Source organism: Cynocephalus volans, chromosome 17 (assembly GCF_027409185.1).
Source record: "Cynocephalus volans isolate mCynVol1 chromosome 17, mCynVol1.pri, whole genome shotgun sequence".
NCBI classification, from domain to species: domain Eukaryota; kingdom Metazoa; phylum Chordata; class Mammalia; order Dermoptera; family Cynocephalidae; genus Cynocephalus; species Cynocephalus volans.
The window spans coordinates 33601514-33673602 of NC_084476.1; positions in this window are offsets into that span (position 1 = coordinate 33601514).

Sequence of the window (72089 nt, forward strand, 5' to 3'; positions counted from 1 at the left end):
CAGATGGCCATCTTCTCACTTGACCTCACATGGCATTTCTTCTGTGTGAACTCATCCCTGGTCTTTCTTTGTGTGTCCGAATTTCCTCCTTCCATAGGGACATCAGTCATATGGGAGTAGGCCTACCCTAATGGTCTCATTTTAACTTAAGTATGTTTTTAAATGACCCTTTAAAGGCTAAATCATTGTGACCTCTTGATGATCTAACTCTTTCCTAAAAGGATCAGAATATAGGCTTAGCTACACGAAGCAGAAACACTGACAAAAGAAAGAAGAAGCTAACCTAGTCCAAGTTATTAAAAAGGAGTAGTCCTCCCCCTTTTCCACAAAAGTCTCCTGTAGGCAGTGAAGGGATAGTGAAGAACGAAAACTATAGCCCTAAAGAAAGAACCAAGTTTTGATTATTAAATGGCTCTGAACATTATACTTAGGACATCAAAGTTGTTTTATGACTTGAAGTGACCAGGTGAGCACTTGTATCTGGAAGTCACAGGACCTTGCTGAGTTTTTCATCTAGGATCAGGGAAAAACAATACCCTCAAAGCAGATTTAAAAATGGAATGGCATGTATGTATCTAACAACAGAGCATCAAACTACGTGAGGTAAAAACTGATAAAAGTGCAGGGAGAAACTGATGAATCCACTATTATAGCTGAAGACTTTAACAACCTCTATCAGAAATGGACAGATTCAGCAGGCAGAAAATCAGTAAGGACATAGTCCAACTCAACAATACCATCAATCAACTGGAAATAATTGAAGTACTTCTTCCAGCAACAGCAGAACACACATTCTTCTGAAGCTCACGTGGAACATTCACCAAGATATACTGCATTCTGGGCCATAAAATATACCTTAACAATTTAAAATAATGGAAATTATATAATATTTTCTCTCAGACCATGATGGAATTAAGCTGGAAATTAATAACACAGAGATAACTGGAAAATCCCCAAATGCATGGAGATTAAATAATACATTTCTAAACGACACATGGGTCAAAGAAGAAATCTCAGGAGAAATTTTTACAAAATTTAAACTAAGTGAAAATGAAAATATGGATCTCCAGTTTTCCCAGCACCACATGTTGAAGAGGCAGTCTTTTCCCCAATGTAGATTTTTGTTGCCTTTGTCCAATATCAAATAGCCGTTAGCCTCAGGGATGATTTCTGTGGCATTGCAGCTCTGTTTACAATAGCCAAGACATGGAACCAACTTAAATGTCCATCGATGGATGATTGGATAAGGAAACTGTAGTATATATACACCATGGAATACTACTCTGCCATAAAAAAGAATGAAATACTCCCATTCGCAACAACATAGATGATCTTGGAGAAACTTATGTTGAGTGAAATAAGCAAAGCACAGAGGGATGAATACCACATGATCTCACTCATATGTGGGAACTAAGAGAGAAAGAAGGAAGCAAAGTGGTGTGTTTGTCTTGCAGCGGGAGAGAACATTCCTTGGGCTACAATGTGGAGTGGGGGGGGGATAATTGGGTGGGGGCCACGGGATACAAAAGCAATTTCTGGTAATGGGTATATTGCCCTTATGAATCTGGCCCTCACATCATACCATTAGAGGTGACAATCAGCTTTGTAGCTCATGAATATTCATTAAAAAAAAGGAAAATATAACTTGTCAAACTTCGTGGGACACAGAGAAAACATAGCTTGCGGAGAACGTTATAGCATCCAACACATATATTAGAAACAAAGAAAGATCTAAAATAAATAATCTAAGTTTCCACGTTAGGAAACCAGAAGAATAGAAAATTAAATCCAAAGTAAAGAGAAAAAAAGATATTAAAAAAATAGAGCAGAAATTAATGAAATTGAAAACAGGAAATTATTACAGAAAATCAATGAAACAAAAAGCTGGTTTTTTGAAAAGCAATAAGACTGTAGCCTGGCTAAGATAAAATGAGAGAGGATGCAAATTACTAATATCAGAAATGAAAGAGGTGACCTCTTTACAAAGCCCATGAATATTAAAAGTATAATAAAGCAATACTATGAACAGCTCTATGAACACAAGTTTGATAACCTAGAAGTAATGGACCAATTCCTTGAAAAATTCAATCTGTCAAAACTCATACAAGAATAAACAATCAAATAGGCCAATATCAAATACTTTGAATGAATAACTAATAGTCCTCTATGACAAAAAACACACTAGACCAAGAAGAGTTCAGTGGTGCATTCCAACAAATATTTAGTAAAGAAATTATACTAATTTCCTATAATGCATTTCAGAGGACAAAGTAAAGGGAATATTTTCTAACTCATTTTATGAGGCTAGCTTTATCCTAATATCAAAACCAAATAAAGATTATTATAAGAGAGCTAAAGATCAATATTTCTTATGAACATAGATGTAGATATCCTCAGCAAAATGATATTATATTGAATCCAACAGTGTATAAAAATATTTTTGATCTAATTTTAATTGAAACAATTGATTGCATGTATCTGTGGGGTACAGTATTGAATATCAATATCTGTGTGCAATATATGATCCACAAATCATGATAATTACTGTATTTATCATTACACGATGTAATAATTTTTTGTGGCCCTTTACCAATTTCTCGCTAATCACACTCCCCCTCTTCCTTTCCCGGCTCTGGTTACCTCAGTTATGTTCTTTCCTTTTATTTTATTTTTGTTTATTTATTTATTTTTGTTCTCTCTTTTTTTTAAGTTAAACAAATTATTGTGATTGTTGTACCTTTCTTTCTTTCTTTGAAAATTTATTTGTTTGCCTCGAGGCGCCAGCACAACTGAGCAAGTAGGCCTCACCACCAACAGACCCCATCCCCAGTCCAGGTGAGTGGGCACTGACCAGAGAGTCACCCTCCAGAGAGGCCCAAGGACCCTGGCAACCATGTGCCTGAGGCACCAGCATGACAGAGCAGGCATTGAGGCTGCCATGCCAAATTGGCAGTCCCGGCAGAATCCTAGCCAGACAACAGTGTTGAAACAGTGGACCATGAAATCCCTTGCCACAATGATGAAACACCAAAGGAAAGATAACAGAAATATGAAAAATCAAGAAAGGACATCACCAAAGGTTAATAACTCTCAAGCTCTTGATCCTATAGAACAAGCCCTTGAAATACCTGACAGGGAATTTTGAGTGATAATTCTAAGGAAAGTAAATGAGATATAAGAAAACTCAGCTAGAAAACATGATGAAATGAGGAAAAGTATACAGGGCCTGAAAGAAGAAATGTACAAGGAAATCAATGCCATGAAAAAGAATGTAGCAGAGCTTGCGGAGCTGAAGAATTCATTCAATGAAATAAAAAACACAACAGAGAGTTTATTCAGCAGGCTTGCAGTAGCAGAAGAGAGATCTTCTGACTTTAAACATGGGCTGTTTGAAATAACACAGGCAGACAGAAAAAAAAGAAAAAAAGAATTAAAAACATTGAAGAAAATCTAAGAGAGATATCAGACAACCTTAAGCACTCAAATATACAAGTCATAGGTATTCCAGAAGGGGAGAAAAAGGAGATTGCATTGAAAGCATATTCAACAAAATAGTGGCAGAAAACTTCCCAGGAATAGGAAAAGACACAGATCTTCAGATTCAGAAAGCTCAAAGATCCCCAAACGTATCCAACCCAAAAAGGTCTTTGTTAAGACATGTTATAATGAACAACTATGCAGATTATATGATACTATATATTGAACAGCCTAAAGTGTCTATAAAAAAAACTCCTAGAGTTGATAAACAAATTCAGCAAAGTTGCTGGTTACAAAATCAACATACAAAAATCAGTAGCATTTCTATATGCCACCAGTGAACATACAGAAAAAGAAATCAAGAAAGCTAGCCCATTTACAATAGCCACCAAAAAAATAAAATATTTAGTAATAAAGCTTACCAAGGATGTGAAAAATCTCTACAAAGAGAACAACAAACCACTGTTAAGAGAACTTAAAGGGGGAAACAAGAAGATGGAAAGTTATCCCATGCTTTTGGATTGGAAGAATTAACATTGTGAAAATGTCTATATTACCCAAAGTGATCTACAAATGCAATGCAATCCCCATCAAAATTCCAATGACATTTTTCTCTGAGATGGAAAAAGCTATCCAGACACTTATATGGAACAACAAAGGACCATGCATAGCCAAAGCAATCCTGAACAAAAAAAAATAAAGCTGGAGGCATAACACTACCTGACTTTAAACTATACTACAAAGCTATAATAACCAAAACAGCATTGTTCTGGCATAAAAATAGACACACATACCAATGGAACAGACTAGAGAACCCAGAAATCAATCCATACACTTATAGCCATCTGATCTTTGACAAAGGAAGCAAACGTACATACTGAGGAAGAGACTGCCTTTTCAACAAGTGCTGCTGGGAAAACTGGACACTCATATGTAGGAGAATGAAATTAGACCCGTATCTTCACCATATACCAAAATCAACTCAAAATGGATTAAAGAATTAAATATACATCCTGAAACAATAAAACTTCTTAAAGAAAACATTGGGGAAACACTCCAGGAAGTAGGAGTGGGTACAGAATTCATGAATAGGACCCAAAAAGCATAGGCAACTAAAGGTAAAATAAACAAATGGGATTATATCAAACTAAAAAGCTTCTGCACAGCAAAAGAAACAGTCAACAGAGTAAAAAAATCAACAAAAAGATTAAGAGAAAATATTCGCAAAATATACATCTGACAAGGGATTAATATCCAGATTATACAAAGAACAAATTTACAGCAAAAAAACAAATAATCCAATTAAAAATGGGCAAAGGAGCTGAATAGTCATTTCTCAAAAGAAGATATATGAATGGCCAACAGACACATGAAAAAGTGCTCAATATCAATCAACAACCAGGAAATGCAAATCAAAACCACACTGAGATACCATCTCACTCCAGTTAGGATGGCTAACATTCAAAGACTGAGAACAATAAGTGCTGGAGAGGTTGCAGGGAAAAAGCAACTCTTATCCACTGTAGGTGGGGCTGCAAAATGGTGCAGCCTTTATGTAAAGTGACATGAAGGTTCCTCAATTACAGATTGATCTACCATATGACCCAGCAATTCCACTGCTGGGAATATACCCAGAGGAATGGAAATAATCATGCCAAAGTGATATCTATATTCCAATGTTTATTGCTGCTTTATATACAATAGCTAAGAGCTGGAAAGAGCTGAAATGTCCATCATCAGATGAGTGGATATGGAATATTTGGTATATCTACACAATGGAATACTACTCTGCTGTAAGAAAGAATGTAATACTGCCATTTGCAACAACATGGATGGACCTAGAGAAAATTAAATTAAGGGAAGCAAGTCTGGCACAGTAAGAGAGATATCACATGTTCTCACTTATTTGTGGGAGCTAAAAATAAATAAATAAATAAACAAACAAACAAATAAACTGAGGCGGGGAGAGAAGAGGACACAACAATCACAATTCCTTGAAGTTGTTACGAAAAGTAACAACAGATATGAGGTTACTGGGAGGGAGTGGGGAGAGGGTGGGGGGAGGGAGATTTTGGTAATGGGCCACAATAATCAACCACATTGTATATTGAAAAAGTAAAATTAAATAAATAAATAAATAAACAAATAAATAAAATAAAATTTATTTGGTTTTGGGGTTTGTTTTTTGTTTGTTTGTTTGTTTGTTTAACTCTCACTTATGAGTGAGGATATGTGGTATTTCTGTTTCTGTACCTGGCTTTTTTTACTTAAAGTAATTTTCTCCAAGTTCATCCATGTTGCTGCAAATGGCAGAATTTCATTTCTTTTTATGTCAGAGTAGTATTCCATTATGTATACATACCACATTTTCCTTATCCATTCATCCATTGAGGGACGTTCAAGCTTGTTTCAACTCCTAGCTATTGTAAATAGAGCTGTGATAGACATGGAAGTGCAGTATTCCTTTAACATGATGATTTCCATTCCTTTGGGAATATAACCAGCAGTGGGATTGCTGGATCACATGGTAGTTTTATCTGTAGTTGTTTGAGGAACCTCCATACTGTTTTCCATAACAGCTGCAATAAATACACCCCCACCAACAGTGTAGGAGAGTTCCCCTTTCTCTGCATTCTTACAAGCATTTGTTATTCTTTGTCTTTGTAACAATGGCCAGTCTAACTGGGGTGAGATAATAACTCAATGTGGTTTTGACTTGCATTTCCCTGTGCTTAGTGATCTTGAGCATTTTTTCATGTATCTGCTGACATTTGTATATCTTCCTTTGAGAAACACCTATTCAGCTCTTTTGCCCATTTTTTAATTGGATTATTTGATTTTTTACAGTTAAATTGTTTGAGTTCCATGTATATTCTATATATTAAACCCTTGTCAGATGCATAGTTTGCAAATATTTTCTCCCATTCTGTGTGTTGTCTTTTCATTCTGTTAACTGTTTCTTTTGATGTGCATAAATTTTTGAGTTTGATGTAATCCCATTTGTTTATTTTTTCTTTTGTTGCTTGTGCTTTTGGGGTCTTACTCATAAAGAAATGAGAAAGCAAGCCCATTTACAACAGTCACCAAAAAAATGAAATACTTAGGAATCAATTTAACCAAGGAGATGAAAGAGCTCTAGAATGAGAACTACAAATCAGTGTTGAAAGAAATTAAAGAGGACACAAAAAGATAGAAAGATATTCCATGCTCTTGGATTGGAATAATTAACATTGTAAAAAAGTCCATACTACCCAAAGCGATATACAGATTCACTGCAATCCTCATCAAAATACTAATGACAGTCTTCACAGAAATAGAAAAAAAAATCCTAACATTGATATGAAACAACAAAAGACCTGAATATAAATAGCAATCCTGAGCACCCGACTTCAAATTATACTATAAAGCTACTGTAACCAAAATGGTATGGTACTGGCATAATAACAGACACATGAATCAATGGAACAGAACAGAGAGCCCAGAAAACCTACAGACTTACAGCCTATTGAGCTTTGACAAAGGCAACAGGAGCATTCATTAGGGAAAGGACTGCCTCTTCAACAAAATTGGACATCCATATGTAGAAGAATGAAACTAGACCTGTACCTCTCACCATATATCAAAATCATCTCAAAATGTATTAAAGACTTAAATCTACAACCTGAAACTTTAAAAAAAACAGTTATACACCACAACCAAATGGGATATATCCCTGGTGTGGGAGTGTGGTTCAACATTCAAAAACCAATTAACATAATCCATCATATCAACAGGTGAGAACAGAAAAATCACATGAGCACATCAATAGAACTAGAAAAAGCATATGACAAAATCCCAAAAGCCTGTATGATAAAAACTCTCAGTAAACTAGAAATAGAGAGGGAACTTCCTCATCTTGATGAAGAATATCTGTATCAAACCTACCTGGGTATATTAGATATGTGGAGAAGAGACTTCTGCCATCTCTTGTACAGGCAGTACAGTGGTCTAGATAGCAGGCTGGAACTCTGTTCAGGACTCTAGCAGTAAAAGTAGTTATGGGGCCACTGCAGTGTTTGCTTCCCATTTGAGATGGGATATAAGGATATAATCAGATGTGTATCCTAATTATTTATGTGAGGATGTCAAGGATCCATATGGGTTTGTTAATGAGAAAATCTAGGGAAAGAGATCTAACTATAAATCATAGTCTTGTTATTTAAAGAGTTGCACTTGAAGAGATATCCCACACAAAGGTTTCTGAAATTAAGAGGCTACAGACTCAGAAAAAAATGGTACAATAGTAACTGCCTCAGGATTTTATACATTTTGAAGTCTGGTAGCTTTTTAAACTTCTCTTTAAGATCTCTCATAGTTAATCATAGATTACCAAGTTTGAAGACAAGTTGAAGGTTATTTAGCCCAAATTGCTGAATTTAAAGTGAGGAAACAGTCAAGAGAAATTAAATGGCTGACCCAAGTCACAGATCTATTTATGCTCTTTCATAAGATGTGTCCCTTTATTGACTGGATGGGATGTTTGTTATAAAATGTGATTATAATTTATCAAATGTTGTATTATGTAGCTGTCATTTATTCAACGTAATTATAGTGTGTTTAAATAAAATACAAAGATGACAATAAAGTACCAAGTATGATTTCTGAGCTGAGAATACTTCTTTTATATTAACCTTTCCCTTAAATATGTATTCCCAAATCTCTTTCTCATTACCTTATAATTCTATCCATTAAATAACTGGCACCTCACTTATAACTTTTAACGCTTTCAGCTTGACCAGTTTTGTAAGTGTTTTGGTTATTCACATATCATTTGTACTAGTGATGCTAAAAAGCCTTTCATGTTGTATTATGTTTGTCCTGATTACCGGGTGCTTTGTCTCTGAATTTCATCTTTTGAAGGACTTATTTTCTGAGAGTTTTGCTTGATAACTTAACTGTAACGGAATATGAGGACAAGTGGTTTAATGTCTGATGACAGAGCAGACTGACAGAGTAATGAGTAAACCATTTATTTTCCAAAAATAAACAGTGTAATTTTGATAATTATGCAGGCTCAGGGTCTTTGGAAGACACACCCTGCAAACTTACTACAAATCAAATACACATACACCATTTTTTCACACACTTAAAAATAAATTCAGGACTTCTGGTCAAGATGGCAGAATAGACAGTCCCTAGCGTCACTCTCTCCCACAAATCAACTGATTTACAACTATAAAAACACAACATCAAGTGCATACGGAACGGGGAGACATCCAGTGGGGGAGGTGGAAGCTCCACAGAAACCACACACCCTGTGGGGCTGCCACTGCACGATCCTGCAGGTAGGCTTTACTGCAGGCACCTGGCTCCATTCCCAGCCTGGCCTAGTGCCCACGGAGCAGGGTGATGTCCGGCAGGGGAGGGGGGAACTCCTTGGAGACCACACCACCACCAAGTCATCCAGCAGCCCGGCCCAGTGCACACGGAGTGGAGAGACATCCAGCGGGGGAGGCAAAAGCTCCAAAAAGACCACACACCCTGTGGGTGGGCCACCGTTGCAAGATCCAGCAGCAGGTAGGCTTCACTGCTGCTACCCAGCTCCTTCCCAAGCCCAGCCCAGCACACACAGAGCATGGAGACATCCAGCAGGGGAAGGGGAAGCTCCACAGAGAACACAAACTCTACGGTGCCTCTGTGCATCCCAGCAGCCTGGCCTAGTGTCAATATCATCCTGAATGGGGAAAAGCTGAAAGCTTTTCCTTTAAGAACAGGAACTAGACAAGGATGCCCACTCTCACCACTCCTACTCAACATAGTGTTGGAAGTACTAGCCAGAGCAATCAGAGAAGAGAAGGAAATAAAGGGCATCCAGATTGAAAAAGATGAAGTCAAGCTGTCATTGTTTGCAGATGAAACGATCCTATATATTGAACAGCCTAAAGCCTCTACAAAACAAACTCTTGGAGTTGATAAATGATTTCAGCAAAGTAGCAGGATACAAAATCAACACACAAAAATCAGTAGCATTACTATTCTCCAATAGTGAACTTCCAGAAAGGGAAATCAAGAAAGCTTGCCCATTTACAATAGCCACCATAAAAATAAAATACTTAGGAATTGAGTTAACCAAGGATGTGAAAAATCTCTATAATGAGAACTACAAACCACTGCTGAGAGAAATTAGAGAGGATACAAGAAGATGGAAAGATATCCCATGCTCTTGGATTGGAAGAATCAACATAGTGAAAATGTCCATACTACCCAAAGTGATATACAAATTCAATGCAATCCCCATCAAAATTCCAATGACATTTTTCTCGGAAATGGAAAGAACTATCCAGACATTTATATGGAATAACAAAAGACCATGCATAGCCAAAGCAAAATGCTGAGCAAAAAATAAAGCTGGAGGCATATCACTACCTGACTTTAAACTATACTACAAAGCTATAATAACCAAAACAGTATGGTACTGGCATAAAAACAGACACACTGATCAGTGGAATAGAATTGAGAATCCAGTAATCAACCCATACACCTAAAGCCTTCTGATCTTTAACAAAGGCACCAAGCCTATACACTGGGGAAGAGACTGCCTCTTCAGCAAATGGTGCTGGGAGAACTGATATCAATAGGCAGGAGAATGAAACTAGACCCATACCTTTCACCATACACTAAAGTCAACTCAAAGTGGATTAAAGAATTAAATATACAACCTGAAACAATAAAACTTCTTAAAGAAAACATAGGAGAAACACTTCAGGAGGTAGGAATGAACACAGACTTCATGAATACAACCCCAAAAACATGGGCAACCAAAGGAACAATAAACAAATACGATATATCAAACTAAAGAGCTTCTGCACAGCAAAAGAAACAATTAACAGAGTTAAAAGACAACTAACAGAGTGGGAGAAAATATTTGCCAAATACACATCTGACAAAGGATTAATATCCAGAATATACAAGGAATTCAAACAACTTTACAAGAAAAAAACAAGCAACCCAATTAAAAAATAGGCAAAAGAGCTAAGTAGGCATTTCTCTAAGGAGGATATACAAATGGCCAACAGATATATGAAAAAATGCTCCACATCACTCAGCATTCAGGAAATGCAAATAAAAACCACACTGAGATACCATCTCACCCCAGTTAGGATGGCTAAAATCCAAAAGACTCTGAACAATAAATGCTGGCAAGGTTGCGGAGAAAAAGGAACTCTCATACATTGTTGGTGGGACTGCAAAGTGGTGCAGCCTCTATGGAAAATGGTATGGAGGTTCCTCACACAATTGCAGATAGATCTACCATATGACCCAGCTATCCCACTGCTGGGAATATATCCAGAGGAATGGAAACCATCAAGTCGAAGGTATACCTGTTCCCCAATGTTCCCCATCACAGCACTCTTTACAAGAGCTAAGAGTTGGAACCAGCCCAAATGTCCATCATCAGATGAGTAGATACAGAAACTGTGGTATATCTACACAATGGAATACTACTCTGCTATAAAAAAGAATGAAATACTGTCATTTGCAACAACATGGATGGACCTAGAGAGAATCATATTAAGTGGAACAAGTCAGGCACAAGAAGAGAAATACCACATGTTCTCACTTATTGGTGGGAGCTAAAAATAAATAAATAATTTCACAAACACACAGAAAAAAACTGGGGGGGGGGAGACATAACAATTACAATTCCTTGAAGTTGATACGACAAGCAAACAGAAAGGACATTGTTGGGTGGGAGGGGGGAGAGGGAGGAGGGAGGGAAGTAAAAAATAAATAAATAAATAAACTAAATTCAGATGAAGTCTAAAGTTAAACATATACAAAATAACATGAGCTTTAAGATGGATTAATTGGAAATATAATGTGCATAAAAATGGTCTAACAATCTACTGTAATTTGCAGAAGTTAGAAGGCATCTACTGTGATCACTTCTTGTGAATAAAATTTTGGAAAGATTGCCAGGATAACTAAAAGAACTGGAATCATTTCCTTTCATCTTAAAACAAATAAAAACAAAACAAACAACAACAAAAAACTCTTAGTGGGGAATTTAGTAGCTCTTTCCATGTCTGAAGGTACATCAAAAAAAGATGAAGTTAGGGTACAAGATGTAGAAGCAGAAACATTTGGTTGAAGTTACAAGTTACAGTCAATACAATATCGAATTTTCTTACACATTGTTGTTTAACAATAGAATGAGATTTTTTGTAAGGTAATAAACTCTTTGTGATTGAAAGCATACAGCATGGATTGAATTTTTTTGCTTTTTTGAATAACAAATCCAGAACAGATCCAAAGTTATATGGAATCTAGCGTAAAAACCTAAGATTTTCTTTATATCTACAGAATATATTTTGTACTGGAACAAATGTAAGTACTATATATTAATTAAAGTTTTAAAGCAGTTTCAGGAGTTACCTAATTTAATACAGCAGTGGATCTTAAGAGTAGGTAAAATTGTTTTTGCTCCAAAATATAAGAACTATCTAGAGAAACTCTGAAGATTTAAATATATGTATACATATATACACATACATGAGGATATTTCAAAAAGTTCATGAAAAGATTCATATTATCTTTTAATTCAGTATTTCTACAAATGTTTTGAAGTATCCTCTCATGTATTCTAAAATGATAAACCCAGTTAATATGATAAACACTAATGATTAAAGAGAGAACTGATGTCAGTTGGAAGAATTATAAAAATACAGGTCAACTTTATATGGTCACTTCAAGGGTCAGAGTAGACAGCAGGACATGGTTGGAAGTATAAACTAAGGATATTGATAGTATTTTGTGGACCAGGATCCTTAAGCAAAAAAGAGATGAAGGAAGGGAGGGAGGGAGAAAGAAAAAGAGAGAAGAAGGTAAGAAAGAAGGAAAGAAGGAGCAAAGAGCGCAGGCAGGCATTTTTATCAGAGTAGCCCTGAAAAAAAAAAAGAAAAAAGAAGTGCAGTATCAATTATAGGTTCACAAACCATGATCCATTCTGGCAGACTCAGAGAAGAAAACATAAGCCAGGATGTGGTACTGTCCCCTATTTTTCACAATTCTTTTATACTGTAGCATATCGTGAATGCTTTTTATGCCCAAAACACAATGATTGATATCAAAGAAGCCTAAAGAAAAATATGCTGACATTGGCCCTGTCCTCATGAAGATCATGAACTAAAGAGAAAGTACATAGACAGATGAATATAAGTACGAACAAAAGAAGGCGAACAAATACAAACTCATCTCATTTCAAAATACATGCTAAAATGTAATTATTTTTTAATTCATCATATTTATCAACAGAATATATATGCTAATTTATCTTATTTATCACTAGAAAACAAGTTGTTTTCTAGTTTAAATCTATTGGTAGTAAAAGAGCAGTTAACTTATATTAAGTGATTATTATGTGACAGAAACATTACTTTATACAGTGTTTCACATTAGACTATCACAACAGTTCCATAAATGATAATGTTAACCCCTTTGTTCAGATGAGAAAACTTATAATTAAGGAGATGTAGTAGCTGGATTCAAATCAAATAATATGTATTTACTACCATGTGAGGTGAAAACACTAGATACTGTATCTTACCCATACCCCAGGTGGGGTGACCATGAATTCTGGTTTCCCTAGGACAGTCCACTTTACACCTGTTGTCCCTGTGTAATTATTTACAGAGCCCCTTTCATTTTCAAAATGTTACAGTTTAGATGATAAGTTATATGGCCATCTTAATTATACTCCATATGCTTAGAATAGACCTACCTATTTTTTACCTCAGAGTCCAAAATAATATGTAAGGGTGTGCCATTTTCCATAGAGGCTGCACCATTTTGCAGTCCCACCAACAATGTATGAGAGTTCCTTTTTCTCCACAACCTCGCCAGCATTTATCGTTCAGGGTCTTTTGGATTTTAGCCATCCTAACTGGGGTTAGATGGTATCTCAGTGTGGTTTTGATTTGCATTTCCCGGATGCTTAGTGATGTTGAGCATTTTTTCATAATATTACCTTCTGATTTTCCCCGTGATATTTTGGAGGAAGATGATTTTCCCGTATTACTTTCTGGCATGCTACTGGTTCCATATCCTGTGGTCTTTTACTGTAGCTACTGAGGTCTGTATCATGTGTTAATACTCATCAGTATAATCACCATTTCCATTCAGAACTGCTATATTATTAAAATGAATTTTAAGTTTAGTTTGTTTTTCTGAGTAATTTACTTAGAGTTTACATGAATTTCATCATCGATATTTATTTTCCTTTCTCTTTTGCTTTACTAATATTTCATAGTCCCATGGTTGTGCAAATATTAGGTTGTAGGCAGTTTGGGTCATTTAAACACGTCTGTTCTACAAATATTCTTGTTTCACCTGTTTGGGAAAAGATTTGTCTTTCTTGTATGTGAGAAGAATACAAAGCGTACATGATTTATGAACTTCCTTGCTAAGATACTGCCATATTTTGAGATCTTTAAAAATATCTTGCTCTGTTTTCCAGAAATAAATGATCTACCTTGACTTACTGCAATATGTTATTAAACATTTCTTATGGGTTACTGTTAGCACAGGCTTTTATAACTTAATACACAGTTTTAGACATTCTATATGTGTGTGTAATTTAAAAGCAGTTATTACATCTATTTAGTTATTTTTAATAATGAGAACCTTCTGGATATTAAATGGTTCCTGGAATCATATGATTTCTTAGATCTTGGTTTTATGTGTGATGAAAAATAATTGGAAATAAGTAAACTTCTGTCAATTTTCTGAACAAGTAACAAAATGTACTTATTTTTTAGTCCAAACATTTAAGATATTAGAATTGTATTCTGTATTTAACTAAAATGTTATTTGCATTAACTTCTATCGACTTTTAAAAATATCTATGCAATTTTGATTTTCTAGCTAAGGTTTCATGGGGCATTAGGAATCCCAGATTTATAACTATCAATTCTTAACTATTGCTTCACATTCCTGTAACCTTGCATTTTTTTCCCCATATGGGTTTTCCATGGTTCATTAACTCCAAATATGTTACTATATTAGACAGGCCTATAGGAGAATATGACATTTACCCAGAGGATCTATGATGGGATCCTTTAATAGCCAGAGATTGTTAGAGCCAAATATTTGAAGCCATCTCTGATTTTCTGATAGCTTACACAACTAAATCATTGACATACAATTTGGTTTTTGCCAACTATTTCAGTAACACTTAAGTATCAGTAAATGAGACAAAATCAGAGAAAATTCATCTGGACTAAAGTGCTTGATATCAAATGTAACTCTACAGTTTGTCAAAGATGTGAGTTCTTTCTTAACAGAAAAATAGAAATAATAATTACCATTTTTCACTATGACTATCATTTATGTCATGACCATAGAAAATGTTGTAGGAATCCTGGTCAGAACTCACTTCATCCTCATGACCTTTGGAACTCTGGCTTTAAAAGTTTCAATCTTTCCTGCGCACAGGTTGCTTAGCAACTGAGGAAGGAAAAGGAACAGAATGCTATGCTTGTGTAAGGTAAGGGAAATGATACCCGCAACCCAAAGGTAAGCAACAGGAGGCTGGGAGGTTCATGGGAATCTTTCACTTCTGTAGCCTTTCTTTGGCATAGCTCCACTTTTTTCTCTAAGTCCCTTAGAAGCTTCATCTCCTCCCCTCCAGGGTTACAGAGAAAGCAAATGCACGGCACTCAAATCAATACTCCACCCTATTCCTGTAAGTAACTCAACAATTAATAATAATAATTACAGTTGTAATAATAATAGAAAACAACTTGTAAACCATATAGAATTTCCTGCTTCATTCTTCGGTCTCAGGATACCTTCTCAGTTTGGTGGGCATTATACGGTTAGCTCATACTTGGACAAATGTATTCTAATTGTGAATCTTACTTACAAATGTTTGAAACACTATTCACCATGACAAAAGATTTCCACACCCATCCTATCCTCTTGCCAGTGGTCACAAACAAGTTAATTTCAATAAAGGAATACTGACTTCTGGTTTCAGCTTCAACATGTAAAGGGTTTGGAAGTTGTCACTGTCATTTTTAAGGCAAGAAAAATCTGGACAAATTGAAAATCAGTGATGTTTCTCGGACCCATGGGAGAATTGAGATTGCAAGGAAAACTATCACCTTGAAAACTGAAAAGATAGGTACATGCACAGAAATACTGGGGAGATTTGATTACCTGGGCAGAAGCCTCTGGAAGTATAAGCTGGTAGGAACACATATGATAATTGTAAAGAATTGCTGGATGTCGAGTGTAGACTTGCAGAGGAAGAGGAAGAATAATCATTGTGACCTATACTTAGAGACTTCTCTATATTAAAGGACTATACACCAGGAGAAAAGGCTTTACAAGAGCTTTATCCCAGTTGGGAAAAAGAAATTTCTTCCTCTACAGCCAGCTCCGTATTTCCTGTATTATTTAAGGGGAAGAAATGGTTAACCGGGGTCAGGTCAGCAGTTCGAGAAAACAGATTGAAAGCACTGAAAACAGGGAAAGGAAGAGGAGTGGGAAGAAAAAGCAGTACCTGTAGAGAAATGCATGTGAAGGCCACAGACCTGAGTCATAGGCTCACTAAAAGACTGAGATTTCATCAGAAGGTTGCATAATGCTTTCTCTCCACCTAACCAAACCACTGTGTCCAGAGGGGTCCAGTATAATGAAAGTAAATTATAGCTAAAAGAGCTGCAAGACACAGGCCATCTCTGAGAAGTACTTATGGAAGCCCAAAGTCATGAGAAGATAACAGCAAACATACCAGATGATTTTAAAGTCTCTGAAGCCTCCAGCTCCAGTAAAAATTTAAAGCTCTCTACCTTCTACCCAGAATGACATAAATCCTCATGCTTAAGTCCCATTTACCTCAGTTCATATTACCGAATACAACATGTCCATCTTTCAACAAAAAATTACAAAGCATGCCAAAAGGCAATAAAAAAAAAAAACAGTGTAAAGAGACAAAGCAATCATCAGAATCAGACTCAGATATGATACAGATGTTAGAGTTATCAGATAAGAATGCAAATTAACTATGATTAATATGTTAAGGGCTGCAATGGAAAAAATACATGCAAGAACAGATGGCTAATATATGCAGAGTATCTTTTAAAAGAATAAAAAAGAAATAATGAAAAATAAAAAATGCTGTAACAAAAATGAAGAATGTCTTCCATAGGTTTATCAGTAGACTTAAAATAGTTTAGGAAATAACCAGTGGTCTTAAAACAGAGCCATAGAGAATCCAGAATCTGAAATGCAAATGGAAAAGAGAATTTAAAAAGAAAAAAAAAACACTTCCAAGAATGGTGGGACAGTATAAAAATCTGTATCATATGTGCAATTGGAATAACAGAACAAGGAAAAGAGAGAGAATAGAGAAGGAGAAATATTTGAATTAATAATGGCAAATAATTTTCCAAAATTAATGACAAGGGGGAGGGAGGATAAGAAGAGGGGAAAGAGGACTTGGTAAAGGGACATGAAAATCAGCTACATTGTATATTGATAAATTAAAATTTAAAAAGAAATTAATGATGAACACCAAACCACAGATTCAGGAAGCTAAGAGTTAAAGCTCTTTTAGCAGCCAAGCAAGATGCATAGCAAATAATCCACAGCGAGGCATATCATATTCAAACTGCACAAGACCAAAGATGAAAAGAAAATCTTAAAAGAAGCTAAATGAGAAATTTTCATCTACATAAAGGAAGTAAATTTGTCAGGGAAGGAATAAATGAAAGTAAAATAAGATATTTTATTTGTTATTCTTAACTTATCTAAAAGTGTTTCTCAAAAACAATAATAGTAAGAATGTATTAGACAATTACAGCAAATATAGATATTTGAAATTAATGACAAATATTTTTTAAAAGAGAGGGAAAAGACTGGGAATATTTAGGTATAAATCTAACAAAGTATGAATATGATCTATATGTAGGAGACTATAAAACAATGAAGACAGACATCAAAGAATAACTAAATAAGTGGGGATGTATTCCATGTTTCTAAATTGGAACACTTAATATTGTTAACATACTAATTCTTCCCAAGTGGATCTATATCTTCAATGCAGGTCAATCAAAACCTGAGCAAGCAATTTTGTAGGTATTAACAAACTAATTTAAAAATTTCTATAAGAAGACAAAAGAACTAGCGTAGCTAACACAAGCTGAAGAAGAACAAAGTTGGAGGATTCATACTATTTCATTTCAAGACTCAATATAAAGCTACAGTTAATATTTAAACATGGCATATGTGAAGTAATAGATGGAAAGCAATAGTATTGGTAAATAATTTGTATATAAAACAGTAGAATAGAGAACCCAGAAATGAACCCACACAAATACCATCAATTGATTTTTAGCAAAAGTACAAGGGCAATACAATTGAGAAAGAAGAGTCTTTTGTACAGTTGGTGCTTAAACAGTTGGACATCCACATACAGAAAACAAACAAACTTCTGCTTTGTCAAAAACACTGCTAAAAGAATCAGAAAACAAGCCACAGACTGGAGAAAGTATTTTCAAAATGTGTATTTGATAAAGGACGTATCCAACATATACAAAGAACTCAAAAAACTGAACAACAAAAATAAACGACCTAACTAAAAAAACAGCAAAACCTTTAAGCAGACATCTGACAAAGAAAACATACAAATAGAAAGTAAACGTGAAAATATGCTCAACCTAATTTGCCATTAGGGAAATGCAAATTTAAGGAAATGCAAATTTAAAGCAATGAAATATCACTGCAGACCTGTTATAATGCTCAAAAATCTAAAAACTGACAATACAAATTGCTGGTGAAAATGCAGAACAATAGTAACTCTCATTCATTGCTGGTGGGTATGCAAAATGGTACAGCCACTTTGGAATACAGTTTGACAGCTTCTCACAAAACTGAATAAAGCCTGCCCGGATGATGCAGGAAAAGCACTCGTAGCTATTGCCCAATTATTTGATAACTTATCTCCACACTAATGCATGCATGCAAAGATTGATAGAGTTTTTATGCACAATCAGTAAAAACTGGGAGCAAACACGATGTCCTTCAATAAATGAAACGATAAGCAAACTGAAAAACATCCAAAAAACGGAATACTGTTCAGTGTCAAAAAGGAATGAAGGATAAAGCCATACAAAAACATGGTTGAATCTTAAGTATATTTTGCTAAGTGGAAGAAGCCAAACAAAAAACACTATCTATGCTATCATTCCATTTCTATAAGATTTGGTAAAAGCAAAATTTCAGACATGGTAAACACATCAGTGGTTACTGGGAATATCGGAGCGCAGTGAGAGGGTTGACTTAATGAATGATACGGAATTTTTAAGGTAATTAAACTATTCTAAAGGTAGAAACTAGTTTGATTCTGTGATGCTGTGTACATCATACTGTGCATTTGTCAAAACCCATAAAACTTTACCACACAAAGAGTGGACCGTAACATATGCAAATTAAACAAAAATAATTGGAGAGGTCTAGGAATCCCGGGATGAAACGGGGACTGTGACAAAATAGCCTAACTGTATTATAAATGTATGAAACAACCTCACTGACTGAAGAGGAAAGGGGTGGGGTGGATATAGTGCCAAGTAATTTGGAAAAGAGGCTATGATTAAAGGCAAAATGAATTGAACATAAATGTTGAATTCTAGTTGATAAAGTTGTTTTCCAAAAGAGTAGAGGTTAATAATTCTAAAACCACAATACATGTACAAGAGTATCAAATAACTGAATAGACCATGGACAGTGGAAGCCCAGTTTCTGACTGTTGGTGTGAAAGATTACAGATAAGCAAGGGAAGAAGGTTAGAATGATCCACATGTGAGGGATTTAAAGTTGAAGATATCAACATAAACTCATGTTTAGTTTAATATGAATACAGATGGGTGCATTATAAGTACTTATAGATAAGTGTTTATACATAGATTAGAATACACACAAATATTCCTTGTTCAGTCAGCTGAGAGGGCCGAGGCAATGATACTCCTGTTGCAAAAGTACATCTAAAACTTTTATCTTATTTTCTAATAACATTTTCTAATCAAAGAAAGCAGGGATCCTTGGAGAAATGGCTGATTCTAGGACTGGGACAGGCAATGTACAGCATGGTTCTGGAGCACCATGTAGTGCCAGAATGTAAGGAAGTGATCTCAAATAAAACAAAAAAGAAGCCACAATGACAGAAGCACATGGGTGAGAGATAAGAGCCAACCAAAAGAGCTCTCAGTAGTCAAATCTGGAACAATCTGAGCAACAGAATAAATGTAGCATTGTATGATAACCCAAAGTGTAAAATAAATGTTCATCCGTCTATACTAATGTAAACTTATAATTGAGTAAATAAATAATTGGAAGGGGTAGACAAATTTCCCATGTGGAAAAATGCCAAATGGATTAGTTAGATTCTTTGCCCTCAAGGAAGTGGAGCCTAATTCTTCACTCCTTACATCTGCACTGCACATAGTGAAATACTCCCAAAGAATATGGAAAGGGGGATAAAGAGTTACTACCATAGTGGAAACATGACAAACAGTGCCACAGCCAGGTGACCAAGGTTAACATAACCAGTGATAATTTATATTGACAGGATGAACCCTAGATATGATGCATTGAGAATGGCATTTTACCTCTGTGGTCTTGCTAATAAAAAACAATTAATTCCAGTGTAATCATGAGACAAATATCAGACAAATCCCAGTTGAGGGACATTCTATGAAATACCTTCAAAACTGCCAAAATGCTGAAACTTTTAATCCAAAACAACTAAAACAATTCTCTATAAGCATATGATAGGGTAGCTTATTCCTACAGACACTTTATAGATTACTTCACTCCAAGTACTCTTCAAAACTGTCAAGGTCATCAAAAATAAGGAATGTCTGAAAAACTGTCACGGTCAACAGGAGCCTAAGGAAACATGACACTAAATGTGTTATCATGGAATAAAAAATGGTGTAATTAAAAACTAAGTAAATCTGAATACAGTATGGACTTTAATTCATAGCAGGGTATCAATATTGCTTCCTTTAGTGTGACAAATGCACATACTCACATAAGATTTCAATAACAAGTGAAATGGTGTGGTATATACAAAACTCTCTGAACTATCTTCACTGCTATTCTCTAATTCTATTTTATAATAAAAAGTTAATTGCAACTTTTTAAAAGGAATCCCAAGAATGGCTGACAGTGAAGAAGGGGGTTGAAGTAATAAGGGTTTTAAAAATTCACATATAAATTAGTAGAAAGAGTTAATTTACACAAAAAGAACTATTGTCTGAATTATAATGTGTGTGGAATGTGAGGATGAGTATGATGAGTATTATGAGTATGATGGATGTGAAAGAAACATTATTTAATCTTATATCCCTTTCTATGTATGTTTACGAGGAAACCAAGGCCATGAGACATGAAGGGGATTGGTGAAAGTGAAACTTCTATGTTATTGAGGGAATCTACATGGAAATTGAATTAGTGAAGATGAGATTGTCTTTCTTCACTTTTTCTAAAACTTGCTAGTATAGCAATTGCTAAAAAAAAAGATTTTATTTCTTTTGATTTGGACATGAGGTTTTCATTTTCATTTTGTAAAATGTTCTTATGGAAATAAATGCTTGCTTTAACTTCATTAAACCTATAATAATAATAATAATAACAACAATAATAATAATAATAAATGATTACTGATTTAGAAAAGAGGAATACCTTCTCTATTATTCCTTTGTTAACAATTATTTCTATATGTGACAACACACCACTCTACAATTGTATATTTGCATAAGGAAGCTTCTCTGAGTAAATAATTCTTTCTTATATGTTTGGGACTGTTACAGTCTTTGGAATAACATTTATTCACTGTTACTCAAATGATTTAGCATCCATACAGAAAGGAGGTGCTTGTATGAAAATTTTAAAACCAACAAATATCAGCAGCAGTCTTATAGCTTTATGGGGTTTCCAAACTATTGTAGAGTAACAGATTTTTATTACATGTCTAGAAATCATATCTAAAGAACAGGAATACTTTGAATCTAGGAGAAAGTAAAGGCAGAGAGAAAATGTATTATTCTTTCTGCTTTCCTCAGATGAGAATTAAAATCTTTACAACTGCTGCTTCTTTCCGGTGAATGGTTTAACACTGCAGGTATTCTTTCCTAGGGCATAGGGCCACACAAAATATTTTTTTCACTGTGGAATCACCATATGTTTCGAAATCTAGGGTAAACAGTTGACAATAAAAGCAGAATGAATTCTTTTAGAGACAGAGTAGTTGGTTGGCCTGTTGTGTTTTCCTGGCATTTTTGTATGCCACCAAAAAACATCAATTCTGGCAGTTTGCTCACATTCATTGTAGAGTTCCCCTACTGGAGAGAGTTGTGCATTAAGTCACCTGAAAAGTGCTTGGACTTCCTCTTATCAAAGTTACTTCTTATACTTAGTTACCTTCACCTAACACTCTGAGCATTCATGTAGCAAGTTATAGCCAAAAACAAATTTGTCTTCCTTCTGTTCACAGCATGAAACACCAGCGACTACAAAGAAAAGAACCACATGGAGTCGGAGGTTCTTTGAGTTTCCATGTCATTTCTATGGTGAGAAGTCATGAAGTAATGAAAATAATTTATCTTTGATATGACAATTGCATATAAATGTGGAGTATACATAAAGCAAATGTATTTCACAGGGCCTGGTTTTCCAAAGCCTTGCAGTTTCAAATGTTAACCTTGCAAAGGATGGGAAATTTTCCCCAGGCTATAGTCTCTGTTGTAAAGAATTGTAACACAGCAAGGTTGCTGGTTCAAAGATAGGTTACTGATTGATATGTAAAGATACTGGGAAAATGCTGTAAGAAGAGAATGTTTGCTAAAATCAAGCTTTTGTTGGTGGATTGACTTAACTTCTTGCAAATTGCATTATGGAATGTTACCTTGCTTGTCTTAGCAAAAACCCCACCTATGTTCTCTTTCTGAAATTTCCTGGTCTGGAGAATAAATGTGGGAAGAGAACCCCAATTCGGGGTTAGTTTCCCAAATGGAAGGAATGCCTCTCTCTTGAGGAATTGGGGAGATTAACAACTTTTTGACACTTCTCACTGGTCAGAAGAGATGAGCTTTGAGTAATCTTTGGCGGCTCTGTCACCCAGGGGAAAATGCATGAGAAATCCATGGGAGGCAAAGCAACATATATATCAATCTAATATTAACCAATAATTACATCCTATGTATTATAGATAGTGATTGCCACATTTACAAAGAGCAATAAAGAATTCATTTTAAAGAAATTTTAAGTTTTGTAATGTTACTAAATGCAGTGCCAAAAAGAACAGGGTAGACACATATCTTCCACCAGATCATGAAAATAGCTTTTTTATGCAAATAGATTTTGGATGATGGCATGAGCTATGATGGTATTTCACCTGTATTTGGTTGCTTAACTTGTCACTGTTCTTGCAATTTCTAGATGAAGAAAGCCATTGCATATTCCAAGCAAGTCTGCTCACTGACATGATATTAATGAATAGTGGCACCACATCAAGTTTGGAGAAGGACCAGCCACAAGGAGGTTATTTATGTACCTTATTATTCCAGGCTGCAAAACCAAGAAGCAATGGCTCTTTAACAGCCAGAGCCAAGAATTAACAGAGCAAGGAATGTCTTACTCCTGACAAATCAATATAGTGAAGCGTTTCACCTCATTCCACTGGAGTAATTAAAACATTTGTATCCAAGGAGATCCACAGGTCATGATGCATAACAAATTTTAGTCACCACCCACAACCATCTCTGTACAGCACCATAGGCAAGCATTTAAAAAAATTACAGCCAAAAGGAACAAATGGAACATAAAGCAGTGTTCTTCATTAATTCTTGCAGAGGAACTCTATAATGCTAGCAGATATTTTGGTGGTGTATTTTCTAATTGAAATGAAGTAATCTATAAAGCATCCATATGAGTAAGCTACCTAAGATTTATTATATGCTCAGAGTTGTTTTAGTTGTTTTCAATTAACAGTTTCGGTCTTTTGACCTAATATGGTAAATAAGTCTTTTGTTGTTGTTTAAGTGCATTATAATGAACAAAAGTAACAAAGCATATAATTTGAAAATAAAATAACATGAAATATTTTTTAATTAAAAGATGTTTTGCTCCACTCTCAAAGCCATCTTTTAAGATGGAAAACCTACATTTAATGGTTTATGTTTTCTGTTTTCCAGTGTTTTTTCTCTATTTAAATTATATATGTATACAGCTATCTGTTGAGCTACTGATTTTATACATTATTTATTGATATCCTACTGAGATAAATAAGAATTTACATTAATTATACTCCCCCTTTCTTCCTTCCCTTCCTTTTCTCTCATATACCCAGATGTAAAAGGAAATTGTTCACTAAAATCTTTCTTCAGAAGTGAGTCACCTTATATAAGTCCTAAAAATGTTTACTGTTATAGACCATTTTCATCAGTAACTTATTTTAAACAGAGTAAAATATTTTGAAAACATTACAGTTGTTTGGAATAAGGAAAGAAGCATGGTGGCATGAGTAAAAACAGAAGGCAATGAATTACAGCAAAGATTTAATCACTGTCACATTAAATGATAAATGTCTTTACAAATATGTCTTTTAAAGCCCATTTTGAAAACAATGGAAAAATTGTTATCTTCTGTTATGAAGAAAATATTTATTTAGAAATACAAAGTTTTTTAAAAAACAATATACGTATAATATTACACAAGTGGTGCTTAGAACTTGAACTAATTTTCTGGTGAAAGGACTATAAATGAATTTAAAAGTTGCTTATTTCTAGTAATTTAGATGGAATTCAGAGTGATGGGCTCTAAAAACCAGTGCCAGATTATTGAAAAGTGGTTCTAATGGTGAAAAAGACAACAATGTAGTAGAAGATGCAAATAACAAGCTTGAATAAAATTATTTCATAAAATTCGAGAATAAAAAAATCCTGTATTTGTATAATATTTACAGATGATTTCAAATATGCAACTAAATTAAGAAATCAAACATTACAAGAAGAATTTGACATATTCATCTAAATATTTACATTTATTTTTAGTAAATCTGGCCAAAAAATTTTTTTTTCTCATTCACAAAAATGGGGGATTACCTTATATTTCTTTCTATATATATATATATATAACTACTCCCTCCACTGGTTACCTGTGAAATTTAAGTATATATTTATAATATGTTTAATTTTTATTTAGTTTTTATGTATATTAATAATTAGCCCATATTCTTATTCCGAAATATTTGGTGCCTCTTCCTGAAGAATAAAATTTCTCTTGTTTTAAGCCACCAAATTTCTGGCACTTTGTTACAGCAGCTACAGGTAACTGAAGTTGCAAATTACAAAACTGTTTGTATTAATAATTTAAACAGTGATTCCAAAAAAAAAAAAAAAACAACCAAAATAAACTCAATTTAAAAAACTTTTTCAGATTACTAATGTAATTACACTTTTCAAAGTATGTACATTTTTTAGATATAATAAAAATTTTGTCTATCTAAATGCATTTATATACTCCAATGAAACTCCTTATGATAACTACATGCAAAGTTATGTGCCCCTTTCTAAAATCTCACAACATTTTAAACACTAAATATGTTTTATCACCTAGTGTGTGGCATTGCTATCAGAAGATGCACAGTAGTATGGTGAAGGAGGTTTAGTTTTTGGGGTCTGACAGAATTGGATTATAATCATGTCTTTTCTACTCAGTAGCTGAGTAAGCTTAGAATTGTTTCTCAAGTCTTAGTTTCCTCATCTGTTAAATAAGAACAATAATGAATTCACAATGTAATTTATGTGTTAAATCTGCACAAGGCACATAGCGTGCTGCCTAAATACTATTATTTAATATTATTGCTACCTCTTTTTAAATTTGTGTGGTCACTGTGTTGTCAGTCTTCGAGATCAGGAACTGCAGTTTACTTGTTTTCTTCTACGTCCAGTATAGTCAAGTAGCTCATATTTGCCAGATAGTTAAAAAGTGTTTAGGGACAGCATGAATGAATGGATGAATGAGTGAATGAATGACTTACTCAGCAAGGTGTGCTCTAAATTTTTGCTCATGCTTATGCTCTTGAAAATGACAACCAAGAAAGGATACTCAATTTTCACTAACCAACTATGCACAGACATTTTTTGCTTCCTGACTTCAGTATTGCAACCCTGATATATTCTTTTTTCACTTTGGAGCAAAATGGCTTTCAAAATAAAAGATGATAAAAAGGGGAAAGGGGAAGGTAGGAAAGAAAGAGAGGGGGAGGAAGAAAGGGAGAGAAGAGGGGAAAGGAAAAGAGAGAAAAAAGGAGAAGAAAAGGGAGGAGAAGGGGAAGAGATCATGAAAGAAGTTAATCTCCTCCCTTAGGTTTCTCCTAAATTAGAGCCTCTCCTTTCATATCTCAGTAGCACATGGCAGTTCTGTGGACTGGACCACAGCTTCATCTCCTACTGGTCTGTCAGGTTCATGCAAAGCAACTGGTCTCAAGTTGCTGAAGACCATTGTCTGAGGAAGATAAAGACCTTCTATAAGATCAGCTCGGCCTACAGTTCTGCTAATACTATTCCCTCTCCCTGAGTTCCAGATATCCAGTCTGTATTCTGCTTACTTTTCTTGGAAATCTCAGACTGATGACAAATGAAGTGCCTTATAGTTATTTGGGTACCAAACATCTTTTCTGCACATATCTTGTTTACCATTAGAGTCTTTGTCCTCCCTTAGTGATGGTTTCTTTGATAAGCTTATGAAATGTTTTGAGTATCCAGTCTGTTATTCGTAAAATAGCAATAAACATGTTTATTATGAGGTTATTGTGAGAATTCCATGAGGATTCTAAACATAGCCCCAGGGCCCAGCACAGAACATTGGATAAATGTTAGATATTTTTCAAGTTTAAATTTACTCATTTTCAAAATTGGATTAAAGATTATATATATATAATCTTTAAGGGGAATAAATACAGGATATTAGATGATTACAAATATATATATGTATCCTAAAACTATAAAACTACTAAAAGAAAACATAGGAGAAATACTTGAAGAAGTTGGACTGGGCAAAGACTTTATGAACGAGACTCCAAAAGCACAGGCAACAGAAGAAAAAATAAATGAACGGGATTATATCAAACCAAAAAGCTTCTGCACAGCAAAAGAAACAGTTAACAGAGTAAAAAGACAACTTATAGAATGAGAGAAAATATTCACAAACTATGCATCCGACAAGGGCTTAATATCCAGAATATACTAGGAACTCAAACAACTTTTCAGTAAAGCACAAGTGACCTGATTAAAAAATGGACAAAGGAGCTAAAAAGCCCTTTCTCAAAGGAAGGTATACAAATGGCCAACAGACACATGAAAAAAAAGTGATGCTCAACCTCACTCAGCACCTGGGAAATGCAAATCAAACCCACACTGAAGCAACATCTCACGCCAGTTAGACTGGCCATTATCAAAAAGACAGAGAATAACAAATGCTGGCGAGAATGTGGAGAAAGGGGAACCCTCCTACACTGTAGTTGGGACTGTAAATCAGTGCAGTCATTATGGAAAACAGTGTGGAAGATCTTCAAACTAGTTCAGATAGAACTGCCATATGATCTAACAATCCCACGGCTGGGTGTCTACCCAAAGGAAAGGAAATCATATTGTTGAAGGGAGACCTGCACTGCCATGTTTATTGCAACTCCGTTTGCAATAGGTAAGGGTTGGCACCAACCTAAATGTCCATCAATGGAGGAATGAATAAGAAAAATGTGGTATATATATATGTAATAGAATACTACTCTACCACGTAAAGGAATGAAATTCTGCCATTCGCAGCAACAAAAGAATGAACTTAGAGAAAATTATGCTAGGTGAAATAAGCCAGGCAAAGAAAGAGAAATGCCACATGTCCTCACTCATAAGTGGGAGCTAAAAAAAAAATATAAATGACAATGAAAGAAAGATAGAAAGATACAGCAATCACAATAACTCATCGAACTTTCAAAAGGAAAGGATGGAACCTAGGCCACCAGAGATGGGAAATGGAAAGTAGGATGGTGTTAGGGAGAAATTGGTAAAGGGTGACAAAAAATGTTTCCTTGTGTAATGATAAATATATATATATATATATATATATATATATATATATATATATATACACATATATGTATATATATATATATATACACACACAATTTGATATAATATATATACAATTTGATAAAATTTTACCTTTATATATGCCATTACCACAACCAAGATAATAAAGGTATCTATAACTCTCCAAAAAATAAAGATAAAATAGAATAATTAAATAATTGAAAGTGGAGCTCTATTAAAAGACAGGCTTCATTATGAATCTTTGCTCTACATTTATTAACTATGTGATATGCCACAAGTTACATAGCATCTCTGAGTTGTCATATATGTATAATGGGAATAATGATGGCGTCCCCCACATAAGTTTTTGTGTTGATTGAATAAAATCATCTCTGTAAAGTTTTGAGACATTCAGGTTGCTGAGCCATTTATCAAAATGGATAACACTGGAAAGATAATAAATTTTACCGGGCAATAAAGGTAGCAGTTGGGGATCAAATGTCCTGTTTTGAAAAATGAATATATAAGATGCTTAAAGGAGACTCAAGTGTTGACAGGAAGGTAAGAAGTCTGATAAACAAACACAGAAGACATTTAAACTGAAAGATGAAAAGGGATTGGCAACCATCATCACACAGATGGTATTACAAAGCATGAAACTGGATGAGATTATCTGGGAAGAGCATTTAGTTAAAAAGAAGTGTTTTCAGGATGGATGCCTGAGATGCTTTAGTGTTTGAAATTGAGCAGAGGAAAAGTTGTCATCTGAGAAGATTCTAAAGTAGTAACAAGAGAAATAAAAGAAACAATGAAAGAATACTACAGATACTGTATCAGTAGAATTCAACAGAAACTAATCTATAAATTTTAAACACAAGGGGAATATACAGGATAGTAGATGATTACAAATTCGATGGTTGGGCTGGTTCCATAAAGTTTACTCCAAGAGCAAGCTAACTAAGGTTTCCTATTAAGGGAAGAGTTTCGTATGTCATAATCAAAAATCTGGTAAAACATATAGGCGTTGTCTCAACTACTGGCTCCAAGATCTCACTTCTTTAGCTGCAATCTAGAGATTTTAAAAAAAACCTACCACCAGATTAATTGGCTTTATAATTATGCTGCATAAGGAGAAATAATGCATCATGCTGTATGCTCTTCTCCCTCCCTCAATTTCAAATGAGGTCACAGAAGTCACTAGTGAATTTCTTTGACATTATTTAAATTCCTACATCTGTTAAGTATATATGGAAAACTGGGAAATTTTTGTTGTTGTTGTTGTTGTTGTTGTTTGTTTGTGTGTTTTGCTTTCTTGCTACTATATATAGTAAAGGAAGGTAAAATAGAAGAAATTGGAACATTTTAAATGAGTCAATTTATCATATCTATCAAAGAAATATAAGGAGAGAACGTTATTTCAAGATGAAATAAGTAGCCAGTTGTGTGCAATGGTACTGGTAAGGTATGTAAGATGAAAACAGTGTGTTAAGAGGACCACAGGATCCACTAAAAGAAAAAGAAGACTTTATTTTCCAGAAAAAAAAATATGCAGAATTGTGAAGCACAACCCCAGCAAGACTGAAGACAGCAGTATACCTGGGAAGGGGAGTAGGCTAGTATTTATGCCTCCTAGGATCAGGTTTACATACATATTCAGTGAACCTAGAGAAATGCTATGAATATTTATGGAGAAGGCTATACACATGCGCAATGAGTGAAATATCACAAAGATGTGTTATTTTGCAGGTCCATAGACTGTCTGTGGCTGGTTTTGACATGACACCTCTTACTAGAGATGACGGAGAAGAATGAAGAATGTCCTTGAAGTACTTTTTCTGTCTAATTGGAGCCATAGTGGGCCCCCAAGAATGAGGAGGGGGTTGGTGACTGGTACCAGGTACACTTGTTGAAGGTCAGTGTAGAACTTCCAGCTACAGGTAATCTGGCCTTATGTTTTGAGAGTTGCCGTCACTTAGCTACAGAAAAGAAAACTTCATAACAGTTAGTAAAATACGTATTTGCCGGCTAAGAAATACAAGTCTGCCCCTTCCTTCGCTGCGGCCATTCGATTCTGTTTAACAATCTCAATGTGTCTTGAACAACAGTGAGTCCATTTTGTCTGTCCTTTGGGGTTCAACAAGAGAAACGATAATTAAATTTGTTACCATGAGATGTCTTTGCTGACCTCAACAGTAGCAGTGAAGAGGTGAAAATTTTAGAAAGATATAGGAGATTGAAGAATGAATAAGCAGTGACAAAATGGAGACAACAAATAAAAACAACCTATTCTTGTAGTGTTTTTGTAAAGATAAGCAGAGAAATAGGACAATAGTTGGATATGGGTGGAGGGGTTGAGAAAGGAGGTGCTCAGTTTCCCTGGGTTGGGGTTTCAGAACACATCTCTGGGTTTCAAGCCACTCCCCACAGTCTCAGGCCTCTCCTCTAAGCCCTCCCCTGGAGGGGAGTTACTGTTGCTTATTGCACCTATTTTCAGTACCAACTCCAGGAGACTGAGACCACAAGGGGAAGACTTATGCAAATCCAGTAGCTGAGCATGCTCAGTAAAAGGAATTTATACCAGCTCATATAACCCTCGTGACCAAGTATGCTCAGTGGGTGTTTATCCTTTGAATGACCTTCCAAAAGGGGTGATAAAGAGCACAGAATATTACTGAATATCTTCAGTACATGTGATAGAATCTGATCAATGAAAATGCCCTGAAGGGAGACTAACTGAGCATGTGCAAAACTATGCTACATAACAGGGAACCACCCCTTAGCTGAATATTCATTAGATAGCATGAATATATATTAGATAGCAAAACTATAAAAGCTGAATCTCAGCAGAAGGTGGGGCTGCTGCTCACTCACTCTGGGGCAGCCTGCACTCTGCCTGTCAGTGTATAGTATTTGCATCATACTTATTTTCAGCAAGCAGCTTCTTACTCTCTAGAGCCAGCCTGCACTCTGTACTGAACTTTAAGTGTGTATTTCTTAGTTTTGTGTTAAACTTGGCATGGCTCCTACTCAGTCTCTGGGGCTATACTGCATTTTCTCTGTGGAATCTGTACCTCTTATTCATCCAACCTGCTCTCACTTTCTACTGTGACTCTGCTCTTGAATTCTTTCCTGGTGAGAGGACGGGGTGGGTCAAGGCCAGCTATGGAGTCTCCCAGAACCTCTCCTCTGGCATCAGGTCAATAGAAAATTTTTATATTTAATTGGTTTTAAATATGGTACATTAACAAACTGATGGAAATAATTCAGTAGAGATAGAGAAATGATGTCTCAAGAGAAATAAGGGAAAGCTGTTAGATAAAATCTTTATGAAGAGTACAAGCAAAAATAGGACTTTTCCAGACAAAGTGGAAAGAGAAGAAAAAAGAAGTCCAGGAGGGTGCTTGCAAAGAAGTGCATATAATAATGTGCCTAATTGCATAAGAAGAGAAATGCAGATATAAGATGGGTGCTGGATAGTTGAGAAGTCTGGTGTGTCAGTAGATTGGAGGCCTAAATCATGTCAAACTTTTTGGAGTGGATCAACTAGAGTCCAGGGCAAATGGAAGTGGTCAGAGTGATATGGGGTCATGGCTGTGGTTATGAATAGGTTGAGGGTGTGATCTTAGGAATGTGCAGTTGAGCAGAGCTTAAGAAAAATTTGCTAGAAGTGAGGAAGTCAATAAAAAGAGAAATGGGGTGATGAATGGGTTTTATTGGCTTATCACTGATAACAACAGTAGCACATGGAGAGTAAAAACTTGGGCAAGGAAAAAATGTCTTCAGTGAGTGAGGCAAGGTGGCTTAGAGGTCTAGCTATACAATGACAATAGTTTAATAGAAAGGTATGGGCATCATAGAAGCTGTGGTTTTGAATGAGGAAAAATAAAATACATATTTGCTGAATTTAGAATTGTCCTGTGAACTAAAAGTGATCATCTGTGTAAGGCGCTATGTCTGAATGTGCACACACATACATCATGGAAGTATTGCATTACTAACTATGAGAACCCATTTCGTGACACATTTATAGGAAATTCTTAGAGCAAGTGAAATTTGAGCTGTTAATTATTACTTGGTGATAATCCTTGTAATAAAGACAAGATAATCAGAGAAATTTATTTTTAAAATCCTACATATTTGTTGACATGCTGTCTCTCCTACAATGAATTCCTAAATTATATTGACTGTCTTACCACTACCAAGTGGCACAATCTCAGGCACATTGAACCAATATTTGTCTAATTCAGAGTTCTAAGAACCTCAATTATGTGAAGAGATCCTTCTCCAATTAATAACTGAAGTACAGGAGAATTTAAGAGTCTAAATTAGCTGCCGCATGAGTGCAAAATGTATCATGCTATAGTGAATCATAATAAATGTGAATAGCATTTTCACTTATCAAGCATCACACCCTTTGCATTTCAATGCCTAGCATATTTCCAATTTGCTAAAATAAATATGTATTGAAAATGTGATATATTATTGGGGGGCATGTAATTGGAAATAATTATTACACATATTTTCAAGAAAATCAAAAGATAGGACCCTGCCTGACCCTGGAAATTTGTTCAGACGATCTGTGGTCATGGTTCATTAGTGATAGTCTCTAGCAAACTGGTGAATAAATAATCATTTTCATTCCCTTTCATTGCTTCTCTTGCTCACGGAGGCCATTAGCAGATAAGAATGACATTAATGCACATTTCGTATAATAAAGATTCCATGAACCTAGGAATCTTATTTTTGCTGTCAAGGGCCCATAACCACACCAGTGGGATGATGAATAAGAGATAAAAAGCAAGAAATAGCAAAACTCAATACAATTTTAAGTGGAGTGCAGCCAGAAATGCGAGCAAGTGAGAAAATACAATTATATGTCAGCAGAAGGAGACCGCTGATAATTAAATATAAATGTATAATATATACGTATAACAAATAAAATATATATGATATAGATGATTTTTTGTGGACATAATATATATGTAGAGTTGCGTGTGTGCACATATATATTCTAATATATATTTAAGTGTGAATATATGAAGAACAAGACAATTTTCTTAAACCCTTGCCTGATAGCTGTTATGGATATCCTTAACATGTAGAAATAGCTAGTGTAAATTGGCACAAGAGAAATAAATGTAGAACAGACCATTTCAAGCCATTACAGAAATATGCACAAATGATTCAATAATGGCACAGGCAACAACAGTGCTAGTGAAAATTACCTCCCGGATTATTGTTTAATGTCTCCATTTCATTCTTATATTGGTAGAAAAAATTTGTAAAGGCATTGGCTTACCCCCAAATAAATTATCATGCCAGTTGTTGATATGTTGCCCTAGTATATACAATCAGGTATATCTACTGTTTCATGAATACTATAAGACTGAAAAGCAGAGATTTCAACTCTTAAAATGTTCATGCTACAAAATGGAAAATCTTATTCGTTTCATGAGTCATATATTTTTAAAGTGGAATGCATAGGGCAAATGTCTTTGAAAAATGTTTTATTTCATATGGTATTCAGCCACATACATGATTATTTTGAAAAGATTAATAAGAAAATAGACAGCGGATCCCATGTCCCTGTGAATCACTACTCTGTAATGAGAAGAATGCTCAGAGATTTACTAGGAAAAGAGGACTCAAAAGAATAGCTTAGGGTCTAAAAATATGTATTGATTATTCACAGGAAACATATTCTTAACACTTCAGTACCTTTAAAAGCTTGAAATAAGTCCCTGCTCTAAACAATGAATCAAAACCAGATAAGCTCATTAAATATGTGTATATACAAGAGGGGCCCCCTTTGTCCTTTTAAATATTCAATTTTGTTTCAGGTTGAGATAAAAAAGAAATAAAAAATCGTTAGTCATGTGTGTTGGATCTTGTTTTAGTAAAGAGCTTCTCAGAGTAAGTAAAATGACACTTTGCCCTCTCAAAGGAAATACAAAGGAATAACTGCAAATTTTAATGACTCATGAAGATGCAGATGACAGCAAGAATAAATATTTGAAGTAAGTTCAAAGGGATTCTTTTTTGGCTTATGGAAGTAAAGAACTAAATCAATATTAACATAATCTACAACACTGCAATGCCAACTAAATTTTATAGAAAAGTGTATCAAAATACGTATGTATTAGTTTTTTTAATTTTTAAATATTTAACTACAGAAAAAATAATATAATAGATAACAGTATACTCAGTTTGTTAAAAAAATTAATATTACACAAAATTTGCATCATATCTTCATTTTCTGAAAGAAAATTATATATCTTGGTAAGTATATGTATGCTATATACTTATATATGCAAAATTATATATATTGCTACATTATATATATTGCTAAAGTACCTTACTTTCTTGAATTCCCTCCCTCCCCATCCTCTAGCTGATAAATATCCTCCCTATGCATATTTTACATTATGACACATATAGGTATACAAATATATGTATAAAGGTATGTATGTGTGTGGACTTAAGAAAGCACTGTATGGTTTGAAAATAGATGGTTTAAATGTAATCATACTGTTTACATTCTTGTACAACTTACTCTTCAAGTTTGCTGACCAAATCCTTGTAATATCCCAGTTAATGAGTGCGTACATTGTTCTAATTTTCACCATTTCAACACTGCAATGGAAATCCCTGAACATTGCCTTCATTACATGTATAAGTGAGTTTTCTAGGAAATACCCAGTTTAATAAGCAGTCTCAACTCAGATGTACATAAACATGAAATACTTTTATTTTTCTGTACTTACTCCTTCCACTTATGTTCTGCTGAATCTCCCTTTCCAATTCCTTAGTAATATCTTGTACAAGTTCCATAAATTCTCATTTTAGGTAATGAACTCTTTGTTTTAAAACATTCATCACAACCTTCATTTAAGTCTCATCTCCTCCCTTCCCTTATCCCAGGCTACAGCTGGGACATTGACTGCTAAGAGTACCAGCTCTGATGCACTTCTTGCATCTTTTCTTTCTAGAGATTTGAGATGAGGACCAGGGAGAAGTAAAGTTAAAGTGTTTTGTGGTGGTCATGGTGGTGGTTATTTGATTTTAATTTCATCACCCATGTGTTTATTTGTTCTCTCTGTTGCTTGTTGTTGCTCTCTGGCTAACACTGAGCAGTCATCGACAATGTGGCAACCTTACAAATTCTGGGTCTTTTATGGAGGGCTTGATGGTGTCCTTCAGGGAACCACTTTGCAATTTCTTGACTTGTGGAGTCTAAACCAAACTCAACTCTTCCACTTATCTTCCCACTAGCCACAGCCAACATTCACCACTCCAAAGAGTTCTCCTACTCCTTGCAGCAAAAAACTCTTACATGGAATACTGCAAGATAGTTCAGACACACCTGCCTATATTCTCCTTCTCACACACAACAAATCTTGTACCTCTCCATGCAGAACATAGGAATGCAGTGAGCTCTACTCCATCCTCTCTTTCTGCTCTGACGTATCTCTGTAATTTTATAAGTTTCTCTAAATTCACCTAGCCAAGGGGGCTAATGGACATATTTGCTACCTAAACAATTGCCCAACTGAAGAATAAAGTGCCCATCTCCCTTTCTTAAAATAGTCCCAGTTTGGTGGGTGAGTATTCAAGACCCTTTCTTTTTCTAGGTCACTTTTCAGGAACACTACTCACAGGGTGTCTCTAATGACCTCTCTCATCCTTTTGACTCTATTTTCTGGGGAGTTGGGGAAGAAGATCAGAGAACAGAGTGATGTGGGGAAATGACTAGGGGTGAGCAATGCTGGCTCACCTGTGTCTTAGTAAACACTGATATCATGATTATTAATCATTGTCTTTGCAGTGTGGAATATTTAACACCCCTTTGTACTGATCACTGGACCCTAACTACCATTTCTGGGCCAACAGGAAGAATCTGATTCAAATTCTGTTACACAAAGAAGCAAATGCTGGACTACAGGGTATTCATATTTTCAGAATTACAAAATAATGATGACAAATTGCTATCATACGTGGCAGCACCAATTTGGGATTTTACTATCAGTATGTAAGAGTTTCCTATTTTCCTATGTTTTCACTAACACTTTGTATTAGCAGGCCTTTAAAAATTCTTCAGTCTTAAAGGACTGAAATAGTATTTCATTGTTGTTGTGATCTGCACAAGCTTGATTATTACTGACATCAAACATATCATACGAGGGTACTTTAAAAAGTTCATGGAAAAATGGAATTGAAAGGTACTAAGGATCTTTCCATAAACTGTTACTATACGTTTATTGGCTTTAATGATTCCTCTTTCCAATGTCCTCTTTATCTGCTTTATTTTTTTCTCATTCTATTATCTGTAGGAATTCTTTATATCTTCCAAATATTAATCTTTTATTTCTCTTATATGTGTTGCAAATATCTTTAGAATTATAAAATTATATATTATTTTATATAATTTGATAATTTTAATGTAGTCAAATGTATTTTTTCTTTATAGTTTATATTTTTCTTTGCTATTTCAAGTCATAAACTTTCCTCTTATGAATCTGGTGTATCTCTCCATTTATTTAGGTCTTTTATGCCCTTCAGTAAATATTATTGCTTCCTCTACAAAGCTCCTGCAGAACTTTGATAGATTTGTTCCTAGCTACATATAAATTTTTGCTTTTGTACATGTTATATTTTAATTTCATTGTCTAATTTATATTTGCAACACAGGAACATTATCGATTTGAGAGTAGTAATCTTTCATCCAGGAAACTCACTAATTCTTATTAATCCTAGTAGTTTATAAAGTCTCTTGGATTTTAGAAGTGAGGTATCACTCAACTGCAAATAATTACAACTGGTCTTTGATTTCAGCCTTAAAGACTTTTCTATCTTTTCTACTTTATTACTGTGATATGAAAAATTTTATAGTAGTTATTTAATTAAAAATAATGAAATATCTTTATTTCATTATAGTAGTAAAATTTATTCTGCTGTTATAAAGTTTAATAGAAGTGGTAATGGCAGTTTTCCTTGCCTTCTGACTGCAAGGGGGCACTCTCATTTCACAAGTCAATGCCATGTTTTCTCTAAGTGTTTGAAAGATTCCTTTTATCAGGTTAGAAAGCCCCATTGTCTCCAAGTTTTCAAAGAATTATGATAATGACGATGAAGAAAAATTGGTACTAAATTTTGACAACATTTTTCTGCATCTGTTTTAAGATGGTATATAGCTATTCACCTTTAATCTGTTCATGTGTTGAATTACATTAATAGTTGGATTAGTCAGGACTCTCCAGAGTGACAGAACCAATAGCATATGTATACAAGTACATGAGACGGGGTTTATTATGGGAATTGGCTCATGTGATTATTAAGGCTGAGGAGACCCACAATAGGCCGTCTGCAAACTGGATGCCAGTAGCGTGGCTCAGTCCAAGTCCAGAAGCCTCAGAACCAGGGAAGCCGACAGCGTGGTCCAAGGCCAAAGGCCTGAGAGCCAGGGGAGCCGCTGGAGTGAGTCATGGAATTCAAAGGCTGAAGAGTCTCAAATTCAAATGTCCACAGACAGGAGAGAAGAGTGTATCTTAGTTCCAGCAGATAAAGAGTGAGAGATTCACCTTTTCCTCTGTTTTTGTTCCCTCCGTGCCCCAGTGGATCATGTGGTGCCTGCCCATACTGAGGGTGGATCTCTCCCACCCAATCCACTCAGGCTTACAGGCTAGTGTGTTCTAGAAACTCTCACAGACACACCCAAAACTAATGCTTTACCAGTGTTCTAGATTCTTCTTAATCTAGTCAAATTGGCACCTAAAATTAACTACCACAATAGCTATCGAATATTAAACCTTCCCTCCATTTCTGGGATAAATTCTACTAGATCATGATGTACTCTTTGTACGTATTAATAGGTTATATGCACTAACACTTTATTTACTCATATTAATTTCTTATGCTATTCTTTCTAATTTACTATCAAATTTATTTTAGACATATAAACTAAAATATTTCCTGTAAAACAATGCAGATGGGATTTGCAAATTATATACAAGAGGTCTTCAAAAAGTTTATGGAAAGGTTAGTGTTATCTTTTAATTCTATTTTTCCACAAACTTTTCGATGTACTTTTGTATTACTTTGTAGTTTCATATAATAATTCAATTTTTATGTGTTGAATTGTAATCGATAATTAAAGATTTTCTACTTTTCTTGAATCAATTTGATAAAATTTATCTTTTCAGCTACATTTTTTAAAAGTAAATGGAGGGACATCAAAATTTTAAAGAGTATATTTGAGCAATTGGCTATTCATGAATCGGACAGCTCCAAGATTGAAGTTATCTGGGATCTTCTCAGAAGGAATGCAAGGAGAAGGTTTTTATAGAGCAAACACAGTAGTAAAGCAAAGCAAATAGTTGATGGGTTACTGTTATGAAATTGCCTTATTTGTTCTATCCTGCTGGAAATACCCTAGTTGTATAATTATAAGTTAGTTGGCAGTTTCTCATTGGTTAGCCTTAAATTTCATTTTTCTTTAATCTAGGCATTTTTCAAGAGATATCCCAAATTGAGTCTCTCTTATGTTTGAAAACCAAGCAAGGTTAAAAAGTCTTTTATGAGGCCTACCTGGCTTTGTCTGCTTAGAGATTTTTCAGACCTAGTCTCCATTTTAATTTACTTTAACAACATTTTAAATTCATTGGTATAAAGTTATTCAAAACATCTCTTTATAATTTCTTTATTTCTTGTAAACTATTTTATTAATTAATATTTATTATTTTATCACATTGTTTTGCTCTTCAATGTCTCTAGAAGTTTGTCTATGTTCTTGGTCTTTTTTCTACTCTATATTGTTTCTCAGCTTTCATTTTGAATATTTTTTATTTATGATTATTTCTTTCTTTCTTTGATTTTTTTATTTACATCCCTTTCTACTTTCTTCAGTTCTCATTAACTTAATATTTCATCATGATAATATATTTTTTATGGCTATTCATCACGCTCTATCATCTACTTACACTGCATACCACAAATTTTTAGTATTATTATTATTGTCATTTAGCTCTAAATATTTTTTCTAATTTCTATATTTTGTTTCACAAATATGCATTAGTTAAAACATTTTATTAATTAATTTTTATATTTTCTCCTTAGAGTAAATGTGTTTGGTTTACTTTGCTGCAAACTATCCTTATTTAGGCCTTATTTGTAATGGAATTGTCAAATATCTGAAACAAAGAAAATCTGAATTTACTGCTTGCTAAGCAAGAGAGAGTTTTTGCAAAGCAAGTCTCACCAAGCAATTCAAGAGCTGATCTTATATAGGGTTGGCAATAGAAATGAGTTCAAGGATTAGTGGACTTTCAGAAGCAAGTGTCCTAAACCTAGATGACTTTCAGCTGTGGAAAACTTGCTACTGTAGTGAATTTTTGTTGATTGGCTCCCAAAAGCATGGGATGTGTCTCTGATCGGGATGGGTTTAAAACTGTTTCTAGTAGTTATTTATTTATGGCCTGAGACTATGCCCTAGAAACTTTTTCCTTTGGGAGAATAGGATTTATTTTTTCCTGAGGAGCATTATCCCCAGTCTGTTTATGTTAGATTAAAGAATTTTGATAACAATCATACTCATATTGATGTATTTTAAGGTTTAACTATAACAATACTTGAAGGTGTTCTAGAATTTGGGAATTCATAAAGACAAGAGAAGTAGTTGGATAGATTCACTGAAATCATATTAGGAATAAACTAGCGGTTCACTAAATGATTAGGATGTAGACATAGCAATACTGATATATTATTGATGTAAATTGTCTAAATTGTAGATATAGTAATAGATATCTAATAAGTATTGATATGTTTCATTAACTCTGACTCTCTTTTTCTAAAGAATTGAAAGAGACACTCTAAAACAGCTATGGTGAATGAACATGTATTGACTTAGTCCTAGGAAGACTATTTTCTCTCCTGGTTTTCTAGTTAATGCTGTCTGCTGTCCAAGTCAATCTGTATCAACATAATAACTTTTCTCCTCATGGATAATTTAAAATATCCATGGATAATTTAACAATTCAGTGGATTTTCAGTTTCTCTGAAATTGTTCAATAGTTGGAATTTAAATGCATTCTGTATTTATTGTTGTAATAGCTATTGGCTTCAAGCACCATACAGTCAACCAGTAAGTTTTATTCCTCCACACAAAGCCCAGAGTCCCAGTACAATCAGGTAACTTTCCTGGCTTCTAGGCTCTGCTCTGACTATGAAGGACAAGGAGGTAGAAGAACTTTTCAGAAAACTGGAAAAATTGGATAATCGTTGACTTTTAAAACTCCTTCCAATTCAACAAACTTGGAAAAGAGAAAAGATAAATTGGTTTGTATGGAAAAACTAATTCAGATTTATGGGCCATTCATTAAGGTATCAGAATGATGGGCTTGAGACTGAGAACAGGATTTCTCTCAAACAATATAGGAATGATAGAATTAATTCACTGATGACAAGTTATCTCACAAAAATCACTCTCGAAAATTTTCACCGATTTACATTCCCACCAGCAGTGTAATAGCATACCTATTTTGCTGCACCTTTGCGAACACTAAAAATGATATCAATCTCCCTAATTTGAATACACACACACACACACACACACACACACACACACACACACAAGTATATCTTGTGAATTTGAGTATCACTATGACTTGATGAAATGAGACATATTGTTAAAAAATAGAATAGAAATATAATGGCTTATTCAAAGATACAGGAGTTCTTAGGAATGAGGTAGTATTACTGAGTATCGAGAAGCCATATGCTTGTAAGGAAATTAACAACCCTCTGATCATATACACCATGAGGAGGATATCACTGAAGCTGAAAGGTAAGAGAAACAAAATTAATACCACCAAAAGTTTGTTCTTCAGAAAATCTGACCAAATGGGAAAAAGTGCGATGCCTTCCTAACATCAGTTATAAATAAGACTGATATAGAGTTAGAATTTGTGAAAATTCTAAATATCTAGAAGTTTTATTCTATTTAAGAAGAATATCTTATAATTTCTTCATTTGTCCTACTTAACAGTTTAATCTCCTAAGAAAGTAGCTAAATCAACAAACAAGAAAAATTCCACTTGGAATTCAATTTGGAAAAAAAAATTTTTGGTTAGTAAAGTATATGTAAATAAAACCTTGGTGGAAGTGAATATTTAACTTTTATGCTTTGGGTTAAATAAGTAGGAAAGAACAGAAATTTTCATGTCTATCTCAGAGATTTTAAGAAAACTAATGATAAACGTACTAAGCAAACATAGGCAAAGATTTCATAATAGGGTGTATAAATGTCATTGTTTCATCCGAAAATATTCTGAATTTTTATACATTAATTACCAGGCATATTAAAACTTTTTAAAGTTTTAAAACATTTAATATTCTTTGTTAAAAAATAGAATAGAAATGTAATGGCTTATTCAAGGTATATTAAAACTTTTTAAAACATTTTACAAATTCTCTTCTGTTGCTATTATTAACATGATTTAAATTAACATAGTAAAACATGTTTAAAAACTGATTCATTTTTTCAAACAGGAAAACAGTAAATACACCTTTCTACATTGCCAGACTCATCTCCAGAGGTAATTATAAAACAACAGTTTCTTATGTTTTCTTATAAAAAAAAAGTGTGTGTGCATGCCAGCTATATGTATACAAGTAAGTATTTGAAACTTTCTGTTGTAATTAGTAAAAGCTCATTAAATTCATTGTTCAGTAGCTGTTAGTAGGCAGTATTGCCAATGATTGTTAAGTACCAACTCAGGCCAATACAATTGGCTTCGATAGAAATCTGAACTCTGTCACTTACTAATAATGTGACTATGAGAAAATTCTGTAATTTCTCTTTTTTTTTCCTCCATTGTCTTTGCAAGCATTTATGTATTTGGCCTAACATTGCTGGATATAGGCATTTACTTATATTCACCATTGATCTGTTGCTTTATTGCTAATAAGCCACATTTTAAAATGCCGGACTCAATATTTTTTACGCTAATTTATAATATTCCTAGTGGTTATTGTGAGTACCATTCAATAGCTGTTTATAAAGTTCAGTCTTTTAACACATATATGTGCTGGTGAACTACTCAAAAAACATCTGTGACAAAGTCATCGGGATAATATGAGTCTGTATTCCTCTGTACTTCATCTAGTTGATAAACCATTAATTGATTAAGAGGAAAGGGTCAAAATTTCTACTTTTTATAGAGTGCATACTAATGCAAAATTCCCACATAGTTTATCAACTATATTTTTCTGATTACAAAATGCACTTACTATAAAAAATAAAAATGAAAATTCTCCCATCTATATGCCGCCTCCAATAATTCTCTTCAATTTTAAGGACACACATAGACTGAAAGTGAAAGGATGGAAAAAAAGGTATTCCATGCAAATGGAAACCAAAAGAGAGCAGGGTACCTATACTTATTTCAGACAAATTAGACTTTAAGTAAAAAACTGTAAAGTGAACAAAGATGGTCATTATATGACGTTAAAAGGGTCAATTCATCAAGAGAATATACAATGGTAAATACATTCATGCACCCAACATTGAAGTACCTAAATATATAAATCAAATATTAACAGATCTGAAGGGAGAAGTAGACAGCAACACAATAATAGTAGGGCACTTTAATATGCACTTTAAATGATGGATAGATCATTCGGACAGAAAATCAATAAGGAAACATTGAGCTTGAAACAAACTTTAGGCCAAATGAACTTAGACATATGCAGAACATTCCATTCAAGAGAAGCAGAATACACATTCTTCTCAAGCATAGAGAGAACGTTCTACAAATAGATTATTTATTAGTCCACAATACTAGCCTTAATAAATTTAAGAAAAGTGAAATTATGTCAAGCATCTTTTTTGACCACAGTGGTTTAAAACTAGAAATCAATAACAAGAGAAGAACTGGAAAATTAGCAAATGTGGAAATTAAACAGCACACTCTTGCCCAGTCAGTGAGTCAAATAAGAAATCAAAAGGAAATCAAAAAATCACTTGAGATAAATGGAAATGGAAACACAATATGCCAAAGCTTATGAGATGTAACAAAAGCTGTTCTAAGAGTTAAGAGTTAAAGAAAAGAGCTGAGGAAAAAGAAGTATAAAGGATGAGAATGCCATGATATGTTTCAGATCAGTATATTGTGACATAGTACATGAGAAACTGAAAAAGAAAACCAAGTGAGAAAAAATAAAAACTTGACAAAGGAAAAAGAAAGAAAGAAGTTGAGAGGCAATTATAGAATCTTAAACATAAGAGAGTTCAAACCCTTCCGGGATTTACTTTTACAAAATCCCTTGTAAGAGGCTGTCCCACCTCCTCGTGAATAATTCTAGTGACAAATATCTCACCACTGAAAGACAGCATTTTCCATATATAAATGGTCCTAGTTATTTCATGAATCCTTCATTTTATTTTAGGGGATGTCAAACACCTTGTAAACCCTACCCACAAGTTCTTATTCTCCCCTGTATGACACAGAATACATCTAAATACATCTAACTTTTGTTTTCACCCTGTAGCTGTCGTGTTATTTTAATAAAGTCAATACTTATCTTTCACTTTTTTGTTTTAAAAATTTCTGGTTCATTTAAGTAGTTCTCATACATGCTCTTGAGGTGCCTAGTACTCTGTTCCTTTTCATCTCTGTGTTCTCTGCTTCATCAGTCTTTCTGAAAATGCAGTCCCTTGCCCTAGGAAAATATCCACACAAGGTTTTAGCAACTTGAGGTTGGAAAGGACAATCACTTCTCCCAATCTTGATGCCACATTTATATATATTATAAATATATAATATTATATATTATAAATTATATGTATATATATAATATATATAATATGCATAACAGTCCTGGTTATTATTTGCAACAATAAAAAATGTGATATCGGTTTGAAGATCAATGAAAGACAAATCATTTATTTGAAGACAAATTTGTACAATAGGAGTGTATAATTTTATACTTCATGTCTGGAAATTTAATGCTGCAAATTATGCAATTTATTTTCCTAAATATAGGTGATAACCATACTTATATAAGACATTGATCCTCATAGTCCTATTCATGACTTTATTACCTACTCTCTTTGCTTTCTACTCATAAAATACTTATATGAATTCTTTTGAATAATATCCAATTTACAATATAATTAGAAAGCTATTCTAATTAATGTTTTGAAATTAAGTTGGACTATACAAGAAAGGATATTCAGGAACTATTTTAAAGGACAACTAGTAGATTCCTTTTTCAGATGAAGGCTCTTCCTTCAACAGACTTTTAAATTCAACTCACAAGAATCAGGAATCTTAACTGATAATTCTCATTATTTCAAGTGTAATCTCAAGGCATAGGTAAAGCAGAGAGAGATGCAGGATGGCCAGTGCTGTACTCACAGTCCCTTCCTGCCAAACTAGGATGCTCTCTGACTCAGATGTAACATATTAGTTTTCTAAGTAACTTAGGCAGCCACATCACTTATGTAAAAAGGAGGTATTTTGGTTTTGAAATATCTCCCTTTTTTTCTCCAATAGTTAGAGAGCTTATGTGAAATATTCCAGGAAGCCATGTGCTATAAATACAGAGATTCCAGTATTGTAACACTTTAAGTAAAGCTAGATAGACCAGGTACACCTTGCTAAAAGCAGTTCAAAGATACGTGTTCTCCCTCTAGCAAATCACATTAGTGCTCGTTTGTCAAGAGGTCTAGCAACAGCACATTTTCAAGATTTGACTAGCTAGGTTTTTTCCCATGTGTGCCCTAGTAAAGGGAGAGAATGAATTGCAGTCTTGCTGCTAACACTTTCCTGCCTACTAGGGCTGAGCTTTGAATTAATATTACTTCAATTAATATTTATAGAACACAGACTCCACCAGATATTACTCTAAATGATTGCAATGTGAGGGTAAATAAGGTGAAAAATTTTTTCTTTTGTGGGTTTATATTCCAAGACAAGGAGACGGGTAATAAGAAAGTAAACTAGACAAGGTCACTGCCAATTTTGATACATACTATGAATAAAATAAAGTATAATGTTATCAGAGAAACAGGGTGGAATGGGACTAATTTTGATTGGGGAGCCAACGAAGGCCTCACTAAGGAATTGACTTTGTCCTTGAGCTTTGGTTTCCCGGTATCAAACCAACGACCTCAAATATAAATTGGAGGAGGGAGGGAGGTATCGGTAATGGGCCACAATAATCAACCACATTGTATATCGATAAAATAAAATTAAGAAAAAAAATTTTTAAAGAAAAAAAGAAAAAAGAAAAAAAAAGAAAAAAAAGAAACTTTAAATAAATGGAATCATTGTATGTACAAAAAATAAATAAATAAATCTCATTCTATTTTTCCCCATAAAAATTTTTTTTTAAATAAATAAATAAATTGGAGCTCTGCCTTTGAAGTTGAGATAGCCCAGTAGCTTTTTTTTTTCCTCCCTAAGAAAGCTTGATTCAATCTATAAGAACTCTAGAAACTGACTGTGATCTTTCTTTCAATATTCTGATTGCAAAAATCACTAAACTGCTAGCCCAACTTAATTCAAGAAGAGTTGTCTAATATTTCTCCTTCTGCTGAATCCCAACAATAGACTGATGCTCTTGAGATGAAACTGGAGTTTACACAACCCTTTTACAAATCACATGTTAAACTTTTGACTATTCAACCTGGGGACAATAGCCACAGTAGGTTTATGAGACCGCTCGATGTTATGAAGGTCACAATGTCACTACTCTGAGCCCATAATAAGTATGGTTATTTGAAATTGAAGTTCTGTTATCCAGAATTATAGCAAACAAAAAGTAAATATTAATCTTTGAAATGTTTATAAATAATTAGAAACAGTGGATTGTTATATAATATCGGAGATAAATATATGACTAATGCTAAGGAAAGCAGTAGAGCCAGTTTGTACTTAAGGGTCATTTCTATCATTTGAAATTAGGCAATTTCAACTTTGGTGAAACATTTTCAGTCTTTAAGTTACGCTTATCCATTTATTTGTAAATGCTAATTCCTAACAGTACGCCTTGGAGAATACCACAGTTCAAGAGAAAATATTGCTAAACTAATAAATTCAGTTTTAAATACCATGAATTGAGAGAAAATTTAGACATAGAATCATAACTACTCTTTTTCAGTCACATTCCATACACTTCATTTTCAAAAAATGTGGGCTCTAACTTCCAAACACATTACAAATGCATTCATTTCTTACTACCTTTACCACTATTCCCACAAATCAATTCACCATCATCTAGCACCCAAATTCTATCACTATCTGGACTCCCTCTAGCCATGCCGAGCTACTTGTACCTCATACGGCTGATGTGTGACTCTTTTATAAAAAGCTGTTTTGTCATAGAAGTTGAGATGTATACAAAGTTTACAACATAGTTCCATGAACTCCAAGTATTCATCACCCAGCTTCAACAATCATCAACATTCTGCCACTCTTCATCCAATTCTTAGGGTTTTTTTTACCTGATAACAATAATAATAAACAAATAGTATTTATTGTTATTTAACTTTACAATTCATTTTATGGAGATGAAGATTGTGTCTTTGCTGCATCAAAAGCCAGAACTCAACTTTTTCCTATTCCCTTTTTATTTCCTTGTCATTGCAGGATAATTCAGCAGGGCTTCTACTTTCAAAATTATCCAGGGGAAAGTAAACCCACGAGGATGACAAATTTTCAATTTCCCTGAATAGTTCTCATACTACATCACTCTGGTTCCATACATCACTGAGGCCACCACTCTGAAGTTAAAGTGAGTGACATGCCATTTGCCCCTTTTTCCAGGAGCAATCCCAATCTCTTTGAGTGGTTCTCTTAAGGCTCTCTTAATTCTCTGGGGAATTTCTATCCTCTTCCTCCACAAGCATGAAAGTTGCACTGCCCTCTTCTTCATAAAAAGAATGGACAAGAAAGACAACAGTTCTCAAGTGTACATTATTCCTTAAGAAAGCTCTCACTGTTTCAGATAATTTTGAAGAGTTACATTTTTAGTCCCCAAATTTAAACTTTATAGAATGAAACATCCATAGCTGTAAAGAAAATTGACTAGTAAATCTTACACTCATACTTCATATAATTTACAAAAGCCATGTCTACAATATATTGTATTTACTTATGATGAAAGCATATTATGATGAAAAATATTTGGGGGTATGTCCTACTTAAGCTTTGCCAACTCCCTTAAGAAAGAAAGACGTCTCTATCTTTATTCAGGAAGGAAAGGAAACTGGGGAGATGAAAGAGCCAGAACTAATAGGATAAAATTAAGAAAAGGAAATACAGTCTGTTACTGGAGAAATAATGCACTGACAGCAAAATATATCATGTTGTTAAGTAAGTCCCCGTGGACATAATGGGAACAGTATCTTCTAGATAATTAATGGTAGTGGGATCTTGTTGATAGGCAATATAAATGGAAATTGTGAAAAAAAAGTTCTACTTCCAATTTTATTGCCTCTTTAAAACCCACAGGGAAAAAAAATACTTAAAGCATCCATCTGAGCTACACAGGGCACTTGCCTAAGTATATTTATTTATCCCTGGTTACTCTTTGTAAACATAAAGAAATACTTCTGCATCTTACTTCTCAAACTTAGAAGATGTTGAAAATATTTTTCTTCTTTGAAATTTTTGTAAAGATTTTGTTTTTACTGTGAATTAAACACAGAAGAATCAATATTTTTGAATACTGCAGCTTTTATAATGATTGTCGCACCTAATAAAATAAATACTTCACCCATCATTGATCAAAATTCTTTATCATCTGAAATCCTGTTAGATTATCTTCTCCGCACATGTTTAAGAAATTATTTTTTTTTTTACTTATGCATTAGTCAGGGTAGCCTAACTATTTTAACATATGGTACCTAAATCTCAGAGATTTAACAGAATGAAGGTCTGTTGCTTCCATAGTGCAGTACAGTGTGCATGAAAGTGACTGGGTAGGAGTGCTTTACTCCATGCAGTTATTTAGGACCCAGAATCTGTCCATCTTTTGATGCTACCATCTATAGAAGAAAATAGAGGATATTGAATATGTTGAAGATTATTTTTCCCCAAAGCCTGTAAGTGACATATTGCTTCTGTCCAAATTCCATTGATTTCAGTTATTCACCTAGCCCCACCTAGATGAAATCCGACTGAGATACGTAGTACCAAAAATTTACCCATAAAATTAAGGGGGGAAAAAAATCTTTAAGGAGAAATTCTCTCACCAGCAAGAAATTACACTAAAGGAAGGGGGGGGAACATTTTGTTAATAAAACATAAATCTTTAATTTGCAAATCTGGGACCCATTTCTCTAGTTTATTCAAGAGAGAATGGGCTAATTCTAATTCAGTGCACATAGTAAATAAGGACTTGGAAAACTAGCAATATATTTAACTACAATAGCAAAATATAGAGATTGTGCTTTTATTAGAATATTCTAATATTTGCTAAATGTGTAACAATGTTGTGCACTGCCTTGGATTCAGTGAAGGAAAAGATGACTCAAAACCATAGTTCAAGATTTCCAAAATCTAGCATGTAACACCAAAAATTATATCTAATTCTAGTACAATATAAGTGTCCAACTAGAAGTAGAAACAAGTGTTATGGAAACCTAGAGAAGGGTTAATTCTGCCAAGGGTGGCAGTGGTACCTGGGAGTGCCCAGGTGTGTCTCAACTTGAAGATGAGTAAGATTTCACCAGGATGTTATGATAGAAAGGACATCTTAGATGAGAAAGAAGTTGAAACTGTGCAGTGTCTCATATCCAGTTAGGTCTGAGAATTTTGAGTAAATTTGTGGATCTAGAAATGAGTTTCAGTATATTATTAAAGTGCTCTCCAGAGTTGATATTTTGAGTACAAAATCTTTGACCTAGGTGGTCTAGGACATCTGCCTAAAAGAACAAGACAAATATTGAACAATGAATTTAGAGAGAAAAACTGAGATAATACTGAGTTTATAATATTAAAAAACAGGGTTTTCTAGCAAGAAAATAATCTCTTGATCCCAGCTTTCATCTTGAAAAGTAATTGTCTAAACTATTTTTCATATCATAATGGATAGAATTTAAAGGTGACCTCCATGATCCCCACCTCCTACCAATCTGCCCTTTGTGATTCCTTCCCCTTGAGTGTAAACATGACTTGTGATTTCCTTCTAAAAAACAGAATATGGTGAAAGTGGTGGGATGTATGTGATTATGTGTATGGGATTGTGTGATTACATTACACAAGATTGTAGCACCCAGCTTGCTAGAGTCTTTCTCTCCTTTACTGGCTTTTTCACTCTTTTTTACTGACCTAAGTAACAGTTTTCCCTTTAATAATAATTACAACAACAACAATAACTACAATACTTGTAGCACTTACTATGTACTAGACATTTTCTAAGCAGACATTAATGAACTCATTTAATCCTCACAACATTTATTTGAGGTAAGTTCTATTATCTTCATTTTTCAGATAAAGTGGAGGTGAGAAGAGGTTGTCTCCCCAGAAGCATTCCTTTTTCTCTTAGTAACTATTCTGATTTTTTAAAAATTTCTTTTCTACACTGGTCATGTGCTCTACCCCTGTCTACAGAAAAGGGAATAGAGCTAAGGCAGTGTTTAGGACTAAGATAATCAGAGTAATTAAATTCTCTAATTAAAAATGATCGCTTTTAGTAATGTCCCAATTTGTGCTAATAAGTTTCAAGGAGAGGTTTGGAAAATTTAGAGGAAAAAATCTTTCTCACTTTTTAATTTCTCACTTTTTAATTTAGGCTTCCAGAAGTGACCCTCTTTTTACTTGGATGTGAATAAGCAAGCATAAAGTGTGAAGAATTGTTGTAGTCATTTTGCTCCCATGAGACAAAGCTTAACTTGGACAGGAAAAAACCACGAACTTAATGCAATTGCTGGGCTGCTCAATCTGAATGACTCTGAAGTGCTTTCTCCCTCTGGGCATTCCAATTTCATAAGCCAGTAAATACTTTTTTAATGGTTTAGCTATTTTAAATTCATTTTTTTGTTGTTGTTCAACTGAAAATAGGATCAGATGTGACACAAAGAAATTAAGAAACAAAAGTATCATGTTTGTTTACCTCAATATGAATCATTTTCATTGAATATCCCTACCCCTGCCCCTTGTGCGGTAATGAACAATTTCTGTAAACTTGATAAGATCAATCAGACTATTTATTTGATTTGGTCATTGCACTTGTTCCGAACAAAGCAATTTTATGTTCTTCATCTTATGAATGACAATCATGCCCACCTAGTGCTTCTTCAAAACGTGGACAATGTACTACTTGAAACAAAATCATCAGCAGTGCTTGCTAAAAACATAGATTGTAGGGTCCCTTCCCTATATTGTCTAATTCAGAATCCTGGATGGATTCAAGGATTAACAAATTCCCCCCAGTGTTCTTGTGAGGGTCACCAATGTCCTGACTGTCAGTCTAAAAACATACATATATTCACAGCCCTCATGCTTCTGAAACTAACTGCAGTCTTCAATACTATGGACCTCATCTTCCTTGAAACTCTCTCTCCCTGATTCCAGGGATGCTGAAATCTCCTCCTCTGTCTGACTCCTCCTTATTTGTATTCCTTTGTTACTCTTTCTGTTTCACTGGCTCTAAAAGTGAGGATATCTTGGTTGATAGTCCTACTGGGATCACATCCAAAAAGGGAAGAGTAGCTACAAAGTAAGATCAGGACACTTATCAGAGGAAAAAGAGTAGGTGTTGGATAGATCGAAACAATAGTAGTTCCTGCATTTTTATCTTTTATTTTTATTTTTAAATAACTATAGATTTATAGGAAGTTACCAAGGTAGTACAGACAGTTCCCTTGTGCCTTTTAAAAATGATTTTAAGTATACATTATATCAACAGCTAGAATTAAACCTAATGGTGAAACACTGATTTCATTCTCATTAATCAGATGAAGAAAAATTTGCTCGTTACCGTCATTGATATGTATGATGAGTTCTAAGTACTCGATTACTAATACTAAATATTAAACTAAACTGCATAAATATTGAAACAAAGACAAAATTATTATTTGATAAATTTTATTATTGCTAATCTTGAAACGCAGGAAAATTTATTGGGACACTCTTAGTAACAAAAATTTCATGATAATGTGACAATATTAAGAGTGCTTAGTAAATTTTCCAATGATAAAATACTTATAAAAATCAGTTACTCTTTTACATGCCAACAATAAACAAAGGGGAAAATATGGAAAGGAAAGATCTCATTTCAAACAGCATTAAACTATATGGAACTAAGAATAAACTTGCTAAGAAATGTGATGTATTTGTATAAAAAAGCAAACTGCAAATCTCTTGTAAGGGTTGTAAATGAAGTCTTAAATAATTACAGAGAAAAAACGTTTCTAGATGACAAAATTCAGTATTATAATCTTCTCTAGCCATTAATGAGATTTTTTTAATTTGAAGAACTTGTCTTAAATATAACTCGGAACTGTAAAAGAAAATATGTAGCCTGTAACATTTTGAAAAAAGAACAGTAATCGGAGTGAGGATAATTTGGAAGTTTGAAATGTTTATAAAAGCGAATATTATAATGTAGTGAAAAGATACAATTAAACAGTGTGATACAGTTTCGTGTTTCATGGATAGACCTACAACAGAATGGAAAGTCTAGGAAAGGCAGAAGTAAATTCTGGTATATTAGAAAATTTAGTTACATTTTAATCAGTGATTAAAAGAAGGAAAAAATAAATGGTAGTTGGGCAATTGGCTAACTAGTCGGAAACAAGGAGAATTGTGTCTGTCTGTACTTATAATACATCCCAGTTAGGTAAAATATTTACATATAAAAATAAATAATCATAAAAATATTTGAAAAACACAGAATATACACTTAGTGACAAAATAGGGCTTATGATTATAAAACCTAGAAATAAATAATGTAAGAAATGGTAAATAAAGTTATTTCTAATTATTTTAAAAATGCTATAAGCATCAAAAAACCTGTTATTTATTAATATAAATAAATAAATAAAAAGGCAAATGTTGAATTGGGAAAACTATGTTCATCCTATATGATAAAAAATATATTTAACCTATATGAGAAAAAAATAATGTATTTGTTATAGAAAAGCTCTTTCAAACCCATATTCCTAAAGAAACAAAAAGAAGTTGAAAAAATACACATGTTACAAATGCAAAAATTAAATTCAGTGTTAATTATTACTTTTAAATTTCACCAAAATATAGCATTTTATCTGTGCAAGATTGCAAAAGCATTCATATTACCCAGTATTTGTTAGTACAAATTAAAATAAGCTTTTCTTTATATTCGTGGTGGTACTATAAATTGCTAAAAATGGTTTCTGGATGTTAATTTGTTAATCCACATCAAAAGGATTTAATATGGGCATACCATTTGGCCATCTCATTTTATTTCTAGAAATTTACCCAATTTATTTATTTATTTATTTATTTATTTATTTATTTGAGTATTGCACTGTATTTTCATGGCATTTTAAGACATAAGTTTGGAATAGAACTGTGATGCAGTGTAATTTTCACATTTTAAATAATGTTAAATAGACTACCGTGCATAAGAGGGAGCTAAAAGAGAAAGAAGGAAAGAAAGAAAGACCACAGTGGTGCATTGGGCTTGTAGAGGGAGAGAACATACTTAGGGAAACAAAGTGGGGGGAGGGGGAAGGGAGGAGAGAGAGGGAGGTTGGGGATAATTGGGTCGGGGACACGGGGTACAATCGCAATTTGTGGTAATGGCCATGCTGCCAGTACGGATCTGACCTTCACATCTAGGATATGAAGGACATTCAGCCTTGTATCACATGAATATTCATAACCAATAAAAATAAGTGAATAAATAGATAGATAGATAGACTACCGTTATATTCCTGCAGAATTCATGATTTTTAAGAACAGGTTATTTATCCTAAGTGGAGAATACTTGTTTATGTAACCCTTTGGGATCACATAATCCACAGAAAGTGTTGAGTGTTGGGGATAAAAAATATGTATTGATGTTTAAGGCAAAATATGCCAAAGCAATGATTGATCTAAGTTGACTTCAGTGTCACAAAGATAATATCGAAAGTAAACAAATGCTTGTTTTTATTTAAGTGTGGCAAAATAAATAACAGTAGCCAAAAGACAGGATGTCAACATCAACAAATCATGACACCGTGGACAAATCACGTTTCCTCAAACCCAATTTTTTACATCTTTCATATAACATAGACATAGCTTGACAAACCCTTCCTGAACTACCAGAAAGAACTATCAGGATAGAGGGAGCATCAGCACATTCCCAGATGACAAATTTCATGATAGACTAGGTTAGAGAGAGCTCAGACACTAGAAACAATAAGGGAAGACTGAAGGAATGAGAGTGTGTTTAGAGAGCACTGCAGACAGATCCTCTCAGGTATGACAGGTCACATAAAGATTTATGTTTAGTGATGACCACTATGGTAATGTTATCTCTAATAATGGAAAAATATGAATCAACAGCACTTCTCAAATAAAGGATCTTCAGATGGTGGTGTCTATTTGGGTTTTCTTGAAGCCCAAGCACTAAATAATGTGACCTTGGGGTGATTGTGAATTGTCCCCCAAGTTTTACCCAGCAGAGGCAAGAATTAGTGGTAGAAGTGACCACGATGGGGTGAGCAATACGGCCTTTTACCTACGTCAACTTTAAAGAGTTGTCCCTTGGCCAGATTTGCTCTGATTTGTGACAATAAGGAAAAGTGATATTTCTAATGTTCTGATTATCTTGGAACTGATTATCTGATTATCTGTTATTCGTATTAGGCCCTTCATTATTGAGAGTTCCTCAATGGCAGGGAGCATGTGTTATTCAACCTTATATTTCTTCACCTTGGTCCCTAGCAAAGCATCAAGTGCATAATTAAAGTGACCAATCTTCATGATTTGCCTGGGACTGAGGAGCTTTTCAGCGTGTGGAACTTTTCATGTTACAATCTGAAGAGTCCTAAGCAAACTGGGACCAGTTTGTCCCTTTATATTCTTTCTAGAGGTTTTAAAAAATTGAGTAATATAAGTTCTGATGTTCCTCCATAACTAATGATTACGAGAGACTGTGTGACTGAAAAGAGAAAAAGTGATATCAAGTAAATTGCAAAATAGACACTGATGTTTTTGCAGAGCAGCCTTTGCAAAGATAAAACTCTATTCCTTTCCGAAAGGGGAGAGGGGGCTGAGAAAGCAAGACAAAATATCCAGCCAGGGTGCATATGCCAGTCTCCTGAGGAAGACTGAGGCTGAGAAACATGTATATTATGGGACTAATACTTTTGCACATGTCCTTAGCTTTGTAAAATTAATCTGTTAGAAAAAAGGTACACCAAATATGTATCATAGCAATCAAAAAGCTGCTTTGCCTGATCTCTGATTAGACACAGAGTAAGGAGACAATGATTTTATGTAAGATAAAAACTATAAAGTAAAAGTGTTTATGTTGGGATAATAATATTATTAGATATTATATTAATAACAAAATTTACAAGCTTTTTAAGGATAGGGACCATGTCCATTTCTTTTGTCACTGTATTCCTAATATCTTACACATAAGACAATAAGCAATAAAAAACCAAAATATATATATATATATACAAAGTGAATAAAGTGCAGAAACATTTTTTTCAGCACCTGCCTATGTTTGGGACTGAGTGATCATAAAAATTATAATAGATAAACAAGGAGATAAATTGGCCTGATTTGGGGAATAAACAGAAAGAAAAAAAAATTTATCTTTAAAATAAAATTCCTGGGTGTTTAATATTAAAGCCAGGATGTAGAAAGCTTTATAGCTGTTCCTGGGAATTAAGGAAAAGATTTTCATCCCTAATGGAGGATTTGTGTTGGTCTATATTCAGCAGTAGAAAATGAAAACTTCTTTTTAATGTGCAGTTACTAAATGAAGTGTGAAGCTTCCCTTTCAGATTAATGCAAAAACAGTTCTTACGGCTTAATACCAAAAGGAAAAAAATAATGAAATGACTCACATATAACTTCTCTTCTGAAAATCAATGAAATAATGGAGATACAAACAGTGCTAGGAAAATAAATGAGTGTATATTTTATAAACTAGATAAAAAAATAAAATAAATACTGTGAAATGAGATCACTTTCTCAATCTAAGAATTATTAAGCTTCAAAAGAGAAAAGAAAAAGTTTCCCATTACAGGACCTCATGAAATAATGTTGAGCTTGAAATATTTAAGTGACTTCCAGAAAACATAAGTAAAAAGAAAATGTTAGGAAAAACATGAAGAAAATAAGGTGCTCACTAGTTTGAAACCTTTCCTTCATATCTCCTTCAATCATTGTCATAGGTTTACCTTTGTTTCCCTAGTTGCCACACCAGTTTTATCCTTTATTATTCTAAAATCTCCAAGGCTGCTTGTATATTGAAATGCAGTCTTCCAAATGTGTCCTTTATTTCTGCTTCCAGAGATAAATACTAAGTTTTTGTTTGTTTTTCTTTCCTCCCCCCCCCCCCCCCCACCTATCTGGAGTTTAAACCCATTTATTATGGAAAGACCAAAGCTACAGCAAACTATAAATTTGATTGCCTGGTTATAGCACATAATTTCTAGCAAGTTATATAGGTAAAGAAGTCTGGTAAGATGACATACAAAATTTGAGCTGTATTTAGGACCTGTCAAACTCTTCCCAGTTCCTCCAGGAAGCTCTCTTTACTTTACTTATGATAGAGTCCTCGTTCACATACACAATATCTAACCTGAAGAGGTAAATCAAAGTTTTTTAGGATAATTCTTGGCAATCCTCTCTTCCTTTCTTTGCCTGTAGTGAAAGTAATTTTATTTGTTCCCTGACTCTCTCTCCCTCTGTGTGTGTGTGTGTGTGTGTGTGTGAGTGTGTGTGTGTGTGTGTGTGTGTGTGTGTGTGTGTGTGTAATGTTCTGAATGAACAGCTTGGGTATCAACAAAGGGACTTGTTAGAAAAATATTTATTTTACTGTTGTGTTTTTTAAGGTACCTTCCTCTAATTCATCACCAAACTCTCTACATAGAGTGAAAATGACTGATCAATGCATCTAAAACAAACACAGAGACTATCAGTTTCAATTGTTTTCTTTTTAATTTTTTTGGAGATACCTTTTCTAGAATCATTTGTCATCTCATTTCAATATTACCATCTGGTCTCTAGGTCTCTCTAGTCCATTTGTTCATATCTATCTTAATTGCAAAATGCTATTTTGTAACCCATTTTGTAAAATATGAATACAATATGTACATTGTTTCATATCTATGAATATTTTTTTCTCCAGCATCATTCCTAGTGATTGAATACTATTGCTTCTTTCAGTTGTGTGGTAGATTTTTTTCAGTTGCCTCTTCAGAGTATATTTATTAATTCTCCATCCTGCTCTGTTTCTGCAATCTGACCCTTATAGACAGTATCCACCAGGCTCTTGCTTTCTGGCTTCCAGCTAAATACAGCCAATGGGAGACACAAGCAGGAGACCAAAGTGCAGATGGAGAGTGAGATCTCATCCTTTCTCCCTCTCTACTACGTCTCAGTATTGGCTGAGTTTCTCAACCTAAAGCCAGAGGTCATATTGCTTGGCCTTCTCCATATGCTGCAGCCACTTTTTCTGGGTTTCAGTAACTGCTTCCTCCCTTTACCCATTCAGGGCTGGGAGTGGTACCGATTCACTACTTTTTGCTAGTGCGAGGGTGATTCTTCATTCCTTTTGGAGTCGCCTTAACCTGTCCATGCCAGTTAAATTATCCCTTTATTAAGATATGCTCTAAAAATCTTGCTTGTGTTTTGATCTTGCTGAAAATCTGACTGATTCAGTAAGTGGTACCAGGAACCACCTCAGAAAACAGAAGGCAAATTCTGAAAATATCCACCTTCTTTGGGGAAAAAGGGAATATTAGTAATCTGTGGCATTAAATGGCATCACAATTATCCATTTTCATTGCTAGTGATATGGGATAAATTACAGGTGGAGAGCAAGGTGTTGGGAGATCAAGCGGCTGTGACACTTAATCGCTATGGCAGTAACAGTAATTATGAAGTTTGTGGGGTCATCTGGTAGCTTCTGATTGCACTAGAGATTATATACAGCAAAAAAGGGAAAGAAATAGAGGGAAAGCATAGGAGAAAAAAAGGAAAAGAAGGAAGGAAGAGAGGGAAAAGAGGGAAAGAAGGAGAAAGGAAGAGAGAGAGAGAGAAACCCAAACCCTTCAATGCCCAACTGAGAACACAGGTGGAAGCTTTGAAGAATTCACTCAAATTTACTCCTGTAGTCACAGAGAATGTACTGCTGAGTATCCAGCTCAGGACCAAAATGAATTGTAGGTATAATTTAATGCTTTTTCCTGGCCATTCTACTATGCTGAAGTAAGAAGAATGGTGTGAAAAAAAAATGACTGTTCTTATTGTTATACCAAATAGCTCACTGAAGGAAATTTTATTTTCCCTCCTTATGACTTTGGTCTCAGTGGAATCTGCTTGTCAGGGAACACAATCATTGTTTTGACAGACTGGAAACCAAGACTGTCTGTCGGCCGTATTGAAGTCCTCGAGCTGAGGATCTCAGACAGAGAAGTAGATTACCAGGGGGTAATGGGGTTTCTGCCACACAATGGGGCAAGTGAGAACTGTATTTGAAACCCTAAAATTCTCTAGGGTGCCTCTTGGTATGCCATGTCCAATAATAATGGTCAATAAGAAACTTTAAAGACCTATCCTATTAAAGACAGGGCCTCCATAGACTCAAATCCTATAGCAACTGTGTTAGGAATCCCAAAACTCTACAGTCAAGATAAGCTCAGAGTTTAAAGGGAACATCAGTGGGAGGTGAAATAAAGAAGCTATGAGTATCATCTTGGACCTTGTTCTTTCTTTATTAACCTTGAGAGAACATAAAGATAATAAAGGACCCTACCTTCCCCACCATTGCAAACTACAGGAGACTTTACCAGCACTTGCTGTTCACCATGGCCTCTCAAGAGGGGGTGAACCAAAAAAGAGGTCCATCTGCAGTCAGTTTCTGTGGATATGAACTGGGCTACGTCACACCGTTCCTTTTTTACATATCTAATTCAATAAAATACATTTACTAACTGCAGCACCATAAACCATGAAATCATTTAGCAAATCCTTGAGAAACAAATGCCTATGGGGCACCTACTATGTGTCAGGCTATTTCTACAGGTAATTAGTTTCAAGGGTATTAGCGTATAATATACCTGTGCATGATATGCCTGAGGATATCTGAAGAACTCAATAAACAAGGCAAATGTTAAAATATTAGGAAGTTAAATTTATTTTAATAATATTGTGCAACAAGTATAGCAAACTTTAAGTATGCTCTTTGCATATAGATACTGGGCAAGCCTGGAAGACATGGGCCCTCACACCAGTTTCTCTTACTCCATACTTGGTATTATTATTATTATTATTATTATTATTATTATTATTATTATTATTATTATTATTATTATTATTTTCTTTTAAATGGCCCTTCCTGGAAGAACATAAGGTTATGCAGTATTTTATGTTCTGCCGTCTTGAATTTTCCACAGTTTCACAGTGCACTTTTAGTTTTAAGAAAGCTATACTTTACTTTTGGTCTACTCCAACTGATTTATCACTTTGTCTGAAAAATCACTTTTCAGGGGCTGGAAAATCACTTTTCATAACTACTGGGTTCTACAGTAGTTACAGACTTTCAAACCCTTTAATATTATAGTTTATAATCATTAGCTACATTATTAACTTTTTCAACTCAAAATTGATGATGAGGTCGACACTTAGAATGTTAGACACTTTACATACGTGATCTCATTAATCCCCAAAACTGAGATGTGTGATTGTTAGGATCCTCATTTTACAGATAAAGAAACTGGAGATCAGAAAAATTAATTTGCCCAGCTGTCACATTTGGGATTCTTGGGTAATCCTAGTTGACCCGCTTCCCCAGGGGCAACTTTTCCCCTTCGGTCTGATTCATCTCAAAGATGATTCTTAAGCACGGTCTGATGTTCAGGCAGTTTATTCTGGCAGCCCTTTTACAAGTTGGACAGGGGGAACATGCCAATGACATGGCCAAATACAGTTAGGGTCAGATGACCTCCTGGCTGAACAGGTCTTTGTCTGGAGACCATTCTCAGAATTTTGGAGACTATTTCTTCTTTCTTATACCTGTTTTCAGGCCAAGTCACATACTAGACATTTCCTTTCATAAAGGAAATTTAAGCTATTTTTGTAAAGGTAAACTTTGTTTTAGATTCATGAAAGTTGCGTCTGTGCTGATGTGGCCTTATCTCAAGGGCAGTCAGGGTTTTTTAGGTCCCATTGTCATACAGACCTGGTAATCTCCAGGCCAAAGTTGGAAATCTGCAGGTCATATTACATGATATTGTTAAATGACACATAGTGTAGGCCCTATGAGATGTTTCAGTGGGTCTTTTAACTATCATTAATCTACTAGCCATGCTATGTCTTTATAGTATATTACACCAAGATACCCCAGACTGTAAGCAATTGAGCCAGGATTTACGATCCAGGCAGTATTATTCATCCCACTACTCTGCATGGCACAACATAACATGACCAATATCATTACACTGACAGTCTACATTCAAAAACAAGTAATTTTATTTATTTAGCTTGTATAATTTTAGGAGAAAGTGATAATATCCATCAGCTTTTTTGAAATATTGAAAATAATCATTATTATCCTTAAGGGAAGTACAAAGATTCAGGGACCCCAGACTTAGAAATGCAATACTGTATTTCTTTTCCTAATATGCTGTGTATAATAGCAAAAAAAGAAAGTTTAAATTTCTTTTTTATTGATATGTAAAGGTCTGCTTCACTTTCATTCCAGCAGCCTAGTTAGCATTTTTTTTATTTTACAACATGTAGAGTTCTCATCTGCTCTCTGCCCTTCTCTATAATACTTCTTTTATTTCTCCTTAGGAAACATGCCTGATTTCATTTAAAAATTTAATTATTAATGGAATAAATGTTTCAGGTACTTACTGTCTAGAAATGCAAATTGGTTTATATTCAAAGACTTCAAGAAGCTAAGTTTCAAAGTCTCCTTTTAAAGTGATCTGAAACCTGAAGAATGAAATTATAGAGTAGACTTTTCCTTATAAATGTGGTCATCAAAGAAGCTCATATGCTGTTTGGTTCCTATGTTATTACATTTCATAATGGACTTTGAATGAAGAAAGAAAAAAGTGAACATCATTAAAGCAGAAGATTCATGCAGAAAAGGTCTTTAAAGACAGTTATCTATTGATGAAGTATGTCAGTATCATTATGTACTTCTAAAGTAAAGAAGAATTAAAAATTTAAAACCTAGAAAACTCTAAGATTGCATAACCTAGAAACTAACCTTAAGAGGAAACAACCACTTCCTTATACTAATTAAATAAAAGAGCCAGAGGTAGTAGGCATGTGTTTGGTAATGTCAAATGTCATACACTGGGTTAACTTAAAACTATGTTTCAATTATTCTATCTTCATTTATTCATCCATTTGTTCACTAAATTAACTTTTAAAAATAAATATAGAGGAAAAATAATGATGTTATCCAAGTATTCATTTTCTATCACTATGTTTCTCAGTCCCCCTTGAAGTTAAAGTGAATCGTGCGACTAGTTCTGACCATTTAAATGTGAGATAAAGAAATATTTGTTTCTTGTGGGCTAAGGCAATAAAAAGCCGCTCAGAAATTTTGGTTCTCGTTTCCCTTGCTATATCCCTTCTCAGGGAGAAGGTCTCATATTTGAGCTGAAGGATCTTTAATGTCTTAACAACCCGGACTCCTGAATTATTGTATGGATGACAGCTGTCCTTGAGAGTTACCCAAACCATCAGTGGACTCATCATGAATAACATATAAAGTTTTTATTTTAAGACAGTGGGATTTGGAGACTGTGTTACCATATCCAATTATTCCTGACAAATACACCTATTATGATCATTCATTTTACAAATATTATTGAGTACTCTCTATTTATCAGGCCATGTGCTAGGTTCTGAAGATGTAGTGGTACGAAAAAAAAAATCCATGAATATTTATGGAGCTCATAATGTAATGGGGTACAGATATTAAATAAGATCTCAAATTATTGTTTAATTAATATCTTATTATTTCACTGTTTTTTATTAACTCATTACTATATGATACTGCTCATATAACATAAGCCAAATAAGAATATGTGGGTACTCTAAAATGTTCATAGAAAAATGGAATTGAAAGACATTATAAATCATTTCATGAACTCTTTGAAGACCCCTCACGTATCTTGTTCAGGCTTCATTCATCAGAGAAGCCTATTTAACTCACATGCTCACTTGGCTATAAAAATCTTGTCAATAATTGTGAATTTAATAATTGTTTAGGGTGGGAGGGTAAGTTCAATGCCAATTACTTCATCATAGCCAGAAGTGCAAGTTAAAATTAAATCATGATTTTTAGAATCTTATTTATAGGAATGCTTTGAGACATATTTAAGGTGTGCCTTCCAAAGACTTTTAATATTTCCTGCTGTCAAGTGCCTGAAGTACAATTAACATGAAACACTTTAAATTTATTTTGGGGTCGCATAGGTAATATAAATTCAGGACAAAAAAATGTGTGTGCCCGTTTTTCATAGAGAATTTCCATAGGAAACATTTTCCCACTTCTATGAAGAACAAAGGCTGTGATGGGAAAGTTTCTATACTGTGTCACTCTGTATAGGAGGATGTTTGTTCTAGTTCACCTTTTCAACAAATGTTATCTTTCAGACTCCCAGCTTTGTTCCTATAGGCAACCTTTTCTGACTTTCCATGTCATGCAGGCTCTGGGCATTGCCAATTCTACCTCCCACGAGGCCTATTAAGTGCCAAATGCTCTAAACCTTTGGCAAATACTCTCAGGGCACATGTTGACATCTGCAATTAGTAGATTTTCCAAACTTGAACTTTTCTGTCGTTTTCTGACCTCCATGGATTTTTGTCACCTTTTTTCTAGCTCAGCTATGAATTTATTTTTTTTGTTACAAAAGTATTTATATTTATATTTTTTGTTTTTTTCAAATTTATTTTTTTAATTAACAGATAAAATTGTATGTATTTACATATGCAACATGATATTTTGAATTATATATACATTGTGGAATGATTAAATCTAGCTAGTTAATATATGCATTACCTCACATAGTTATTTTTGTGGTGAGAGCATTTATCCACCCTTTTAGCATTTTTCTCCTTCTTATTGTGGTAAAATATGTATAACATAAGATTTGCCATTTTAGCTATATTTAGACATATAATTCTATGGAATTAGTACATTCACAGTGCTCTATGACCACCATCTCTGTTTCCTAAACTTTTTCATCACTCTAAAGATAAACTCTGTACCCATTACACAATAACTTCCCATTTTTCCTCCCCTGCCCCATATATCATCATTACCTACAGTCCCCATGCTGTACAATATATCTCTTAAACTTACTCCTCTTATCTTACTGTAATTTTGTATCCCTTCACCAACATCTACCCACCCCCACCCTTAACCACTCCAGCCCCTGGTAACCACTCTATTTCTATGATATCAAATTTTTAAATTCCACGTAAGAGTGAGATCATGCTGCTTTTGTCTTTCTGTGTCTGGCTTATTTCATTTAACATAATGTCTTCCAGGTTCATCCATGTTGTTACAAATAACAGGATTTCCTTCTTTTTTATGGTTGAATAGTATTTCAACCCCGCCAACACTTATCTTTTGTCTTTTTGATTATAGCTGTTCTAACAGGTGTGAAGTGATATGTCACTGTGGTTTTGATTTGTATTTCCCTGATGATTAATGATATTGAGCATTTTTTTTATAAACCTGCTGGCCATTTCTATGTCTTCTTTTGAAGAATGTCTATTCAGGTCTTTTGCTCATTTTTTTAATCAGGTTGTTTTCCTGTTATTGAGTTGTTTGAGTTTCTTATATATTCTGAATATTAACTCCTTATCAGATGTGTACTTTGCAAATATTTTCTCCCATTCTGTAGGTTGTCTCTTCACTATGCTGATTGTTTCCTTTGCTGTACAGAAGTGTTTTAGTTTCATGTAATCCTGTTTGTCTATTCTCGCTTTTGTTGTCTATGCTTTTGAGATCATACTCTAAAAATCATTGCTCTTACCAGTGTCATAGAGGTTTTCCTCTATGTTTTCTTTCTAGTAATTCTATAGTTTCTGATCTTACATTAAAGTCTTTAATGTGTTTTGAGTTGATCTTTGTATATGGTGTAAGCTAAGGATCTAATTCAATTTTTTTTTCCATGTGGATATCCAGTTTTCCCAACACCATTTATTGAAGAGACTGTCCTTTCCCTGTTTTATTTCCTTGGCACCTTTGTCAAAAATCAGTTGGCTATAAATGTGCAGATTAACTTCTGAGCTCTCTAATATGTTCCACTAGTCTATATGGCCATTTTTACCAGTACTATAGTTTTGTAGTATGTTTTGCAGTCTGGTAGTGTGATGCCTCTAGCTTTTTTTTTTTTTTGGTCAGGATTGCTTTGACTATTTGGGGTCTTTCATGCTTCCACTCAAATTTTAGGATTTTGTTTTATATTTTTGTGAAGAATGTCACTGATCTTTTAATAGGGATTGCATTGAATCTATAGATTGCTTTGGATAGTATGGATATTTAATGGTGTCAATTATTCCAATCTATGAACATAGAATATTTTTCCATTTATTTACATCTTCTTCAATTTCTTTCATAAATGTTTTATAACTTTCAGTATAGTGGTCTTTCCCCTCCTTGGTTAAATTTGCAAGTAAGCATTTTTTGTAGCTATTGTAAGTGGAATTGTTTTCTTGGCTTCTTTTTCAGATAGTTTGTTGTTAGTCTATAGAAATGCTATTGATTTGTGTATGTTGATTTTTATCCTGCAACTTTACTGAATTTATTAGTTCTGACAATTTTTTGGTGGAGTCTTTATGGCTTTCTATATATAAGATCACGTTGTCTGCAAACAGGGACTACTTGACTTCTTTTATTTATTTATTTTTTCAGTTTGGATGCCTTTTATTTATTTCTCTTGCCTAATTGCTCTAAGACTTCCAGAACTATGTTAAATAGAAGTGGTGAGAGTGGGCAGCCTTATCTTGTTCCAGATCTTAGAAGAAAAATTTTCACCTTTTCTCCATTGTATATGTTAGCCGTGGGTTTGTTATATATGGCCTCAATTGTATTGAGTTATGAATTTAAAGAAATGTTTTAATATTGTATCCAGTACTTCTTAGTTTATTTACTTAGTGTTAACATTGCCAGAAATTTCAGAAATGATAATTTCTGGCAACATGAAGGACAGAGTAAAAACACTAAATACTATAAGATACAACAAAAGATACAATATTAAAACATATCTTCAGATATGTATATACACATAAAATTCATTATGTTCATCTATAATGATTCTAAGTGCATGTTATTATTAAGGACTCACAAGTGCTATCTCACAGACCTTTAGTTAACTCTGCAGCTTAACTGTCAGAAACTTAATCTTTCTTTGCCGACAGTACAATGGCAGGACCAAAGAGATGGTAGGTATTACGAAGGAACTAATCACAGAAAATCTTCAATTATCCAATAGTGTTGATGAGCTAAGAGAACTTTTACCCTGAGGGAAATTAATAATGAGAATAAAGGAGACCCAAAGAAGTGTTGAAAGAGAAATCGTAGCAAGAAAATGAGAAAGATTTAACTATGCATAAAAATTAAGCGTGAAACAAGACTATTACTGGTGGAAGAGTAGCTAACAATATCAGGAGAGCCGAGTGAGGATTAAGGTATAAACCGTAAAGTGGTTAAGGCTGACGGGTTCACAAGCCAAAACTGTGACATTAGTCATGAAGCAAGGCATTCCTTTTATCTGGAATGGACCCAAATCATCCTCACTGGACTTCGGGGCAGATGCAGTATTTAGGATCCAATTAACCTAACTCATTAATATTGCAAAATATATGCTGTAGGTAATGGAATTTTGATGACCTCACCATACAAGGCCTTCCATCTTCTTCACTTATTATTGTTTTCAATATGACTGAGATACTTTTGGTCAGGTGAGTTCTGTATATTATTTAACTTTTTTGTTAAGGTGAAAAATCGAATTCACATTACAAATGTAAGAACCCAAATTGTTCTCTATGTGGCAGTGATTATGGATGCTGTAATATATCCTGTGATTCCCTATGAAACACCTCTTTCCACAGCAGCCTGGATTCTGTTATTTAACTATTTCAGAATGTATTAATTTAAAAAATATCCTTTTTCTTTCAAACATCTCATAAAATTATTTCATTTATGAGTTTTTCAAATAATCAAAATAATACATTTTTTGTTCTTTATTGAGGGATTAATACTTTCATTTTTAATAAAAGCATTTCACTGTCTTGCAAATAGCTTGCCAAAATAATCCTTCATAACATATAAAAAACAAGAGATTTACATTAACACAGAGATTCTTTCCAGCTCTGAAATTCTACGACAGTGTATACAGTCTATACTGGTTAGAGTTGCAATGAAATTTTATCAATAAATATTACATACAAGCTAATTTATATATTTTTTATTGGTTATGAATATTCATGAGATACAAAGCTGATTGTCACCCTTTGTGCCCATGATGTGGGGGCCGGATTCATACTGCCTGTACACCCATTACCACAAATTGCATTTGCACCCCATGTCTCCCACTCAATTATCCCCAAACTCCCTCCACCTCCCCCTCTTCCCCCCAACTCCACTTTGTATCCCTAGGTATGTTCTCTCCCTCTGCAAGTCCAATGCACTACTGCAGTCTTTCTTTCCTTCTTTCTTTCTCTCTTAGCTTCCACATATTTAGCCCTCTGTGCTTTGCTTATTTCACTCAACATAAGTTTCTCTAGGCTCATCCATGTTGTTGCAAATGGGAGTATTTCATTCTTTTTTATGGCAGAGTAGTAATCCATGGTGTATATGTACCACAGTTTCCTTATCCAACCATCCACTGATGGACATTTAGGTTGGTTCCATGTCTTGGCTATTGTAAACAGAGCTGCAATGAACATGGGAGTGCAGGTGTCCCTTCGACTTGATGATTTCCATTCCTCTGGGTATATACCTAGAAGTGGGATTGCTGGATCATATGGAAGATCTATCTGTAGTTGTTTGAGAAGCCTCCATACTGTTTTTCATAGTGGTTGTACTAATTTACAGTCCCACCAAAGGTGCAGTAGTGTTCCCTTCTCCCCGCACCCTCGCCAGCATTTGTTATTCACTGTCTTTTAAATTACAGCCAGTCTGACTGAAGTGGTATCTCAATGTAGTTTTAATTTGCGTTTCCCTGATGACTAGTGATGTTGAGCATTTTTCAGGTATATATATATATATATTTTAAATCTTGTCTGTCTCAACCTTATTTGTGGTTACACACAGTCTGGAAAGCTCTTTGCTTGTAAAAAGTTTATAAAAGCTCAAGCTCTCCATGTCTGTGTGATTGTAAGATATAAGGGAATAGGGAAGCTACTTCTTGGTGTAAGATTATCAAAAGGACAGATAAAGATAACCTGTGCATTGACATCCTGCTGGGGAGGGAGCCAGGCAGTTAAGCCCTGGTTGGCAGGAGTATGGAAAAATTAGGAAAAAGTGGTGTCTTAGGTTAGGTTTCTAGGAAAACAAACTCTGATATGAAGATTTGTAATAGCAAGGTTATTTAGGGGATCTCAAGAAAACGACACCTATGAGGGAGTGAATAAAGCAGAAATGGGCAGAGAGAAAAGCTGAACTGCAATGCAGCGCAAACAACAGAGGCTTTGTATTTGTAAGAAGGAGAGTTAGCAAATGAAAATATAGGATCTCAATTAAGTCTGAATCTCAGAGAAACAATGAATAATCTTAAGCATACAAAGTTACAGCTAGTTCATGGTCTTAAGTTCTCCTACTCTTCCTACCCTTTGGTTGAAAGACACAAGTATGTTCCCTAATCAGGACACAGCAACACATAATAGGCATTGCATTCTGGATGATGGTAGTCAATTTTCACAGACTATCATCTACAAAAGGGTGAATTTAATGCGCCATTAAAAGGTCATTCCAAGTCTCTATTAGACCAGCAATTCTGGGTGCTGTGATATTAGATATGGCCATATATGAGATATAGTCATATGCTGATAGCCACACCTCCTCAGTAATAAAGTGGGTATGTTGGTCTGATGCAAAGTTATATAGGATACCATGTTGATAGATCACACTCTTTGTAAGACCTTGAAAAGTTGTAGTGACTGAGACCCCGCAGGCAGGAAAGGAAAACCAATACCTAGAATGTGTGTTGATTCCAATCCATGTAAATTACTTCTGCTCCCGGGATGGAGCAGATTCAATGTAACCAAGTTGCCTCAATATAGCTGATCATCTTTGAAAGAAAAATGGTGTTATGATGGGGCTCAGTACTGGTCTCTACTAACAGCAGATTGGATATTCAGCAATAGCTATATCAGACTTGGTGAGCAGGAGCTCATGCTTGTACCCATGCCTAGCCTCCAAAGTTCATGGACCCATCGTACCAGCAGTGTGATGGCTGATACAATCTGACTGACATCAAACAGTCAAGTTATACTCTACTGGGCTGTTTAGGGCCTCTTATGTATAGAGTCTCTCTGGTGGGTATAAATATGATTTTAAAAGATTTTACCCACTTTGCTTTCACTCTTGTTGGTGGATCCATATGATTTTCAACCAGACCTTTTTTAACTGCTCTTCCAATTTTTCTCTTACAGGCTCCTGGCCAGTCAGCCAAGTCATTCACCACTCCACATGAAGCAATTATGTCATGGAGCCCAGATCTATAAAAGCCTACCATCCACGTTTGCCTATAGAATACGGGCACTCTGAGTTTCTTGATGATGCTGGTCCCCCTCTAACCAGTGCATTCCTTATTGATTTGGCAAATGAAGTGCACTCTTGTCTGTCCCACAGAATGTAATTAGTTGGTGGATCTTCCAGCATTTCATAGTATATTTAGCATGTTTGCTTTAGTTTCCCCTCCTCTACCACTTGCTATAGCTGAGCTTGTGTTTGTACTTATCTTAACGTAAGCCATCACTTTTTCCAAGCTTCCACCAGCCGTTCTAGCAGAGTTTAACACCATTTCCTGGGGCTTTGGTCAACATGCTAAACTTCATATCACCTGAAGGTGCCCACCTTCTCTCTGATCCAGAACCCTCAGGATTCCATCTCATGCATAGATTTCTTCTATGGGCTTCTATGGGCATGTATTAGCAGAACTGACTGTCCCTTCTTCTCTCTAGACATCTCTAGTATTTCTCTAGCCATGTTTTGTTGTGAACTGATCCTACTTATTGGTCTGGTGATGAGGTTGAAAAAGACCCTGGAGTAAGGGTCCTGTCTGCTCCAAAGGCAAAGACTCCTACATCCTTTGCAAGCAGGGGAAGAATGCTAGCCTTTCACAGGGAGGAGAGGGACGCTTCTGCAGGCCAACAGCTCAGAAGAAACTGGAGTTTCACAGTCCTCAATTGTGTTGACTAAGCTCTTCCTGTTCTAACTCTCAGGCTCTCATTTTTTCCCAAACAGGACTTTTACTTTGGCATTGCAGACCTGCTGGGCTGAGAATTTACCTTCTCACTTCTCAGAAACTTTCCTACCATTATAATTAAGCCCTTGGACCAATCCAAAGATTTCTCTGCCCTCCAGCTGCAGAAGATGAGAATCTCTTTAATGCTTCCATTAATGCTTCCACTAGTGCTTTCATGCTTCCAGTTAAAGAAACTAAAACCTGTAATTTCTACTCTCTGAACTGCTCAAATACCTAAGAAAGTGCATGCACAAGTCAGGTTCTTCTGCTGGCATCCCATTCCAGTTATCACCAATGAAAGTTTTTACACTTGTATCGCTTTACAATCCCAGGTACTATCTAATTGTCACCTACCACCACCTTTATTAACAGCCAGCAGGCAATTAATCTACCCTAAATCCTAATTGGGAGTCAACTTTCTTGGGACCCTCTTGTCAGAAAATAGATGCTGAGATGGAGATTTGTATGTAGAAAGTTAAGTGAGACATGCTTGTGGAAATGATACCTGTGATGTGAAAGAATTAAGGAAGCAGGGTTGTGCAGAGGAAGACATTGAGGTAGGATGAAGTTGCAACAAGGTAATCAGCCATTTCCATGAACTGGGATAACCCTTGACTGGGATTCTCCTGAACTGTGGCACAGGCGTCAGGCTTTTGTAACCATTCACCGATTAATCTTTGGATTCAGCCTGCACCAAGAGAGTAGGCAAAACCTTGGGAAAGGCAGCTCCCTACATCCAAGTGCTATTCCTAGAAAGGAGACTCAGATGAGAGCCATCAAAAAGTAACATTATGGCAGGGGAGAGATTAGATCTTTTACCCCAAAGAGTGAACATGCAAAGCGCACCACAGCATCCACTTCAGCCAGGGTTAGTATACAACATAGAAAGAAGTGGTTGGAAAACAAATTGTGAAATCAGATCACTAGCCAGTGGATGAGAAAATAGGAAATCAGAGTATCAGAGCCAAGGACATAAACTAGAAAAAAAATCGCTAATCAAAGAGAACAAACAGAGGTAAGATCTAAGAAAGAGAAAATACATCTCAAGTTACACTGACATAAGTTTGCATAGAAGGAGATCCAATTTCTATTCTGTTAATTAGGTTCTTCTCCACCCAATATGTGGATAAACAGAGTTCATAATTCAAAAGGCACAAAAGGGTTAGCAGGGAACCTCAGTCTCCCAGCCATCCATTTCTCACCACTGATTATTCATTTATCTCTCTCTTTCCCACTGAACTGTGAGTACCTTGAAGTAGGAGTATTACTTAATTTGTAGCATCCGTGCTCAGCTTAGTTGACCAATAAATATAATGAAAAATTAAATATCCTTGCAATTAGGCATACTAAGTAATTTTTTTAAATGGCATCTCATCTCTTGATAGATTTTTAATAAAAAATCTTGATATATTTTATGGTGAAGCTATCAGTCACACGGTACAATACTACCGAAATGAATTTATATTCTTTCCAAAACGTTCATGGATTCAGTTCATGGAGTATTTTATATGAGTTTGGTCTTGAAAGGACTCATAAACACTTATATCAGATTATGCAGAAAACCACTCTATAACATTCACAATAAAAGGTCATCTGAACACTTTTTGCACAAATCCAGTGGCAGAGAACTTACTGCACCAGGAGGCATTCATTTCAATTTTGATAAGCTTTCTGATCTAAGCAAAGAAAGGGTGCATGTTTCCAAGTTATGAACTTAAGTCATTACTCTTTACAGTATTTCTAGACAGACATGAAATGTTAAAGTCAGGGACAATAGTCAATCAAACTGGCATAAAATTGTTCTAATTAAAAATTGATCATTTCTCTTAATATATTGAAATTATCAGCAGTATTCATAAGACCACTATAAATTTTTTTCAGAAAAAAAGTGAGGTATAAGTTATTTCTCCTTGTAAATCATTAATCTTGATTTGTTTTGTATTTTTTCTATAATAAAGAAATACACAATTATTCACATGTCTCATACATGCAAAATATGTTCTCCCTCAATATGCTCAATTTGGTTCTTATTCTCTTGATTGGAATTAATATACTGGATACTATACATATATCTTCTTTTTCAAATTTTCTGAAATCTGGCATAACACTCGTGTTGTCTGGTTTATACAACTTCATGTTCATTTCATAACTATATTCACTCTGATATTTAAAAAAAAATAGTAACCGATGTGGTAATTATCACAAATTGTCATAGTATTTTACATAATGATTTAGATATTAAAAACTTTTTTTGAATGTATTCTTGCAAAATGTGAACAATTGTTTTGGTCCATGTGCTTTTTAAGATTTTCATCTAAAACAGATAAAACATACAAAATGCAACAAGAGAAAAAAAAAAAAAAAAAACCAGCTCAACGAATTATCACTAACACTTCTATCTATCGCCCAAGTCAAGGAATAGATCATGGCCGGCACCTCCTGCAATATCTGCTGCCCATCTCTTCCTAAGATACCCACTCTCTGGACTTTTGTGATAAGGTTCTCTCTTTTTTGCTTTTGAGTTTTACTACCTAAGCATACATTTCTAAACACTGTAGTTTTGCGTGCTTTGTAAATGTTACATTAATTAATACAAACTCATGTACTTTTTTCTGCCTTCTTTTAGTCAATATTAAATGTTTCATCTATATTCTAGTGTATATTGTTAGTTTTCATATTAATAATTTTTTTGTATAAGTGTGACTACATTTTCAGTATCCTGCTTTAGATAACATATATTTTTAATTTTAAAACTTATCAAAGATTTTATAATAACTGATTATACTTATTGTTTTAGTCAACTATTGCCATGATAATGCTCCATAACAAATCACTTCCAGACTCTGGCATAGAATAAAAGCATTTATTTTGTGCTCACACATCTGTGAGTAAACTAATCTGGCTGGGTCAGCTAGCCTTGAATGCAGTCCATAGGTTCAGGTCTGCTCCATGTGTCTTTCCTTCTTCTGGAACTAGCAAATGATCCAGGGCATGTTCTTTTCATGGCAATAGCAGAGCACAAGAGAGTAAATACAACCATACCAGCATGTTCCAAGGTTCTGCTTCCATCACGTCTGCTAACATCATGTTGGCTAAATCAAGTCAAATAGCCAATGCTAAAAAGATATGGATCTGTAACAGGACTACAGAGGAGTTAAGCATCAGAGACAATAATAAAGTCTTACTATTTTTTCTATATTGGTCACAATTATTCACACCTCACCTACATGCACAATATATTCTCCCTCATCCTAAGATCCACAAAAGTCTCACCCAATCTTGGTAACAGGTTTAAATTCCAGGATCTTATGATGAATATCAGTTCTGGAAGTAGATCCTCCTGATTAAGGAATCAAATACCTAAAAAGACAAATGCCCTCCAAGCACACATCCAACGTACAATGGTGTAACAGACACAAAAAACTACAATAAACCACCTCATTCAAAAAGGGAAAAAGTAAAGTGCAATCCATGGTTTATAAAAACTCTGAAAATCTCTGAGTATGTGCTTCTAGACCCCACTGCTCTGAGAAATGGATGCTCTTTATCCTTAGTCCGTTGTTCTCCACAGGTTATGTCTCTGTACCCTGGTATGTCCTTCCTTTTCCAACATCCTCCTGTGGGATCACACCCCTAAGCATTCTAAGAGTTTCTTTCTCTGGCTAAATAGGCTACAACCTAAATTGTTCTTTATCATGAGGCCATGTCTCACCTCCAGTACCCTAGATGTGGTCTTTTCCTGAGAGTGTATTGCAATGACCACATTTAATTTAAAAATATTTTCTTTTCCCAACTGTAAAAACCCAGAATCTCAA